This window comes from Somniosus microcephalus, unplaced genomic scaffold, assembly GCF_052327205.1.
Source record: "Somniosus microcephalus isolate GS21.2 unplaced genomic scaffold, FLI_Smic_1.0 unresolved_chr1, whole genome shotgun sequence".
NCBI classification, from domain to species: Eukaryota; Metazoa; Chordata; class Chondrichthyes; order Squaliformes; family Somniosidae; genus Somniosus; species Somniosus microcephalus.
This window is the reverse complement of record NW_028225179.1, coordinates 98076107-98148195: the sequence shown is the minus strand read 5'-3', so window position 1 is coordinate 98148195 and position 72089 is coordinate 98076107. Positions and strand designations below refer to the sequence as shown.

Sequence of the window (72089 nt, the reverse complement as noted above, 5' to 3'; positions counted from 1 at the left end):
CAGAAGGGAATCAATACAAGATCTGCCGATTCCCAACACAGTAACGGGTGTAAGGTCCTTTTTGGGATTGACCGGGTACTGCAGAGATTTCATCGAGGACTATGCTGCCACAGCAGCCCCGCTACTTCGACTCTTACACAAGGGAGTCGAGTGGTCTTGGGATGAGGGGTGCCAGGCAGCATTCGAGAAGTTGAAAAGGGATCTGCAGACCGCGCCAGCCCTAGGGGCCATAGATGGGGGAGAGGAGTTCTTCCTGGAGGTAGCCGCTAGTGGGGACAGCCTGAACGCAGTGTTACTCCAGGAGCGGCACGGCAAGCTGAGACCAGTGGTGTATTCCTCCAGGGTGCTCACGGATGTAGAGGGGAGTTTCTCCAATTGCGAACGGCACCTCCTGGCCACGCATTGGGCTGTGAACAGATCAGTGATCTTCACAGGAACCTCTCCCATCACGCTCCTCACCCATCACACCCCTACAAAGATGCTTCTGGATGGAAGGATTAAGGATGGGACCGTAAGCAGCGCTCGGATTGCACGCTGGACCCTCCTCCTTTCCCAGATGGATCTCAAGGTTAAAGGCCTCTGCACGCCAAGGCTCGCAGCCAATATGGCATATCCCGGGACAGCCCATCGATGTTCCGTAGAAGGGGTATGGGGAGTCGACATAGGTTTACGGGCCGGGATACATCCCACAGGCCGCGAAATCTACGTAGACAGTTCTAGCACTGTATCTGATGGCGAACAACTCACAGGGTGTGGAGTTTATGACCCTGCGGCAAACATTGCCCTGGCAATTAAGCTCCCCAGCACTATGAGCGCACAGCAGGCTGAACTGTCCGTGGTGGCGTACGTGGTTACCCACCCCGAGAATTTCCCAACCCCATACACAATTTGCTCAGACAGCATGTTCACCTGCAATTCGTGTACAGAGTACCTCGCCATCTGGTCCCGACGCGGATATACCTCCGCGGACGGGCGGCCTTTAACAGTTAAGCCTTTGCTGGAAAAGATCCTAGCAGCTGTGGGGGAGAAAGGGGAAGTGTTCATCCATAAGGTAAAGGCTCACTCCACCACAGAACCCCGCGGCCAGGGCAACCAGCAGGCGGGGGCGCTAGCCAGGGAGGGTGCCCGCAACGGCATTCTCTGGGACCCCTATGGACCCGGACCCGTGGCGGCGATCCAAGGCAGGCAGGGAATTCCAGGGAACACAGGGGTGACACCGCCCCCAGACCTAACGACCGTCCAAACCCTGGATCCCGCCCTAAAAACAGTCCTAAAAGCCATCACAGAAGGCAAGCAGGTAGAGGGTCCGTACAGTGCAGCAGCCCTCACAGTCAAAGAAGGTATGCTGTTCCGAGAGGAGCAGTGGGCTGTGCCGCAGCAGCACCGGAGGGAATTCCTGCAACTGGCCCACGAGGGTCCAGGAGCGGGACACCCCGGGCCTGAGGTCACCTGGCAACGGGTAGAGCAGGCGGGATGGTGGCCGGGACTTCGGGACGATGTCCGCGAGTTCTGCACAAGCTGTCTTGTGTGCGCTGCTAACAACCCAGACCCCCCACAAAAGGAAGGTGCCCATGGGGCACATCAGGAGGGTAGAGGGACCATGGCAGTCGATTCAGGTCGACTACATAGGGCCCCTGCCCGCCGCCCAGGGAGGCTATAAGTACTGCCTTGTCCTGGTAGATGTGTTCACCAAATGGGTAGAAGCTTTCCCGTGCAGAACAGCTATGGCACTGGGTACTGCTAAGATCTTGATTCGGGAAGTGTTCTCACGGTGGGGACTCCCCCGTTTTGTAGAGTCCGACCAAGGGAGTCAGTTCACTGGTCAAGTAATGCAGAACGCCCTCATGCTCATTGCAGGCCAAGCTGGCCAAGAATATGAAGAGCCGGAATGTCACCGGGGGAGGACGTGGCCAGTTCCAGGAGCTCAGTGACCTGGAGGAGCGCGTGGCTCGACTCATGCGTGGCCGGGTGGTTGGCCCCGTTGCTATTGGAGATGCCGACCCTGTGCTGGGCCCCAATGGTAAGGACATGACCGTTTGGACCTCTCTAGCTCCCCTTGCGCTTCAGATCTACATCCTTTGCCACTGTCCGACCAATGCGCATAATGCCACCGCTCATTCCTCCCTCGCTGATGCCCTGTCCTCACTCTAAAGCTACTCTTGTGCCTTCCTGCTTTCAGCTGGTGAGGAGGAGGTCCATGAAGCTGAGAGTGCCAGTCCCTCGGAAGAGGAGGACGACGAGGACCAAGAGGAAGGCGGCACATCGGGGGAACCCTCATCCGCGCCAGGGGATGGCAATGGAGGGGACACATCTTGCCTGGAGGAGAGCCAGGGGGAAGTGTTGCAGGGGGGTGCAGCTCCTGGGCCCAGTGGCGTCCAGGCAGGCGGGAAGGGTCGGGCAGCACGGCTGCCTTCTCCCCAGAGGGGGGAAGTGTTGCAGGGGGGTGCAACTCCTGGGCCCAGTGGCGTCCAGGCAGGCGGGAAGGGTCGGGCAGCACGGCTGCCTTCTCCCCAGAGGGGGGAAGTGCTGCAGGGGTGTAGCTCCTGGGCCCAGTGGAGTCCAGGCATGCGGGAAGGGTCGGGCAGCATGGCTGCCTTCTCCCCAGAGGGGGGAAGTGTTGCAGGGGAGGGCAGTTGCTGTGCCCAGTGGAGTCCAGGAACGCGGGAAGGGTCGGGCAGCTCGGCGGCCTTCTCCCCAGATGGAGAGTCCGCCCTCCAGTCCGGAGAATGTCCTCACCCAGGAGGTGCGCCTCCTTGATGAAATGTCCGCGGCCTCCGAGCGGCGCCACAACGAGTTCATGGGGGTTGTGGGACAGTTGCCTCAGGCCATTGAGTCCCTGGCTCATAGTGTGGCCGCTTTCGGGGACTCACAGGCCAGGGGTGTCGACCAACTCGTGGCAGCACAGGCCAGGGGTGTCGACCAACTCGCGGCAGCACAGGCCAGGGGTGTCAACCAACTCGCGGCAGCACAGGCCAGGGGTGTCGACCAACTCGCGGCAGCACAGGCCAGGGGTGTCGACCAACTCGCGGCAGCACAGGACGCGAGTCACGAGTTCATGAGTGGTGCCGTGCAGACACTGGCTGATCTGATGCGGGCACAGAACAGGGCAGTTCGGGCACTCACTTCTGCCACACTCGCTGTGTCACGGAAGCATCGACAGGGCACCCGCCGCCCTGCTGCAGCACAGCGGTCTGGCCTCCACCAGATTGCTGCGCTTGCTGCAGTGCCAGTGTCTCTGGCGACCAGTGAGTGCCTGGCATCAGCCAGCTTGCCCCCATTGCTGCAGCCGCCACTGCCACTCCCCCAGCCAAGGTGCGACGAGCTGCTGCAGAGACTGATGCTGCCCAGCCACAGCTGCAGCAGTCAGCAGCCGGACCCTCCAGGGCCGGACCTCGTCTATGCCGACCGCCAAGGGCATCTGCTGTTACGCATTGTGGCCCTCAGGAGCCTTCCCCCAGCCTTGCAACACCCACAGGGCCCAGGTTGAGGCGGAGCAACAGGTCGGGCAGGGGCCGGAGAAGCCTGCACAAGGACTCGCCCTCTCGGCACACCAAGTAGAGGGTGTCGGCAACTGTTTTTTTATATGGGGGTGTTTGTGTTCTGGAGGGGGGTGGCTTATTTTGGAAAGGCCGAAGATGAAGGCCAATTGGATTGACAAGTTTTGTTATTCCTCCCCAGGTTGTGGGAGTGAGATATGTTTTTCACTTTTTTGGGGGTCTTGTCTGTTTTTCTGTTTCATGTGGGAAGGGCCCTGAGTTTGTTAAATAAAGCTTTTTATTTATTCAGCTTCTCCAGCTGTCATGTTTCAAGTGGTTGTTGTGTTAACCGGCTGAGGGCTTGCGGAGTGGCTGCATTCAGGTGCGTTCATTGCCACAAGCCATTCCCTGACAGGGGGCCTAGAAGTGTCGTTCAATAAGCCGCTGGCGGACGGCCCTTGGACCTTGTGGCTCCCTTCTGGGCTGGTACTCCTCCTCCTCCTCCTCCTCCTCCTCATGGTCCTCCTGCTCATCCTCCTGAGGTGGTGGCCCAACGTGAGGTGGCAGTGCCTGAGTTCTGCGGATAGACAGGTTGTGCAGCATGCAGCAAACGACGACGAACTGGGAGACTCTATCCGGCGAATACTGTAGAGATCTGCCGGATCGATCCAGGCAGCGGAACCGTTGCTTCAGGATGCCAATCGTTTGCTCTATGATGTTCCTTGTGGCTTGATGGCTTTCGTTGTATGCCTCCTCCACAGGGGTCCTGGGCGTGCGGAGCGGGGTCATGAGCCATGTGCACAAAGGGTAGCCCTTGTCCCCAATAAGCCATCCCCTTGGTGGAGGCTGTGCCTCGAACATGTCAGCCACAGTAGTCTGGTGCAGGATAAATGCATCGTGGCTGCTTCCTGGAAAGCGGGCATTGACAGCTAGGATGCGCTGCCTGTGGTCACACACCAGCTGTACATTGAGGGAATGGTAGCCCTTCCGGTTGCGGTTATCCTCTGCATTGTCGATAGCTGCCCACATTGCCACATGCGTGCAGTCAATGGCGCCCTGCACCATGGGGAAGTCGGCGATCCTGGCAAATCCGACTGCACGCTGCTCCTGCCTCTCTAGGGTCATGGGGAAGGAGATGGATTGGTGTCTTCTTGCGAAAAGGGCATCGGTGACCTGTCGGATGCAGCGATGCACGGCGAACTGGGAGATGTTCGCTATGTCCCCAGCAGCGGCTTGGAAGGAGCCGCTTGCATAAAAGTTCAGAGCCACCATGACCTTCACTTCCACCGACAGAGACGTCCTGCACATCAGCTGTGGACGCAGATCTCTGTGAAGCAGCTGGCAGATCTCTGCAACCACCTCCCTTCTGAAGCGCAGCCTCTTAACACAATGCGCGGCAGTCATGGTGAGATAGGACACCTGCTGCCGGTATTCCCTGAGTGGGTAAGGCCTACGTTGCCGACGCCTGATGGCCCCTCTGCATCTAGGCATGGCTGGCCCTCTCACACAGCGTCTGCGAGCCCTTCGCACATAATGCTGGAAATGAGGGTTGGAACCCCATGCAGCCCCCATAATAAACTTGCAAACAGTGAAATCACAACGAGTCAAATTTCCAAGCTCTGGCCAGAAGCCAAAAATACCTCTCCTATGTTGTCCCAAATCAGTAAGGTCCGTTCCTTGGTCTCTGTCCAGAAATCCAAAGCACTAAAGTCATTGCAGCAAAATGGCTGGCCTTTATAGTTCAGTGTAAGTGCCCTTTAATTAGCGCTCCCCGAGGCCCGCAGGGCCTCTGCTGCGTTCCACTTCACAGTTCTTAACAGCGCCACGCCCACATTGGGCGGGCGCCACTAAATTTCCGGTTTGGGGCGCACAAACGGCGTTGCACGACGAAATGACGTCATAAGCTGCGCGCGCAGCTGAGCGGGCGCAAACACTTTGCGCCGGCGCTAAATGTCAACTGAAGTTGGGCGTTGGTGCAGACCGGCCTGCGCCCGGGTGCTAAGTGCCTAGCGCTGGAAATCTACCCCTCTTATGGCGTTAACGGCTGGCGAACGCAACTGAATTTCTAGGCCATTATTCTTACTCATAGGGTCATTCTCATTTCGTTATTCACCGCATATTGCACATTAGTTGAAACACACACACACTCCATGCAACTTCAATCACAACTTCAAGCAGCAGTCACAATCTCGAGAGAGAGAGAGAAAGCGCGCAGCCTGTGACCTTGAAGATGGAAGCACAGGCTTTTAAAGAGACAGTACACTGAAGTTGAATGAACAAACACTCTGCAGTTTTTTTATCCTCAGCCCTAGGGGTCCTGAGTGTTAGGGGAAATTCCTTCCCCGGGCGTCAACACAGGCTTAATTTGGCTCCAGTGTCACCACCTTACATCAAATTTTCCCTTCAAGCAAACTGAGGTACATGTGCTAAGGAGGATCGGGAAGGGTCCATCCCACCGTGGCTCAATAACACCTCAAACCGGTCGCTGAACCATTACCCTTTTTTTTCCCAAAAAAGGGGGTGTATTCTAACCCCCCCACCCAATAAACAAGCCTCCCATCTTACGTGTCTCTGGTTGAGGATAGTTTTAATGTTGCCCGTAAGGAGTTTAACTAGGCTGTGGCGGGTGTGGATAATTACCTTACCTTACTGGGGCCTACCAGGCGGCATAGTCAGTAGCTGCCAAACATGGAGGCTGTCCCGCCATGCAGGGTGGAACTGGGCAAGAATAATATCCTACTGGCCATATACGATCAGCCTGAATTGTCCAACCACCACACTATACGCCCGATTGCCCACCCAGTTCCACAAGTGGAAGGGTTTTGCGGTGTCTGGGAGACCCAGGGCAGGCGCACTGGCCAAAGTGATTTTGACCATTCCAAAGGCTTCGACTGCCTCAGGTGTGCAATACTGACTCGCCTCTCCCGGGGGTGCTCCCTGTAGGAGATTATTTAAGAGACTTGCCAATTCAGTGAAGTCAGCTACGTATGTGCGACAGTAGCTGAACAATCCCCATCACGCTCCACAGGCCAGAAACAGTGACAGGTCGTGACATTTGTAAAAGTGCTTGAACCCTCTCGGGAGAAGGACAACGCTTGATCTTTCTTGGGGCGTGAAAGGCTGTGAAGACTCTACCACCTATATCTCCATTTTTGGCATTAACTCCCGGATTCATCCGGACGGGGGCCAGTCATGGGTTTGGATTTCCCAGCCCCAGATTGAGGCAGTGCTGAAGGGCAGATATGATTATATCAACTAATGGACTTGTTTCTTTCCACGCATTCTTAACGATTTCACTTTGGTATTTCAAATTTGCCTCTTGAACCCGTTTTTACAACAGTGACACTGGTGGCCATAGGCCTTCCGTTTTCACTCATGTGTAATCACCACACACATCCTTATGCTCTATCTTACTTCATTGTAATCTTATACTTTAAACGGCACAAACGTAACACCTTATACTCTAAATTAGAAATACACATGCAGGTCTAGTCAATTCAGTCAATCCGTGGTCTCCGTGAGGAGTAATTTAACTAAGTGGATAATTTCAAATACACATGCAGGTGAGTTCGGCGGCGAGCGTGACTCGTCTCGAGGGCATTTACCAGCGGCCCTGAATACCCTTATTCAGGTCCGCCCCTGCAGCAGAGTTACAGAGCTAATCCCTGCCTCTAGTTTCTAAGTCAGGGTTCCCCTCGCAACCCCATGGGCCTTACGTCCTACGGACCTTACGTCCTACCAGCTTCCTGCGCACCCAGTATCCCACTGCTGACACCAACTGTTAGATTAGAATTCAGAGAAGCTCTAGACGGAGGCAGAATTGAGAATAAAGTGAAGGTTATATTAGTAAATAGCTAGAAAGCTTGTGCACAAGGGAGAGAGGCTGATTTCCCCAGAATCGAACCTTTCCTCTCAACGAAATACAATCTACAAGCCTTGATATACCTTTCGATAGGTAACACCCATTAAGTTGCAAAAGTAGGCGTACACATACAAACAGTGTCACTACCGTTACTCCCTTATTGGTTGGCGTGATTAGTCACTCAATGTCGGGAGCCACCCTGAAGTATTCTGACATACAGCATAATATCTAGTTTCTAGCTTCTGTGAGCAAGGTCGCTTAAATCTTGAGATGATAAACAATGTCCGCTTTTGGTTGTGAGCAGACATTACAAAGGAAGATAAGGTTTTTGAGGCAGAGATAGAAATGGCCGACAACCTATGAAGTTCAGTTCCCCTTATTTCTCAGAAGGCCAGCTGCATTAAACACTGCTTCTGTAACACTGATAACAACAAAGAGAGAGACTAAGAGTCTAGTAAATATGTTATTCCTACAGTACTTGGTTAAGAGGGTTAATATGATGGTCAAGTATCCCATCATGCTTCACAGCTACCAAATGCTACATGTTCATTTTATATATATTTCCTAATACGTGAAGCTAAACATCCTTTGAATGGTTTCTAGTACTACAGCACTCCCTACAGCTTGGGTTAATACATTTAAAGACTAAAGGATACAGGCTTTGATTCACAGGTCTATTTTTGCAATTCAACAATCCCGCCCCCCTCCAACCCACCGAAAGGTAATCTTGAGGCGGGTTGGAAAGTGTGCATACCTACGAGCAGCTGATATAACATGCTGGGAAACCAAGAGCGTGAATGATTGAGGTGTCTTCCAGTTATCGGACCTACTTTGTTATACACCTCCCCACCCTCCAATCTTTTGACATCCTTTGCCTCCTGTAAGTGCTGAACCCGGAAGTGATTTGCCTCATTGGTCTCACTGAGCATACGTAGCTATGTCAGGAGGGTAGTTTTGGAATTGAGAGGTGTCCACCGTACCTTGCAGGGGGGGCATCTTGGGGCAATACCATAGCTCGTCCAGTCATTAACTCAAATGGGGTTAATCCAGTTCCGTTGGCTGGTGTGGCTCGTATGCTCCATAGAATGGCGGGGAGTACAGTGTGCCATCCCCTCCCGGTCTGTAAGATAGCTTTAGTGATGGACTGTTTTAGAGTATGGTTCATTCGTTCCACCATTCCTGAAGATTGAGGGTAGTAGGGAATGTGGAATCATTGTCGAACCCCCAAAGGGACCAAAGCCTGTTTCATGACTTGCCAGTGAAGTGAGTCGTTTGATCGGAATCTATCTGGCAGGGCACTCCCCACCGGGGAAGTTCTTCCATTGCTAAGATTTGTGCGGCCGCTTCAGATGTATTCCTTCTGCTGGGGAAGGCCTCCACCAAACGGGTGAAAATGTCTATGATTACAAAGACATGGTTGTACACACCACTGGAAGGGAGAGGTCCCCTGGGCCATCGCGCGTGTCCCATACGTACCGTATGTGTCTCCCGATTCCCGCTTGGAGGCAAGGCAGACATAGGCGCCCATACTCGTGGATTTCTCTGGCCATGCTGGGCCACCACCAGGTGTCTGCTATGAGGTAGTATAGTTTATATCCTCCCAGATGTGCAGGGTCATGATACAATTGTATCAGGGCTCGTCTGAGCGATGTACGGACCACGTACTGTGCCTCATGATGCCAAAACCCACTAGGGACTTGGTGTGCTCCCTCTTGTACCCAAAAACGTATATTCTTGGGAGACTCAGAGAGATATGCGGTCAGCAGTGCATCCTTTGTTACATCATTGGTCTGGGATGCCTCATCTTGGTGTATTATTGCTACAGGACTAAGGGCCGTCACAGGGAGAGCTACAGCAGCATGTCTAGCAGCCAAATCAGCTGCCCGGTAACCTTGGATTTCCGGGGACTCTCCAGTTTGGTGGCCGCAAAATTGGATTACAGCCACCAAGGTGGGGCAATCCACAGCCTGAATGACTTCCGCAATCGTGGATGCATGTGTAATTGAGTGACCTAAAGTTGTCAAATATCCCCGTCATTGCCAAAGGAGGGCATCATCGTGGACAACAGTGTAGGCATAATGGCTGTCAGTATTTCGGTTCGCAGTTGTTCCTTCTGCTAATTTAAGAGCTTTAGTGAGGGCGGTGATTACTGCCAGTTGGGCTCCTCCCATTCCCAAGGTTCCTTGAGCGAGGTTCAGTCCTGACGGACCCACCACTGCCCACCCGGTGACCCACTGGCCCTCGTGGTAGAAACTGGACCTGTCCACATACATTTCTAAGCATGCTCCAGCTATAGGTTCCATTAGGTGGGGTCCCTGACTACCGTGATGTAAAATGGTGGTGCAATTGTGCGGGGTCCCTTCGTCTATTAGGAAGGATGCCGGATTCATGTGAGGGTCAGTTATCACCTCGATCCGGACCCCCCCCCTTGACGGTTAATATTACACTGCTATCTCAACATTCATACGCTTTAACTCTCCAGCAAACGGCCAAAGTCATCAGAAACGCATGTAGGAGGAGCAGTGCATGCACAAAAGCCTTAACCACTTGTTTCACAAAGTGTTTTGCTTTAGCCCGTTTACACATCTTACATGGCATACATAGCAAAATCAAAACCAGTATAAACTGCCCAATGACTAATCCATGGATGTTCCGATTCTGCCCGACCTGGGGCATCCTCTGTTTCTTTTATCTGTCCTGATGTTACCCCGCCTGGGGTTTCCTCTATTTTGCTTCGGATCTTCTCTTTTGGTGTGCTCAACTAACTTGTGGGTGCTGGTTAGTCACAGGCATGAGTATACAATTGGCCTTTGTTTCAAAGTCTTACGACATAGTTTATATAAATATCAAATACACTATCATTATAAGCTGAAGAACTACCAAAGCATGTGAAATAATACGAACGTAATGGTGTGCTGATGTATTAAGCCAAAAATCCCACCAGTGTGACTTGTCCCCTATGCTGTCAATTTCAATATCTATTCTCGAGTTGTCTTGCTCCAAAATATAAAAATGCTTTAGGCAGGAGTTCAGTCGCATCATGAGCTTACTGAAACCCTCAAACAACAGGGGAATGTCATATCCGAGTATCCGAATCTGTGCCACACAATTGTGCAGCTCTTACTTAAAATCGTGTTGGTTGATCATCTCATACTGGATTCGTATTGGTTTTTCCCATGCTCCGTTACCTCATACGTGAAGAATCGCATTTGCACACTCATACCGCCGGTATCTCCATATTATGCCACACGTGCCATCCGATACAAGCCTTTCTCGGGCTTTCAGGTATCTTATCAGAAGATTGTAGTCGTCTGGATATCTTTGCTTAGCATCCTCTGCATGTTCCCGATGTCTTGGGTAGTGGCCGGACAATCAAATTCAGTTTTCTCAGAAGGTCATTAAAGGCAGGGACACAAATGTCTCCAATAGAAAGCTATCAATTTACTATTTTTTAATGACTCTTTCCTGACTTTCACTAGGAAATTTTGAAAATTCCCATTCAGTAGTGTAATTCTCCTGTTTCAATTCAAACCCTCAATCACTTTCCTTTAATTACCATTCATATCTCATCCTTGAGTCCTGGAGAAACTTTACTGTCCAGTACAACATTTAAGATAGTAAACATAGATCAAACGTTCTCACTTGATCCAAGTTATTAACACTTTTATTTAACATTATTTTTTTAAGAGGATCTTTTATTTTCCCAAAAGTACCAAATATATAGTGCCTGAGTCCATTTTGTTAATACAAAAATTTTACCATTGAAACAGCTGTATTATTGAACCGGCAGGTCTTGTCAATGTTAAATTTCATTTCTATCAATTTATCTCTGTGGTGATTATTCTTGTTTTATAAGAAGCATTGTAATTGGTTGCCTGTTTTCCTGCCTTGAGATATATGCTGTAAACTTATTGGTTAGTTGATTCCATGTGACCTGTGGTGGCCATCTTAAATTCAGTTTCCTACAGTTTGGTTGAGACTGGGTGCTCAACATGTACTGCTGGTTTTTTAAGGTTAATAAAGCCTAGCTTTTGAAAGGCAAGCTACTCTTTATTTCAATTTATTAACCTTTTGCTATAATGGAACGATATCTTCGACCGGAATGATTTAATGCTGACCCTAATTCTGCAGGAGTGGATGATCAATGGAAACATTGGTATCGTACATTTAAAAACTTTTTGGGCGTGTTGGATCAGCAATCTCTGAATAAGTTGGATATACTAATCAACTACATTGCTCCGGATGTGTATAAGTATATTTAGGACTGTGAAACTTATGAATTGGCTATTGCTACGTTGTAAAAAAATTTTGTTAAACCCAAAAATGAGGTATTTGCACGTCACCTTTTATCTGCCCAAAGGCAGCAGGCGGGAGAATCCTTGGATGCTTATTTACAAGCACTCCGGTGCCTTGGTGCTAACTGTAATTATAAGGCCGTGTCTGCAGAAGAACATAAGGAAGAGTCGGTACGGGATGCATTTATTAATGGATTACTGTCTAGATCAATTCATCAGCGGATATTAGAAAATAAGACCTTGGATCTTAAGAGTGCTTTTGAGCAATCCTCTACATTGGATTTGGCTCAGAGAAGTTCGGATTCTTATGCTCTTTTTGATCGGCCTGCGACCGTGGTTTCGGCAGTTCCGGATGAAAGGGAGTCACGTGGATTTAATAGGAGTGGTTTACCAGATTCCGAAACAGTTTCTACTTCGGCAGCTGTTGCCTCTAGGATTCAGAAGTGTTATTTTTGCGGGAACGCCCGGCACCCCCGTCTAAAGTGCCCTGCCCGGGAGGCTCTGTGTAGTAAATGCGGCAAGGGAGGTCATTATGCACGTGTTTGCAAATCGGTTGCCTCCTCTGCGACCATTCAGCCTTTAGATAGGGCGTTTATTGCATCAGTTTCTGCCGCCTTTTCCCATGGCCTAAACAAAGCTATAGTTATGGCCCAAGTTAATGGGTTAGAAGTGAAGGCCCTTATAGATACAGGCAGTACTGAGACCTTTATAAGTCTTCAGTTTGTGAGGGAGAAGCGTTTGAAAATTTTGCCTGCTTCCTATCAGGTGTGTATGGCTCAGGCGACTCTCACCTCACAAGTAGCTGGTTGTTGCCTTGTGAAATTAATTCTCCTAGGTAATACGTATACTGATATACGCCTATCTGTTCTGCCTAATCTCTGTGCGGACATTTTGGTTGGTTATGATGTGCTTCAATTACATGAGTCCCTCAGTCTTTCTTTCGGAGGAACTATGCCACCTTTGTCTATTTGTGGATTAACTTCTTTATTCATTTCTCCATTATCACTTTTTTCCAATTTGATGCCGGGCTGTAAGCCAATTGCTACCAAGTCAAGAAGGTATAGCAGACAGGATAAAGAATTTATTAATTCTGAAGTTCAACGTCTTTTTCCCAAGTGGCAAGTGTGTGAAGTGTCAACTCATGACTGGCAACGAAGTAGTAACAGCCAATCACTGCCCTTGGGGCAGTTGTGCATTCTATTGATGAGCAGGTTCCCTTTGTGATTGAGATGGACGCTTCCGATTTTGCAATTGGTGCTACCCTGAACCAAAATGGAAGACCTGTGGCCTTTTTCTCACGTACTCTGAGCAATAGTGAGCAGAGACATTCATCAATAGAGGAAGAGGCGTACGCAATAGTAGAAGCACTGCGTAAATGGAGACATTATTTATCTGGGCGACATTTTACGTTAGTAACTGACCAAAAGTCTGTGTCCTTCATGTTTGATGTTAAACATTTCGGAAAGATTAAGAATAATAAAATAATGAGGTGGAGGATCGAGTTGGCATGCTATCATTTCGATATAGTCTATCGTCCGGGGAAGGATAATGTTGCCGCTGATGCGCTGTCGAGGGCTTATTGTTCTGTGCTTCACGGAGATATGCTTATTAATCTTCATAATGCTATGTGCCATCCTGGTGTTACGAGGATGATACACTTCGTATGCAGTAAGAATTTGCCCTTTTCAGTTGAAGACGTCAAGCGGATGGCTTCGTCATGCTCTGTCTGCGCCCGGTGTAAACCGAATTTCTTTAAGCCTCAACGAGCTCATCTTATAAAGGCTACCTCTCCCTTTGAACGCCTGAGCATTGATTTTAAGGTGCCTCTTCCTTCAACAACTCAGAATCGATATATATTTACGGTTGTGGATGAGTTTTCAAGGTTCCCTTTTGCTTTTCCTTGTGCAGATGTATCAGCTGCTACAGTTATTAAATGTCTGACTCAACTTTTTGTCATCTTTAGGATGCCTGTGTATATCCATTCGGATCAGGGAAGTTCTTTTATGTCTTCCCAGTTGAAGGAATACCTCCAGAGTTGGGGAATTTCTACTAGTAGAACTACCCCGTATAATCTCCAGGGTAATGGACAGTGCGAATGATACAATGGGGTAATCTGGAAGGCAGTTATGTTGGCTTTGACATCCTGGAACCTTAAGAATACACAGTCGGAAATGGTACTGCCTGATGCCCTGCATTCCATTAGATCATTGCTTTCAACGTCTACTAATGTGACCCCCCATGAAAGGCTCTTCAACTATCCGTGGAGATCCTCTATGGGATATTCGGTACCTTCATGGCTTACTATGCAGGGACCTGTGCTGCTCCGACACCATGTTAGACTGTCAAAGTATGATCCATTAGTGGAGGAGGTGGAGCTATTGGAGGCAAATTCCCAATATGCTCATATTCGATTCCAAGATGGGAAAGAAAGTACGGTTTCAGTTAAAGACTTAGCTCCTTGTGGTGGCCAGTCCTCTCCAGAGGACATTAACAATAGCCATAATTCAGATAATGTTGATGTCGTCACAGATACTACGAACATTTCCAATCCTATTGCAGACACTTACAATTCTCTTAGTCTGCCCCCGATGGATGTTCATGACCCTCCCAGTCTACCTTCTAATGGGACTTCCAATCCGGAAACCTTTGATAATCGGGATATTGATAGCCTCCCTGCAGAAGATATTTCTGTGTCTCCTGGTGTGGGAGGGCAAGGAACTCCACCAAGGCTAAGAAGGTCGACATGAACAAGATATCCGGTCGACCGATTAAAATGGACTTTTAAAATAATTAATAATTTAATAGTAAAATTTTAAAATTGTTGAAGGCATTATACATGTATTGCTCTATTCATAAATAACTAATTGTAAACTGTAAAGGCTACCTAGGTTGAAGTATATTTTAAAAGGAGGGGTGAATGTGGTGATTATTCTTGTTTTATAAGAAGCATTGTAATTGGTTGCCTGTTTTCCTGCCTTGAGATATATGCTGTAAACTTATTGGTTAGTTGATTCCATGTGAACTGTGGTGGCCATCTTAAATTCAGTTTCCTACAGTTTGGTTGAGACTGGGTGCTCAACATGTACAGCTGGTTTTTTAAGATGAATAAAGCCTAGCTTTTGAAAGGCAAGCTTCTCTTTATTTCAATCTCCCATTTTCAATTTCAGAAACAAGTAATTCTCAGGCTAGGTGGCTTACACAGTGTTTTAACATTAGAGACAGAAGTGCTGCAATTAGTTTACAAGGTAGCTTCCATATAACAAAAGAAAAAAAGAGGCAAATCCATTGTGACTCTGCTTAGGGGTTAATTTATCAAATCATAATTATCCTTCTGTCACTGTGGGGAAATATTAACTTTAAATTAAGAAACTTAAATTAATTAATGTCCAATACATTTAAACTTCATACTAAAGTTGTTGCTTGGTGAATTTAAACAGCTGTCAGTGGAAAGGTTTAACTCATTTGCAGGTTTAAAAGAAGATGGAGCGAAACATTATCAAATGCACGCAGTTGCGTCTATTCATGTAAATCAATAAAAACTTTCCCGATCGAAAGACAGTTCTGTTTTCACACTTTAACTAAACACGAACACAGAGGTAATATGGACAGTGAAGAATGACAGGATTGAGCAAAGTTCACAAGCTAAGTAGGTCTTTGTAAGGGACTCTGCAACTATCAGATGTTCTCGCAGAGCGGAGTTATCTTATTCAATGCGGTCTACACAAAGTTACACCAACCAGAATTTCACCATGGCCACAATGAAAGTCTGGTTTTAATAGGTTAATTAACCTCATAACTACAATCTAATCCAGATCTTGTAAACATTCAAATTAATTTTCTTCCAAGCACATTGGCAACTGTAACTTCAATGCAGAAGCTTATCTTTTGTAAAATTATGAACAAACAAAACAAAATAGCACATTCTTGCAGAAAACAGTAAATTACATCATATTTCTTATTGTCCTTGCTTCAGATGCCTTTCCAAAATACTGTAAAAATATTAAATATAACTGGAGAAAAATTAGTTATTCACATTTATACAAATCAAATCAAACTGCTTTGGAAGACTTTACCATAGCAAACACAAAGGGGAGATAATCAGAACTCAAATGTCAGGGGTACGTCCTGGGACAGGTCAGGGTCGTATAACAGTCAGAGTGAGCAGTATCACTGGTTAAATTGAAAAACTGAGCTGTTGAAAGGCCGATATGTAAGGAAGAGAGAGGTAAGTAACAACCTCAAGAATTGACTAAATCCTCCAAATTTGGTCCTAACCTAATATTAGGAAGGAAACAAAGTTAACTCGCATTATTCTTAATCATAGCATCATTCTGATTTCGTAATTCATTGCACATTGCATATTAGTTGACACACCCACACACTCCATGCAACTTCAATCACAACTTCAAGCAGCTGTCACAATCTCGAGAGAGAGAGAGAGAGAGAGAAAAAGCGCGCAGCCTGTGACCTTGAAGAGGGAAGCACAGGCTTTTAAAGGGAAAGTACACTGAAGATGAATGAACACAAACTCAGCAGTTTTTTTTAACCTCAGCCGTAGGGGTCCTGAGCATTAGGGGAAATTTCTTCCCCAGGCGTCACCTCGGGCTTAATCTGGCTCCAGTGTCTCCATCTTACATCAAATTTTCCCTTCAAGCAAGCAGAGGTACCTGTACTAAGGAGGATCTCGAAGGGTCCATCCCACCGTGGCTCAAAAAACAAACAAACCGGTCGCTGAACCATTACCCATTTTTTTTCCCACACAAGGGGGTGTTTTCTAACCCCCCAACCCAATATATAAGCCTCCCATCTTGCGCATCTCTGGTTGAGGATAGTTTTTAAGTTGCCCGTAAGGAGTTTAACTAGGCTGTGGCGGGTGTGGAGAATTACCTTACCTTACCGGGGCCTACAAGGCAGCACAGTCAGTGGCTACCAAACATGGAGGCTGTCCCGCCATGGAGGGCAGAACTGGGCAAGAATAATATCCTACTGGCCGTATATGATCAGCCCGGAATTGTCCAACCACCGCACTGTACGCCTGATTGCCCACCCAGTTCCACAAGTGGAAGGGTTTTGCGGGGTCTGGGAGACCCAGGACAGGCGCACTGGCCAAAGTGATTTTAACCATTTCAAAGGCTTCGACTCCCTCAGGTGTGCAATACAGACTCGCTTCTCCCGGGGGTCCTCCCTTTAGGAGGTTATTTAAGAGACTTGCCAATTCAGTGAAGTCGGCTACGTACGTGCGACATTAGCTGAACAATCCCCATCACTCTCCGCAGGCCAGAACCAGTGACAGGTCATGGCATTTGTAAAAGTGCTTGAACCCTCTCATGTGAAGGACAAAGCCATATCTTTCTTAGGGCGTGAAAGGCTGGGAAGACTCTCCCACCTAGTTCTCCATTTTTGGCATTAACTCCCGGATTCATCCAGATGGGGGCCAGCCATGGGTTTGGATTTCCCAGCCCCAGATTGAGGCAGGGCTGAAGGGCAGATATGGTTATATCAAACTAACGGACTTGTTCCTTTCCACCCATTTTTAACCATTTCACTTTGGCATTTCAAATTTGCCTCTTGGACCCGTTTTTACAACAGTGACACTGGTGGCCATAGCCGGAACGTCCGGTGAAAGAGGTCTTCCCTTGTCACTCATGTGTAATCGCCACACACATCCTTATGCTCTATCTTACATCATTTTAAACTTATACTTTAAACAGCACAAACGTAATACCTTATACCCTGAATTAGAAATACACATGCAGGTCTAGTCAATTCCGTCAATCCGTGGTCTCCATGAGGAGTAATTTAACTATGTGGATAATTTCAAATACACATGCAGGTGAGGTCTGCGGCGAGCGTGACTCGTCTCGAGGGGGTTTACCAGGGGCCCTGAATACCCGTATTCAGGTCCGGCCCTGCTGCAGAGTTACAGGGCTAATCCCTGCCTCTAGTTTCTACATCGGGTTTCCCCTCGCAACCCTGCGGACCTTACGTCCTATGGACCTTACATCCTACCTGCTTCCTGCGCACCCAATATCCCACTTCTGACACCAACTGTTAGATTCAAATTCGGAGAAACTCTAGACGGAGACGGAATTGAGAATAAAGTGAAGGTTTTATTAGTAAATTGCTGGAAAGTTTGTGCACAAGGGAGAGAGGCTGATTTCCCCAGAATCTAACCTTTCCTCTCAACGAAATACAATCTACAAGCCTTGATATACCTTTCGATAAGTAACGCCCGTTAAGTTGCAAAAGTAGGCGTACACATAAAAACAGCGTCACTACCGTTACCCCCTTATTGTTTGGCGTGATTAGTCACTCAATGTCAGGAGCCGCCGTGAAGTGTCCTGACATACAGCATAATATCTAGTTTCTAGCTTCTGTGAGCGAGGACACTTAATTCTTGAGATGATAAACAATGTCCGCTTTTGGTTGTGAGCAGACATTACAAAGGAAGATAAGGGGGCAGAAATTCGGGTCGGGGGCTTGCCGCGCGTGCAAGCCCCCGATATGCACTTACCCGACGCGCCGGCCGTTGAGCTTCAGGGACGCCTGGAATTGCTGTTTTAAAATGTTGACTCCTGGGCAGCGTCTGATGTCACGCCACCCAGGAGTGCAGCCATCGCGAAGCCTGGAGCGCACTGTGCAAGTGAGACACGCCCCTTGAGGTCTCATTTTAAAAGGACACGCCCCCAATGCTTCTCACAAGCTGCAAAGCATTTTTACATGTAGAGCAGCATTTTAAATAGGTTTTTTGTATTTTTAAGAAGCTTTTGATAACTTTTATAAACGTTTAAATTATTTTGAAGAATCTGAAGTAGTTTTAAACAGAATTAAAGCGATTTCAAGACTTTTAAAAGCCCTGAAAGCATTTTTTTCATTCCATTTATTTAATTAGCAACGTTGTCGTCGTACGTGTCTTCACACTGTTCCCTTTGGGGAAAGGTATGAAGTGGTGGAAGGATTTATGGCCGTGATTAAAGATCCTTCCGTGACCGTAACCATCTTTGTACCAGCCATTAGGGTGGTTAGTCCTATGGCGGGAGGGTTTTACGGGCTCCCACAACCTATACGAGGGGGGGGCCACCCACACCCACGGACGCAAATATCCCACTGGATGTCTACCCAAAATTTAGAGCCGGAGCTCCGACTCAACTTGCCGGGACTGCCTGGAGCGGGGTTCGAAACCCTACGCCGTGTGGCCCAGCGGCGGGGATGCTACCACTACGCCAAAGGCCCTCTCAGATTAGCAACGTGAAATGGCTGGAATGAGCGCAAGTCACGGCATTAAAAGAACTCACAATTGAACTGATGATGACCTCAGCAATCTCCTCAATGAGGTGGAGATGCAGCGCCTGCTCATCATTGGTAATGAGAAGTCCAAGGCGCTGCAAAAAGGACAGGTGATAGCTTGGTCTTTCAAGTGGCAGCATAGGGCTCCAGTCACGGGGAGGGAAAAGGTGCAGGAAACGTAAGGGTGTCATCTATTGCACGGAGTGGGCCTTTTGCGTAGCGGTAAGCATCCCCACCGCTGGGCCAGAAGGAGTAGGGTTTCGAACCCCGCTCCAGCCAGTCCCGGCAAGTGGAGTCGGAGCTCCAACTATAAATTCTGGGTGGACATCCAGCGCGATACTTGCGTCCGCGGGTGTGGGTGGCCCCCCCCCGCCCTCGGATGGGTTGTGGGAGCCCGTAAAACCCTCGCACCATAGGACTAACCAGCCTAATGGCTGGTATGAAGATGGTTATGGTCACGGAAGGAGCGTTAACGTGGCCAGAAATCCTTCCACCACTTCATACAGTTCCCGAAAGGGAACAGTGTGAGGATACGTACGACGATGACCTCTTGCGCAATGCACCTCCTTGGACCCTCAGTCACAGATGCGAGGGGGCAAATCATGCAATTTTAAAATTTTTCATTTTATTGACATGTAAAATGTTGGCCCAGTAATTCCCTTCCAAACGCACGAGTACGGTTGGGGTACTCACGCGTCTGACCGGAGGAAATGCCGGTTTTCAGCATGCACAGCACATGCGGGGAAAACCGGCATTTCCTGTCCTCTGAACGAAGGGGTTCAGAGGCAGAATGCGTGCGACTGCACAGGCAGTGTGTCCTCAGTAAAATTCGCCGGTTTCATTCATGCTTTCAGTGAGGTTAATCCTTAAAACTTACACATGAAAAAAGCATGAGTACAGTTGCTCCAGAGGCTGCAGAGGAAGATATTTTTTATCGTGGATCTTCTGAAAGGCAATATTTTTGTTTGGGAAAGGGAGGAAAGTTATTTTAAGAAATGCTGAGGTAAGTTTTAACGTTTATTTTTGTTTTTTAAAACGGGTTTTCAGTACTGTAGGTAGAAGGATCAATTGTGGCTATGTGAATTGAATTTGCTGTGTTTATTAACGTGAAAATGACTCCAACATTTTTAAGAAAGAAACTTTTCATCAGTAATATATTCTTTTAAGTAATTATGTATGCATGTCTGTATATATTCCTTTGCGTGTATGTATATATTCCTTTACTTATGTGTATGAATGTATTTGTTTAATTATGACTTTCAGAGAAAGTAACTTATTGGAAAATCTTAATTAAATACATACATTCATACACATAAGTAAAGGAATATATACATATACGTAAAGGAATATATATGGACATACATACATAATTACTTAAAAGAATATATTTTAGAACAGTCATTTTCACATTAAACACAGCAAATTCAATTCACACAGCCACAATTGCTCCTTCTACTTACAGTACTGAAAACACGTTTAAAAAAAAAAAATTAAACTTTAAAACTTACCTCATCATTTCTTAAAGTAACTTTCCTCCCTTTCCCAAACAAAAATATTGCCTTTCAGAAGCTCCACGATAAAATATATCTTCCTCCGCAGCCTCTGGAGCAAATTTACACATGCTTTTTTCATGTGTAAGTTGCAAGGACTTACCCTCACTGAATCCATGAATGAAACCGACGAAGTTCACTGCGCACGCGCTGCCTGTGCAGTCGCACGCGCTGTGCCTCTGGACCCCTTCGTTCAGAGGACAGGAAATGCCGGTTTTCTCCGCATGCGCTGTGCATGATGAAAACCGGCATTTCCTCCGGCCAGAGGCGTGAGTACCCCGACCATACTCACGCGTGTGGAACGGAATTACTGGGCCATGGTGTTTGAGGCAGAGATAGAAATGGCCGACTCGCTATGAAGTTCAGTTCCCCTTATCTCTCAGAAGGCCAGCTTCATTAAACACTGCTTCTGTAACACTGATAACAAAAAAGACAGAGGCTAAGGCCTAGATATTCAGTATAGCCACTTTTGTGGTGGTAAAGTCGGGCGGCCGCTAAAGTTTGTGGCCGGCGCAAAGTGGAGGCCACTTCGCCGATATTCAGTAGCTTTGGCCAAGGAGTTTGCTCGAGCGCTAAAACTGGCGATGCACGGCTATCTTTAGGCGCTAAGCCGGCGGTGCAGACTGATACCGCCGAGGCCGGGCGCAGCGCAGGTGCGGTCATGTCTTGATTGACAGCAGACACCCTGGTGCTGGCCAGCTCTTAAAGGGGGAAGGGTCGACTTGGTCTGCTGCCACGCCCTGGATACTGCAGCCCTCCAGCTAGGCCTAAACACTGCTGCTGGAGAGAAATAGCGCCAGGAAGGATGCAGAGGGCCCGTGAGCGAGCGCAGCGCTTCTCTGCCCATGATTTAAAGGTGCTGGTTAGGGCTTTGGAGAGGCGACGCCATATCTTGTTCCCGGACAGTGGCAAGAAGCCTGCCACCAGGGTGTACAGGAGAGCCTGGAGGGATATCGCCCAGAGGGTCACAGCCACCTGCGATGTCCCCAGGACTGGTGTCCAATGTCGGAAAAAGTTTAACGACCTCACTCAGATTGTCAGGGTGAGTACCCTTTCCAGTGTCCTCCTCATCCTTGCATGTGCACCTCACATTATGGGCAAAGGGACCTCAAAGCCCTAATGGCCAGCCCTCATCCAGCAGCTATGGCACTGGCATGAACATCAATTGCACTTTCTGCACTTTACACACTGGCCAAGCTATTCGACCATGGGAGGCAGTGCATACAACAACAGGGCACCACACTGTATTTAGAGGCCGTCCTTTCTCTTGCAGGCCAAGCTGGCCCAGAATCTGAGGAGCCGGACTGTCACCGGGGGAGGCCGTCCCCAGTTCCAGCAGCTCAGTGACCTGGAGGAGCGGGTGGATCGACTCATGGGTGGCCGGCTGCTTGGCCCCGTTGCATGTGGAGATGCCGACCCTGTGCTGGGCCCCAATGGTAAGGACATGACCTTTTGGACCTCTCTCGTTCCCCTTGCGCTTCAGATCTACATCCTTTGCCACTGTCCGACCAATGCGCTGAATGCCACCACTCATGCCTCCCTTGCTGATGCCCTGTCCTCACTCTAAAGCTACTCTTGTGCCTTCCTGCTTTCAGCTGGTGAGGAGGAGGTCCCTGAAGCTGCCAGTGAGAGTCCCTCGGAAGAGGAGGACGAGGAGGAGCAAGAGGAAGGCGGCCCATCGGGGGAACCCTCATCCGCGCCAGGGGATGGCAATGGAGGGGACACGTCTTCCCTGGAGGAGAGCCAGGGGGAAGTGTTGCAGGGGGGTGTAGCTCCTGTGCCCAGTGGCGTCCAGCCACGTGGGAAGGGTCGGGCAGCTCGGCTGCCTTCTCCCCAGAGGGGGGAAGTGTTGCAGGGGAGTGTAGCTCCTGGGCCCAGTGGCGTCCAGCCACGCGGGAAGGGTCGGGCAGCTCGGCTGCCTTCTCCTCAGAGGGGGGAAGTGTTGCAGGGGAGTGTAGTTGCTGGGCCCAGTGGCGTCCAGCCACGCGGGAAGGGTCGGGCAGCTCGGCGGCCTTCTCCCCAGAGGGAGAGTCCGGCCTCCAGTCCGGAGACGGTCCTCGCCCAGGAGGTGTGCCTCCTCGATCAAATGTCCGTGGACTCGGATCGCCGGCACACCGAGTTCATGGGGGTGGTGGCACGGTTGCCTAAGGCCATCGAGTCCCTGGCTCATAGTCTGTCCGATTTCGGGGCCTCACAGGCCAGGGTTATCGAACAACTCGGGGCAGCACAGGCCAGGGGTCTCGAACAATTCGGGGCAGCACAGGACGCGAGTCGGGCCGAATTCAGGGCAGCACAGGACGCAAGTCGGGACGACTTCAGGGCAGCACAGGCAGCGAGTGGCCAGTTGATCAGTGGTGCCATGCAGTCACTGGCTGGTCTGATGCGGGCAAAGACCAGGGCAGTACGGGCACTCACTGCTGCCACACTCGCTGTGTCACGCAGGCATCGCCAGGGCATCCGCCGCGCTGCAGCAGCACACCGGTCTGGCCTTCAGCAGATTGCTGCGCTTGCTGCAGTGCCAGCCCGGCCGAGTGCCAGTGTCTCAGGCGAGCAGCGAGCGCCTGGCATCAGCCAGCTTGCCCCCATTGCTGCAGCCGCCACTGCCACTCCCCCAGCCAAGCTGCCACGAGCTGCTGGAGAGACTGATGCTGCCCAGCCACAGCTGCAGCATTCAGCAGCCGGCCCCTCGAGGGCCAGAGCTCGTCTAGGCCAACCCCCAAGGGCATCTGCCGTCACGCAATGTGCCCTTCAGGAGCCTTCCCCCAGCCTTGCAGCACCCACAGGGCCCAGGTTGAGGCGGAGCAGCAGGTCGGCCAGGGGCCGGAAAAGGCTGGACAAGGACTCGCCCTCTCGGCACACAAAGTAGAGTGTTTTGCCAAATGTTTTTTTATATGGGGGTGGTTGTGTTGTCTATGGGGGGGGGGGTTCTTTTGGTAAGGCCGAGGATGAAGGCCATTTGGATGGAAAAGTTTTGTTATTCCTCCCCAGGTTGTGGGAGTGAGTCATGTGTTTGACTGTTTTTTGGGGGTGTTGTCTGTTTTTGGGTTTCATGTGGGAAGGGCCCTGAGTTTGTTCAATAAAGCTTTTTCTTTATTCAGCTTGTCCATGTGTGATGTTTGAAGTGGTTGTTGCATTAACCGGCTGAGGGCTTGCGGAGTGGCTGCATTCATGTCCCTTCATTGCCACAAGCCATTCCCTGACAGGGGGCCTAGAAGTGTCGTTCAATAAGCCGCCGGCGGACGGCCCTTGGACCTTGTGGCTCCCTCCTGGGCTGGTACTCCTCCTCCTCCTCCTCCTCATGGTCCTCCTGCTCGTCCTCCTGAGGTGGTGGTCCAACGTGAGGGGGCAGTGCCTGAGTCCTGCAGATAGCCAGGTTGTGCAGCATGCAGCAAACGACGACGAGCTGGGAGACTCTATCCGGCGAATACTGCAGAGATCCGCCGGAGCGATCCAGGCAGCGGAACCATTGCTTGAGGATGCCAATCGTTTGCTCTATGATGTTCCTTGTGGCTTGATGGCTTTCGTTGTATGCCTCCTCAGCAGGGGTCCTGGGCGCACGGAGCGGGGTCATGAGCCATGTACACAAAGGATAGCCTTTGTCCCCGATAAGCCATCCTCTTGGGGGAGGCTGTGCCTGGAACATGTCAGCCACAGTAGTCTGGCGCAGGATAAATGCATCGTGGCTGCTGCCTGGAAAGCGGGCATTGACAGCTAGGATGCGCTGCCTGTTGTCACACACCAGCTGTACATTGAGGGAATGGTAGCCCTTCCGGTTGCGGTAATCCTCGGCATTGTCGATAGGTGCCCGCAAAGCCACATGCATGCAGTCAATGGCGCCCTGCACCATGGGGAAGTCCGCGATCCTCGCAAATCCGACTGCACGCTGCTCCTGCCTCTCCAGGGTCATGGGGAAGGCGATGAATTGGTGTCTCCTTGTGAAAAGGGCATCGGTGACCTGCCGGATGCAGCGATGCATGGTGAACTGGGATATGTTAGCTATGTCCCCAGCAGCGGCTTGGAATGAGCCGCTTGCATAAAAGTTCAGAGCCACCGTGACCTTCACTTCCACTGACAGAGACGTCCTGCACATCAGCTGTGGACGCAGATCTCTGTGAAGCAGCTGGCAGATCTCTGCAACCACCTCCCTTCTGAAGCGCAGCCTCTTAACACACTGCGCAGCAGTCATGGTGAGATAGGACACCTGCTGGCAGTATTCCCTGAGTGGGTACGGCCTACGTTGCTGACGCCTGATGCCCCCTCTGCGTCTAGGCATGGCTGCCCCTCTCACACAGCGTATGTGAGCCCTTCGCACATAATGCTGGAACTGAGGGTTGGAACCCCATGCAGCCCCCATAATATACTTGCAAACAATGAAATCACAATGAGGCAAATTTCCAAGCTCTGGCCAGAAGCCAAAAATACCTCTCCTATGTTGGGCCAAATCAGTAAGGTCTCTTCCTTGGTCTCTGTCCAGAAATCCGTTGCACAAAAGTCATTGCAGCAAAATGGCTGGCCTTTATAGTTCAGTGTAAGTGCCCTTTAATTAGTGCTCCCCGAGGCCCGCAGGGCCTCTGCTGCGTTCCACTTCACAGTTCTTAACACCGCCACGCCCACATTGGGCGGGCGCGACTGAAGTTCCGGTTTGGGGCGCACAAAGGGCGTTGCACGACGAAATGACGTCATAAGCTGCGCGTGCAGATTAGCGCGCGCAAACACTTTGCGCCAGCGCTAAATGTCTACTGAAGTTGGGCGTAGGCGCAGATCACCCTGCGCCTGGCCACTAAGTGCCTAGCGCTCAAGATCTACTCCTCCTAAGGCGCTAATGGCTGGCAAACGCAACTGAATTTCTAGGCCTCTGAGTCTAGTAAATATGTTATTCCTACAGTACTTGGTTAAGAGGGTTAATATGATGGTCAATTATCCGATCATGCTTCGCAGCTACCTAAATGCTACATGTTCATTTTATATATATTTCCTAATACTTGAAGCTAAACAGCCTTTGAATGGTTTCTAGTACTACAGCCCTCCCTACAGCTTTGGTTAATATATTTAAAGACTAGAGGATTCAGGCTTTGATTCACAGGCCTATTTTTGCAATCCAACACAGTGATTAGGTCATTTGTAGAGAGATGAGCAGCCCCGCGGAAATACTGATATGTTGGTTTTCAGCATCGACAGGTGTTGGGAGGAGGACAAGGAGACAGGGTCTGGTCTGATATATACCGGGCGTGAGAAAGATTAATTTGCATAGCCATCTCAGTACCCGTTTGGAAGTGCTATTGGAAGTTCATGGCTGTTAAATTATAAGCATTTGGAGGGCAGAATGGAGAATGCACGCTGAATGTGTACCTGAATTTGGAGCGGGACCCGGTTATACCCCTCGGGTCAATGGCAAGTTGCCCTGACTGAAGCCGAGTTATTTTAGATATATGGCACATTCCCTTAATGCCCGTCATCTTTTTGAATATTTTACCATTTGGTCAACGATGAATTTTGTTGTGATGTATATTAAAACGATGATGTAGTTCCCCAAACTGATGACCATTCTCACTGCAGCAGATGTTCGGATTGGGGGCAAGGTTTGGATGGCGGAAAGACGTTCCACTTTTGTATATGAAAGTTAGATTGTCCACTTTATGCTACTTGAATGCTATTTTCATAAACTTTCCTAAAGTCCTATCCAAACCAATTCCTGAAAGTTGCAAACTGAGGTCGCTGATCCAATTCACAGCAGCGATGTCAGGCATTACAATCCGTCTCAGCTGCCTTCGATTATTTTGGGAAAAGGTCTCCGCTTCCCTCTCCGAATTGATATTAGCGTCCCCTCATAAAGTGTATATGTTGGGAAAGTTTGATGGGATTTTTTTGCTGTGATTCTGTAACAAAATTAGATTTTTGTGTGTTTTTATTTGCATGTTTTGAAATAGGAAGGGTAATATGACTTATACATAGATTGAGCAAACTGCATCATTATGAGAATTCCATTGTTGCTATGCCAGTGATGACGTTAACTGTGCAGATCTGTCAATCTGAGCAAAAAGAAATATAGAATCTGATGGGGTTTGTTTGCTTTCCTTGTGCCTTTGTTTGGAAATAAATGAAGGCAAAAATTATGTTAAGTGAACAGAACGGCATAGTTGTAAATCGAATTCATATGGACTGAGAATCAATGTAGTTTGCGGTTTTAAGCTCTCTAATTGTGGATCAATTAAGGCCACTTTTAGTTGAAGGAGCCAGTAGATTTAACATTGTCTGACAGACTAGGGGTCAGTTCACCTCCCGTTTTGATGATTTCAAGGTAATTTCTCTAGCTGGATTAACTTCCACTGGAACAGCAAATCTAAGTTTTGCCTTGTCTTTAATGCTGACTGGAGATCTAAACTTTGAGTTTATATAGAATTATTTACAATACACAGCAGAGAAATATGCTATTCGGTCCGACCAATACATGCTGGCCTTAATGCTCCACTCGCGCCTCCTCTCATCCGTCTTCCTCTAAGGCTATCATCATAACCCTCTATACCATTCTCCCTCATATGCTTATCTCGCCTTCCCTGAAATGCAACTATACTATTGGCCTCAACTATCCACTGTGACAGCGAGTTCCACATTCTCACCACTCTCTGGATAAAGAAGTTTCTTCTGAATTTTCTATTTGATTTCTTAGTGAGTATCTTACGATGACGGCCTTTAGTTTTGCTCTTCCCCATAAGTGGAAACATTCTCTCTCTCGCTCTCTTTTTGTCTACTCTATCAAAACGTTTCATAATTTCAAAGACGTCTATTATGTAACCACTCAGGCTTCTCTTCTCAAGAGCCTGTTCATCCTTTCCAGATATGTATAACCTCGCAGTTCTGGTATTATTCTTGCAATGTTTTTGCAGCTTCTCCAGTGCCTCTATATCCTTTTTCATAATATGTTGACCAAAACTGTACTCAGAACCTAAAGGGCAGTCTAATCAAGGTTCATTACAAAGTTTAGCATACTTTCTCTACTTTTTCAATTGTGTCCCCCTAGAAATAATCCCTAATGCTTGGTTAGCTTTTCTAATGTTCTTATTGCTCTGTGTTGCAACTCTTAGTGATATTGTTTTTGTAACTGCTGATCCATTTGCTCCAATACACCAATTAGATTCTTATTTTCCAGGTAATATGTGGCTAATTCTTCTTACAAAAATGTGATACATAGATACATAGATACATAGAAGATAGGAGCAGGAGTAGGCCATTCGGCCCTTCGTGCCTGCTCCGCCATTCGATGAGATCATGGCTGATCCTTTAATTCAGTATCCCGTCCCCGCCTTCTCTCCGTAACCCTTAACCCCTTTTGCCCGTAGAAATATATCTAATTCCCTCTTAAATATATTTAATGAGCTGGCGTACACTGCCCTCTGTGGCAATGAGTTCCACAGGTTCACCACTCTCTGAGTGAAGAAATTCCCCCTCATCTCTGTCCTAAATGGTTTAGCCCTTATCCTTAAATTATGTCCTCTAGTTCTGTTCTCACCCGCCAAGGGAAACATTCCTTCTGCATCCAGTCTGTCTAGACCTGTCAGAATTTTATACACTTCTATGAGGTCCCCTCTCAATCTTCTAAACTCCAGTGTGTACATCCCTAAACTACATAGTCTCTCCTCATAGGTCATTCCCGCCATTCCTGGTATCAGCCTGGTGAATCGCCGCTGCACCCCCTCCATGGCAAGAACATCCTTCCTCAGATGAGGCGACCAAAACTGTACACAGTACTCGAGGTGTGGTCTCACCAGTGCCCTGTACAGCTGCAGCAAGGTATCCCTGTTCCTGTATTCTAACCCTTTTGCTATGAAGGCCAGCATACCGTTTGCCTTCTTGACCGCCTGTTGCACCTGCATGCTCGCCTTCAGTGACTGGTGTACAAGAACACCCAGGTCTCTCTGTACTTCCCCCTCTCCCAATCTATTGCCATTTAAATAATAATTTGCCCTCCCGTTCCTGCACCCAAGGTGGATAACTTCGCACTTGTCCACATTATAGTGCATCTGCCATTTATCCGCCCAATCGCCCAGTCTGTCCAAATCGCTCTGGAGCTTCCTGGTCTCTTCCTCTGAGCCCACCCCCCCTCCTAGTTTAGTGTCGTCTGCAAATTTGGAAATGCTGCATCCGACTCCCTGATACCTCACAGTTGCCTATGTTAAAATGAATTTGCCAATTGTATGCCAATTCTGCAAATTGATAAATGACGTTTTGCAATTTGTTGCAGTTTGCCTTAGTATTGACTAACCTGTCCCTCCAATTTGGTGTCCACCATAAATTTAGCAATTGTGTTTTTGATTCCAAAGACTAAATCGTTAATATAAAACGTGAATAAAGGTTGTTAATTCTAAGTTGGGAACAAAATGACAAGTCAGGCAGGACATTTTCACTGAAAGAATGATACGCCCGGTGGCTCATTGACAAAATTAATCATTTGATGGGAATAGATGGCTGTTTCAGCAGATGCATGTGTTACTGACGGGAGTAGAGTTTGAAGGATATGTTAAAGAAACCGGTGTTGGGTTTAGATCAGGAAAGGCAACAGATATGTTTGTCTAGTTGATTTTATTTCCGTTCTGAATAATTCGTATGTGTTTGTTCCGATCCAACATCGCCTGTCTTAAACTATCAGCAAAATTTAATAATACCCCAAGCATCTTTGTTCTCCTACAATATGATATGTAATATATTGAACAGATTGCAGCTTCCATTTCCTTTAGAGATTCCTGTTTCATGTCAATTGAACAGCTTATGCTCGCTTCCGATGGTTGTAATTGAATTTTAGTTCTGTGAAGCAATTTAATTATTTGATTTAATTAGTAATGAGAGCCAGGGGACGCGTAATCACACTCTTTAATTCCTCTCTGAATTTGCTTTGGGACACTGCATAAATAAACGTGTTTGTGCAAGCACACAAACACCTCAGCATGTACCCGGATTGTTCTGCAATGGTGAAAGAGTCGTTGTAAATTGCTTCTAAAAATTGAGTGTCTGTCAACTGAACACATATGACAACTATGAAATTTACCATCCATAACAGTATAAAATTGCCAGATATAGCGAGCAGTAAAATGATTGACTTCCTTCGGTTCTCCATCTCTGTATCAGTGTTACCCTGAACCTCGTTGCTTGCTCGGAGACCACTCCTCACTCTATTGGCCAGCACAGTATGCCTGATGGTCAGGGTATTGAGTGCCACGATGAACACAAATGGAGCAAATGGGGTTAAAATGTTTTCCAACCACAAAAATGCTACCCACATGGGTGAGGTGTAGAAGCTTGACTTTACATAGCAGGACCATGGTATATTGTCAATTATTTCCCGAGATTCAAACACAAAGTAGATTGGAACATTTTCTAAAAAGCTTAAGAGACACACCACTGCTATCACTACAGCTGCAGTTTTTTCAGTGCAATATTTTGCTCGCAAAGTTTGGCAACAAATAGCGACAAATCGATCAAAGGTGAAAGCCACTGTTAGCCAGGCCGAGCAATCAATGGAAACATAAAGCAGGGCGAGATTGAGACTACAAATAGGAGTATAGTTCAGGAATGAATATGGAAAATAAGCATCATTAATCTCATACAGAATTACTTCAAATATTAGGACCATTAGATCAGCCACTGCCATGGCCACCAGGTAACGGGTGATGCATTTGGAGAGACCGCATTTTCCACGGGAGAGAATGATGATTGTCACCAAATTAGCTGCAAAAAAGGTCGAAATTAAATGACTAACTCTCCTTACACTGAGAGGATGATCAGTCGACAATTCTACGTATGAAATTCATGGAATGTTTTCTTATCAATCAAATCTCTCTATTTCTCTCCCAATCTAGCGGATAAGCATAGTAATTCTGTTAAGATACATTTCTTTATGGATACACATTGCTAACTTATTCTGAGTTACTTCAGAAGAAAACAATGCTGCAGTGTTTGAATGGTTGGATTTTCAAATTTCCACGGTCTAAAAATGGGCTTTTCTGACTGGCGGCCACAAAATGAATCTGCTCGATTTTTATTTCCATTCAATTCAGCACAATGGAATGTCCGGCTCAGTGCAAACAAATCCAAGAAGTGCGGTGGATTTTCTTATCCCTGACCCCCCTTAACGATCGTGGTGTATGTTCCTAATGGTATTTCCATTAAACGGCGTTGCATATCTACTACCAGATAATAGCGGGCGGGTGAAGCTCAAGGTCAGTTCTAAGTCAAACGTCAGATTGAAAATGTAGCCCAGTATCTCCTCGTTGAAAATATCCTCAATAATCGTGCAATGTAGGTTTCAGAGGGATGCCACGATTCTGAATGCAATATTCTATCGTTTTGTCTTCTGAAAGCAGATGAAAATTCCGAACAGGTTTCCTTCCCATGCCTTTCATCAGCAAATGACCAGCAAAGGAAGATTTTGCAGTGATACGTGACAAACATTTCATTATGGATTGGGACAACTTTGTACCACCCGAATGGCTTACAGCAGAGGAACCGGTTAAATGAGGAGCGATACGTGGGGCCTGAGCATGGGTGGAGGGAACTTTATGATATATCAATTATTATTAGAAATCTGGACACTGGTATTGCTCAGAGCTAAACACTTAAAGCACATTTGAAATTTCGTTTATTAACAACGTGCAATAGCTGTTAATATCAAGCGGTGCTCTGGAAAGTATGACTTTGCTTTGCAAACAGGACCAGGATTGCCTTGGATGGTAATGCACCGGCCGCCCGTTATCTACCCGCTCCTTCCTTAGAGCAATGGAGCTGAATATCGGGAGGGACGGATAATAGGCAGCCCGTGCCATTCCGCCCAAGAATTTCTACCCCCAGATAGCTGAAGCTTTCCTTAAATAATTTCTCATCAAACATCCTAAATAGTTTCTCAAAATTTCTCCAAGATGTATTTCAAGCTGTGTAATTGAATCCAAGTATCAATATTGTCCCACATTTGACGACTTAAAACGATCCTTTGGCTTCCAGGCTGAGCCGAATATAATAATAACCAACAGCTGTTGTCTCAGATCCAAAACTCTGCCAGGAGTGGAATCTTAAGTTTGGAAACTGTAGCTTGTACAAACATAGAATGGGAAATCCCTGTGTCTATGAGGACAACCTATATAATTACTATATCACAATTTTTCGATTCCCTATTTTGCACTTGATGTGTGACACTGTATTTCTCTTTCGTCCAGTGTTCATGAATAACAAACTTTAAAAAGAATCTACCATAAGAAATGTCCAAATCTAATATTGATTTGAACTAATTTTCTGTTGGATTATCAAGCGGAAAGAAAGGACCAATTGCAAAGAGGCTCACTTACACCACGAGCATGATAATGTTGCAGTCACTCTACTTCTACCATGCATAGGGCAATTGGGATGATTTATCATTAAACTTCGGGGCTAAACAGGAGGTAGCGCATCAGCCGCCTGTTATACACCTCGCTTGATCTTGAGTTCTGTTGAAGTCAATGGAATGGAATATTGAACAGTAGACCATTGAAAAGTATGAATGGGGATCACTGAAAAAAGACGCTAAAACATTAAATACATTTTTAAAAATTATGTTTTTAAAATGAGTTAAGATAACATTACATTAAGTATTTTAAACAAAAATGTAATTAAAAAAGTAAATTTAAAGCTTTTACGGGGCTAAAAATAAACTTACCTTTTTAAAAAGTCTTTTTACATTATAAATGAGTGAAAATTATATTTTTTTACTTTTTTAAACTCTTATGCTCGTAAAAGTAGGCTTCACTTGTGATGTCCCTACGGTGTGTATACACCTCGTGCAAACCCGTGGGGTCGGAAAATGCGGGCCAATATATTACACAGTTTCAGAATCAAGCGCTTCAGGTTGCTCTATAAGCTTTATTACCGAGTAGTTGCCTGAGATCAATGACCTCGCCTGCCAACAAAATGTACGTTCACAACTCATTGATCCTGTCCCAACTCGGAATATATCGGGTAGTAAATATTTTCTATCTGTATGATCACCGGCTTTCCCATATTCGGAGAGAAGCGACGTTGCCTGTAACTGTTAAGCATAGGCAGATCTTTGCTTTCAAACTAAGGTCTTTTTTTATACCTGAGAGAAACCTCAAGTGACACATGAGCATTACACAATAATTCTCATTAGTTACAATCATTTGAACAAACAGAGTCATATTCACTGCTACTGATCAGGAATATTTTGCAATGATTTTGCATGTTAAAAGAGTAAGGACTCTAGAATATTATTGTCATCATACGTTTCAAACAAAATATTTCGACATCTTCATTACTGCTGTCATGGTACAAGACTCCCGAAGCTGAGGATATTTATGATAGATTCATGCAAGGCTTTTGATGGAATAAATGCGCATATTTTGATGGATTAACATTCTCTAGATCTTTGTTGCATCAATAATGTTGTCTATAATCTTTAATTTATGCTATATATATAAAAGTTATATTACGTGAGCTCAAAGCTACATGTGAGATCGAAGCACATTCAGATACACACAGAAAGTGATATAATCAGTTGTATACAGCTGAGCAGCCCCACAGATATGAAGACATGTTAGGTTTCTGGAAGTATTATCAGACCTTACACAGAGGTAAAAGAGGGATTAATGGTTTGTTGGACAGTTTGACCATTCGAATGTCATTTGAGTGAGCACTCTAAAACACTCAGCCATACAAGATCGTGAAATGTCATTAGGAGAATTCAATTGTTCTCATGGCAGTGATGACGTTAACTGTGCAGACCTCTCAGTCTGTGTAAAAAATAAACATCAGATAATATTTATGGGGTTTTATTGGTCTTTGTCCAAGATCTTATTTGGAAATTCACGAAGCAGAAACGTAACTAGTTGTGTTTTGAAGAACACTGTCTATTTAGAATGTTAATAGACATGGAATAGCAATCGGTGGATTTAATGTCTCTGATTTCAGAACGATTAAACTATCTTTTATAGCAAGGAGCCAATATATATAGGCATTAAAGCAATGCCTCACAAACTGTGAAGTCTGTCGACCTCTCGCTTTGTTGAATTGAAGGGATTCCTTGAACACATCACGCCTCAGGATTTCATGTCTTTAGTTCTGACTGTAGATCTGAAATGCTGGACACAAACGATAGAGCGATTAATGTTTGGGCCAGAGCAGAAGCGGAAATTCTATCTCTTCTGGACTTTATTTTAACTCTAGGGCGGGAGAGTGAGTGGCCCACATGTTTGAGAGAAGCAGTACGCAGGCTCCGCCGATTTTAACGGCCGGGAATAATTAGTACGCCGCCTGCTTTGTTTCCTCCCTAAAATTGCCGGGAAGTCAGTGGCCAGCTGCTCCCAGGCCGGTAAAAACACGTGTCAGAAAGGTACAGCTTGGGACCTTCAACGAACCGCTTCTTAGCACAAGGTAAGTGGATGGACGGAGAACGTGGTCAGGGAAGGGAGGAGCCCAAGTTAGGCGAAATCCAAGGAATCCTTGTGCGACTCAGAGGAGAATTCCTGCTCCTGCTGATCCACAGGTAACAGCAATTTCAGGTGCCTGGATAGCCTGCGGTACCAGTCATCACAACCTCCTACAGCAAAGAGACCTGTTGTACGTTATGGTGTGGAGATGCCGGAGTTGGACTGGGGTGGACAAATGTAAGAAGTCACACAACACCAGGTTATAGTCCAACTATAACCTGGTGTTGTGTGACTTCTTACATTTGTTGTATGTTAGACAATGCTGCAAATACCCCAGTGATTCCGAATAGGCCTTAGATGATGCCCAGAGAAATCAAAGTGTGCAGACTGATGTCACAGAGCCAGAGTAGAAGTAGGAGTTTGTGAACAAGCCTGGGAGCCTGGTCATGCACAGAGGCGACAATAGAGGAACAACTTCACCTGAATAATTTACAAACCCTAAGCATTGGAGATTAAGGTGGATAGATTTTTGTCGGCCGGCAGGGTGAAGATGCTCCGAATGGCCGCCTCTTGAGCTGTAAATTTCTATTATTCTATGTTTCTATGATGATTAACAGTCCGAAAATTATAGTGACACCCGTGACAACAGATTGATCTAAATCACATTCTCACTGGTGACACTTTGGCACCAGCACCATACCGGAAGCCCATGTTATTTCTCCCTGACATGGGACCAATCTCACGAATCAGTCACAACAAATCATTTCAGTGGTAAAAGATAGCATTCAACTTCCGTCCTTCCATGGGTCACACCAACTCGTTTTGCTTATCCAAGAGTCAGTTAATGGTGGAATATACGGAACAGACTTTATTGACATACGGCACAGTGATCAGCCTAACAGTATACAAAGAGAGCAGCTTTTCGGTTTCTGTATCTTTCCAGCTCTCCGAAGAACTAATGAAAATCGTGCTCCATTATACACCATATTTTTCCTCCGTCACATGTGTATGTCATAGGTAAGACCTCATGATGTTTCTGTTCCCAAAATGCTTTAAAAACAGTCCATTCATTTAAACAGTTATGTTGCTTATTCACAAGCCACTTCCCTCAAACAGGACTTCCTGAAATAACTGTTCTTAATCTTGCTAAAGAACGGGCTTTATTAACTGTTATGTTTCTATACTAGAGCTAATGGATTCCTCTGCCTATGTTTATTAACCTAGTTCCTAAAGTTACGTTTTAATCACTCATGGCTGACGTCGTTACTCTCAGTTATTTCCGAGCACAAGCACTTCACGCAGCAGAAGAGAAACACTGCATTCCTCACACGATACCTCAAAGCCATCCAGTTAGTCTTGGAAGAACTGCTGCTCCAAGATACGAAGAAGTTCGACTTATAACCGTAAAATCCCCAAGATATCCAACATGTAACTCTCCTAGATGTCCAATGTTTCCACCACTTATTATTTCTGACAATGCATGCTCATATCGATATCGGGCCAGAAATTAGGATCGGGGGCTTGCCGCGCGTGCAAGTCCCCGATGTGCACTTACCCGGCGCGCCTGTCTTTCAGCTCCCGGGAAGCATGGATTTCCTCTTCTCAGATGATGGCTCCCAGGCAGCGTCTGACGTCACGCCGCCCAGGAGTGCAGCCAGCGCGAAGCCTCGAGCGCGGAGTGCAACTGAGACCCGCCCCTTAAGGTCTAATTTCCATAGGACACGCCCCCAATCTTTCCAAGCAGCTGGAGAGGACTCGTACTTAAAGAGCAGCAGGGAAAGTAGGTTATCTGTATTTTTATGAATGTTTTGTTAACTTTTGTAACATTTTTAAAACGTTTAAATGATTTTGATGACTCTTACATAGTTTTAAAAAGAATTGAAGCTATTTAAGCATTTTTTAAAGCCTTGAAAACATTATTTTAATTCTTTTCAGTTAATTAGCAAAGTGAAATGGCTGGAATGAGCACATTTCACGTGATTAAAAGAACTCAGCAGTACACCCACTAATCAATGTTAAAACAATTTGAACATTTATTGTATTTCAAAAATTTTGACAACAACTGTTACAAAAGTAGAAAATAGCTAGTTTCCACCTTGAATGTCTGTATTGCAGTAAGAAAGTAAAAATAATTACTGTAAAATATTTACACTTTTTTTCTTACATTTTCCATTTTGCACATGTTTGAAAACTTTAAAATAGGTAGTTACCATCTTCAATTTTGTAATTTCACTAACAAACCAGAACAAACTGCTTAAACCTGTTTACAGAACAAATGACTTAAACCTGTTTAAAAAGTGATTTCAAAACTGTTAACGTACTTGCACGAAAAAAGAAAGACATGTAAATACAAACTGTTTCCAATATTTTTTCTGCACTGTTCCTGTTCACAAATGTTTTAAAAGTAGTCAAGCGCTACTTAAAATTTACAAGTCATTCACTTTATACATCAAAACTGAAGCTGAAAAGTGTTCGAAGATGCAATAAAAGGTCACATTTTCACTTTAATATGTATCTGCTTCTGTCTTTGCCTTGCGGGGGGAGGGGTTGGTACAGGGCATAACTACCGTGTGAAGGTGTTGGCTACCAGCAGTTCCCGAGCAGCCTTATTTTCTGCGGCAATTGGCTCCTCCCCATGAGGCCTGGCAACATGCATATTGCCATCGCCTTCATCCTCCATTTCAACAGGCAGCTGTTCTTCAGTGGTAAGGGTCACTCCTTCCTGCAGGGCAAGGTTGTGCAAAGCACAACAGGCCAGCACAATCCTTGCCACTTTCTGGTGAGAGTACTGCAAGGTCCCCCCTGACCTATCCAGGCACCGGAAGTGCGATTTCAGAAGTGCTATTGTCCTCTCCACCACTTGACGTGTGGACACGTGTGCATGGTTGTATCTCTCCTAAGACTGATTATTGGTATTGCGGTAGGGGTCATCAGCCATGGCCTTAGCGGGTAGCCCTTGTCGCCCAATATCCATGTGGATCCTGTAGGCAATTTGCTGAGAGAATCATACAATTTAGAGTTACGGAGGACGAAGGAATCATGATTACTTCCCCGGTGCCCTGCATTCACGTTTAGGATCCTGAGGTGCGCATCACATAATATCATTACATTCAAAGAATGATACCCCTTCCTGTTAATGTATCACATGTGCATCCATTGGTGCCTTCAATACAATATTGTGGTGTATGTGCCTTTAAGAGCCCCCTGTGTACTGTAATGCCGGTAATGGCCACTCGGGCTATATAAGCCTGTATATTGTCTTGTATCTGTTAGTTCACCTCCAGAATTTGTTCAGTAAACACCTGTGAAACCAACTCCTGCTTTCTGTGTCTCTATTAACACACGGATACAACAGTGGCAACGAATTGGAAATGGACTTACCTGCAATTCGGCAGCACCTCAAGTAGATCGATTCCTCAGACGAAAGTCGAAGAAAAGCAAGAAAGAAAAAAAAAAACTGTGGTTTCACCAGCTAGCCGAGCTGGTGGCAGGTACAGCAATAATCCTTCCTGGGCAGCGGGCTGGGGCTCCATCGGCTGGCTCTGCAGCAGGGCCGAGCAGCGAAGGCAGAGGCAAACAGAGACAGAGTGGGGGAGCACTCGGGAGACGGCCGGCGCTGCAAAGCAGGTCGGCGTTCAGACCAAGCAGAGGGAGGGAAAAGTCCCAGAGAGTCCGGTGGGAACGAGTCCCCACCTGTAAATAAAAACCGCGGAAAACAGCGTTGTCAGCAGCAGCAGCGGCGGGAAAGCGCGGGAAGCGCCATTTTTTTCCTGCAGGGAAGAAAGGAAAGCACAGGAGGTACCATTTTTTTTCAGGATACCTAAGGCTGGCAATATTGATGCTTTCGATAACGATATAGAGGATTGGACCACATATGTGGGAAGAGTGGAGGTATACTGCACAGCAAATGGAATAGAAAATAATAAAAAGGCATCAGTACTTCTAAATCTAACGGGCGCAAGGACATACGGGCTGTTATGAAACTTAATCACTCCAGCCAAACCAAAGGACAAGAATTTTAAGGAGATTGTTGATACCCTACAGGAGCACTTAAACCCAACACCGCTGCTGATAGCGGAACGATTCAAATTCTTCAAGAGGAATCAGCACAAGAATGAAAGTAACGCTGATTACCTCACCAAATTAAGGAAGCTATCAAAGCACTGCCAATTCGGGGCAGGACTGGCAGATTCTCTTTGAGACAAATTCGTCTGCGGTCTCCTAAGTGAAGGAACACAGAAAAGGCTACTTTCTGAGAAAAATTTGACACTGGACAAGGCTTTCAGTATGGCTGTATCATACGAAGCAGCCGCAAGAGGAGCTGCAGAGATACAACAAAAGACACAGGACTTCGGCACCCATGAAATGACACAGGGTTTCGGGAGATGTTATCGCTGCGGCAGATCCACTCATGACCAGAGGGACTGCTGGTTCAAGGACAAAGCATGCAGGCAATGCGGAAAGATTGGACACATTGCACGTGTATGCTGATCTGGACACAAAAAATCCAAGGACAGGAAAAAAATCAATAAGGAAGAGTACAGAAAGGTACAAATGATGACGGAGAGTAGCTCTGAAGACCAGAAGAGTGATAGCGACTCCGGAAACAAGAGACTAAGCTGTCTCAAATTATATAATGTAATTGCCAAAGAAGATTACCAGACCATTTGGGTTACCCTTACGATAGCGGGGTCCACAGCTAAAATGGAGCTAGATACAGGATCAGCTCTGACCGTCATAAGTTGACGGGATTACGAGCGGCTATTTCCGCATATACCTTTGAAAGACACATCCATTATCTTGAAAACATATACGGGGCAGAAAGTATACCCCAAAGGGAAAATAAGGGTGCCTGTTCTATACAACGGCAAGGAAATACAGAAGCTGTATTTATACGTTCTGCAAGATGGTGGTCCACCGCTGTTGGGACGTGAATGGATCAGGAAGATACATTTAGACTGGCACTCCATTCAGGCACTGACGGTGACCAGTAAGAAAAAAAATGATGATGACGTCATACCTGAACGATTAAAAGACATCTTGGCCAACGCCAAGGAAGTGTTTCAACAGAAACTAGGAACATTGAAAGGCATCACCACCTCAATAAAAGTGGAAGAAGCGGCAATTCCCAAGTTTTTTAAGGCAAGGCCAGTGCCATACGCAATTCGTCCAGCAGTCGAGGCAGAGCTGGAGAATTTGGAAAAGGCAGGCGTATTATCCAAGATAGATTGGAGCGAGTGGGCAACACCCATCGTCCCGGTCATGAAGAAAACGTTGAATAATGATAAATCTGAAGAACAGAGAAAAATTCACATCTGTGGGGACTTCAAGGTGACTGTAAACCCGATCCTTCACACGGTACAGTATCCTCTTCCAAGGATAGAAGATATTTTTGCCTCACTATCCGGAGGGAAACGTTTCACCAAAATTGACTTGGCACAGGCATATCTACAGATGGAGGTTGAAGAGGCCTCTAAAAAGTATCTCACGATAAATACACACAAAGGCCTGTACCAGTACAATCGACTGGTTTTCGGAGTAGCATCAGCTCCAGCTATCTGGCAAAGAGCTATGGAGCAAGTCCTCCAAGGGATTCCGAGGAACTCAATGCTACCTAGACGACATCCTTGTAACAGGAGAAAACGACAACGAGCACCTTGCCAATTTGGAGCAGGTGCACACTTGGCTGAGAGAACGGGGCCTACGAGCAAATCGCCCCAAGTGCGAATTTTTCCAGAAACAAATATCATATTGTGGCCACATAATTAATGAGGAAGGATTGCATAAGTCACCTGAAAAAATTGAAGCAGTCATAAAAGCCCCAGCATCTGAAAATGTCTCACAATTAAGGTCGTTCCTGGGATTGATAAATTACTATCATAAATTATTACCGAACTTGTCAACTCTTCTGCAGCCTCTTAACGAACTGCTACAAACGGGAGTAATTTGGAAATGGAGTGAAGACTGTAAACGGGCCTTCCATAAATGCAAAAGCTTGATCACGTCCAAGGAAGTTTTGGCTCATTACAACCCATCACTGCCAATCAGACTGGTGTGCGATGCATCCCCTTATGGCGTAGGAGTCGTATTATCGCATAGATTCCCTGATGGCTCGGAGCAGCCAATAGCTTTTGCGTCACGCTCATTGAACTCAGCTGAGCGTAACTATGCCCAGATCGACAGGGAAGCACTCAGCCTGGTATGGGGAGTGAAGAAATTCAACCATTACCTACACGGACAAAAATTTACTTTGTTAACTGACCATCAACCCCTCGTCTCCATATTCAACCCTAAAAAGGGTGTTCCCATTATGACAGCGCAAAGGCTACAGAGGTGGTCCCTTTTCCTAGGGGCACACCAATATGACATAGAATACAAAGGATCAAAACAGCATGGGAATGCTGATGGTTTATCACGCCTACCGTTGCCAACGGTAGAAGAGGCACCTACAGTAGACCCAGTGGAGGTGTTCCACTCAACCATAGTGGACTGTCTACCAGTAACAAATTCTGCCATTGAAAAGGAAACGAGAAATGACCCGACTCTCTCACGAGTCTACGATTTAACGGTGAAGGGATGACCAGCGCATGGCGAACCATTGTTGCCAGCATCCTCGCAAAGAAGAGAACAGCTGTCAGTGTGCCGAGGAACCTTGATGTGTGGATCCAGAGTGGTGATTCCACCCAAACTCCAGGATAAAGTGCTAAAGGAGCTTCACGAGGGGCATCTGGGTGGAGTGAAAATGAAGAACCTAGCCAGAGCGTTTGTGTGGTGGCCAAGTATCGATGGAGACATCGAAGAAATGACCAAGAGCTGCCTAGGATGCCAGAAGGTCCAAAACGCCCCACCACAAGCCCCTCTACATCCATGGCAGTGGCCCTCATCTCCATGGCAAAGGGTACACATCGACTTTGCTGGTCCATTTATGGACTCAATGTTCTTAATCGCGGTTGATGCACACTCCAAGTGGCTGGAGGTAATAAAGATGTCCTCCAACACCACGGAAAAAACCATCACAGTATTAAGGACCATATTTGCCAGGAATGGGCTGCCTGAACAGATCTGTTCTGATAATGGACCGCAATTTGTGTCCGAAGAATTCAGGAAGTTCTTAAAAAACAATGGGCTTAAGCACTACACGTCCACCCCATACCATCCCGCCACCAATGGATTGGCTGAAAGGTTTGTCCAGACCTTCAAGAAGGCCATAAAGGCCATGGGTAATGAAGACATAAAACTTCAGTATAAGGTAGATAACTTCTTGTTTGCATATAGGAATGCAACACATGTGGTTACAAACCAAATTCCCGCCATGATGTTCTTCAATAGAAGCCTAAGATGCCGGCTGGATTTGATCAAGCCAAACATCAGAAGGGACGTGGAGAACCGGCAATTTCAAGGCATGAATGAAAGGCCAACTAGAACCTTCCAGATAGGTCAACAAGTTTTGGCCCGGGACTACCGTACCGAGAAATGGCAGCCTGGAACTATTTGCACACGACTAGGACCGCTGATGTATACCATGGACATTGGAGAAAGCATAATAAGGCGCCATGCTGACCAGATCATAGAGTCATCCGAAAAGGGACAACCTACACCACAACTCTATATGCCTAATGATGAAGTACAGATACCCATAGTATCTACCTCCGATCCGGTGATACTGGAACCAGATGAACCCGACACTGGCATTCAAGCTGAATCAGCCTTGCCAAAAGAACCTACTACACCACCAGAAACTACTACACCACTGAGGCATTATCCGGACCGAGTTAGGATCCTCCAGAGAGACTGACTTATAATTGATTAACTGCAGCAAATGTGTAGATTATTGTTCTTGTAACATGTTAATTAATGATTACTTAAAATATTATGTACTGGTTGTCTAAAAGGGGAGGAATTGTGGTGTATGTGCCTTTAAGAGCCCCCTGTGTACTGTAATGCTGGTAATGGCCACTCGGGCTATATAAGCCTGTATATTGTCTTGTATCTGTTAGTTCACCTCCAGACTTTGTTCAGTAAACACCTGTGAAACCAACTCCTGCCTTCCGTGTCTCTATTAACACACGGATACAACAAATATGGGTTCCATCGACGGCCCCAATCACTTTGGGGAATCCAGCAATGCGATGAAATGCTAAGGCCATCTCCTTTTGATGTCGAGTGGACAAGTCATACTTAATGAAATCTGAAATCCTACGGCAAATGGCTTCTGTGACCTGGTGAATGCAGACCCTCGCAGCATTCTTGGAGATGTTGCTTATGTCACCGGTACCTGCTTGAAATGATCCAGTTGCAAAGAAGTTCAATGCTGTGGTTACCTTCATGTTCACTGACAAGGCAGTGCAGGTCTTCGAGCGTGGTTCCAGGTCTGGCTTCAGCATGTCACATAGTCGGCCAATTGCCTATTTACTGAAGCGCAGCCTCCTGACACACAACTCCTCAGACAGCATTTCAAATGATCGGCTCTCCCTGTAAGCTCTGTGGGGTGGGTAGTTGTTCCTTCTGATCAGGAGACGGCTATGGTTCCTCAATCTTCTACGTTGCTGCCTGGCATTCCGATTTATTTGAAGCAAATCCACACAGAGCATCACGGCAACATTTCTAGAAGAGGGCATGTTTCTCGCTCACAGGACTCCTCTTGACACAGACGTACCTGTAAGGAGGAAATGGAAATACTTGTTAGTTATTTTACTAAAATGAGTTGTTATAAAATCAACTCGGCCTATGCCAGGAAACATGCGATAACGGCTTGCGAACACGTCTTACCCGCCTGATGAATATCACAGGCCGAGATCCTTTTCCAATAACTTACATTTGCAGAAAGTCATCATTACATACATACATTCATTCACATAATGAAAGGAATACATACATAAATGCACATTCTTCAAGGAATATATACAGACATACATACAATCATACATACATACTTACTGAAAATAAGATAGATTACTGATGACTATTTCATTTTTTAAGCATTTGAATCATTTTTAAACAGTCATTTTCACATTTAATAAACACATCAAATTCAATTAGGCCACAATTGCTCCTTATACCTACATTACTCAAAACCCGTTTAAAAAAAAAATTAAAAGTTTAAAATTTACCTCCGACTTTCTAAAAATATGTTTCCTCCCTTTCCCAATCAAAAATGTGCCGTTCAGAATCACAACTGATTAAATAGTTCTTCACCCGCAGCTTCTTGGTGGCTTTACTCCTGCTTTATTCATGTGTAAAATTTGGGGACTTACACACACTCAATCCATTGATGAAAATGCCAAAGTTTAATGTGCACGCGCTGCCTGAAAGGACGCACGCGTCCCGCCTCTTAACCCCTTGGATACGAGCACAGGAAATGCCGGTTTTCAGCGCATGTGCTGTGCATCCTGAAAACCGGCAATTCCTTTGGGCCCACGCGTGAGTACCCCGTCCGTACTCACGTGTTCAGACCCGAATTTCTGGCCCATTGTGAGGTTGACTGCGTGTACTATATAATGCTAGTTCACGGAGCTGAACTATGTTATATACTGTCACCCAAGTTTCATGATTTCCAAAGGTAGATGTCCCAGTTTCAACCCCAGAATTGCATAATTTCATATACACCATCAGTCATTTAAAGTTGGGGTTTTTAAACTACAGAATTAATCTAAGATAATTGTTACCTGTACTAATTCTCAAACTTAATCTCCAACAGCCCCAGGTGATCCCTCGTGGGCTTATTTGACGTTTTAATATTATTCTCATCACATATCTATCTCAAGCCCTTTGCTCGTCTAGAGGAAATTTCATTTGGTTAATATTTCACATCATGATACAGAAAAAAAATCATAATGGGCCAGAAATTCGTGAACGGGGCTTGCCGCGCGTGCAAGGTCCTGATTTGCACTTACCCGACGCGCCTGCCGATCACCTCCAGGGACGCCTGGAATTCCATTTTGAATCTGAAGAATCCCGGGCAGCGTTTGATGTCACGCCGCCCAGGAGTGCAGCCAGCGCGAAGCCTGTAGCGCGCTGTGCAACTGAGACACGCCCCTTGAGGTCTCAGTTTAACAGGACACGCCCCCAATGTTTCTGCCAAGCTGCTAAGCATTTTTACATGCAAAGCAGCAGTTTAAATAGGTTTTTGGAAGTTTTTTGAAGCTTTTGGAAACTTTTATAAACTTTTAAAAACGTTTACATTATTTTGAAGAATCTGAAGTAGTTTTAAACAGAATTAAAGCAATTTAAAGACTTTTAAAAGCCCTAAAAGAATTTTTATAATTCCATTTATTTATTTAGCAATATCGTCATCATACGTGTCTTCACACTGTTCCCTTTGGGGAACTGTATGAAGCGGTGGAAGGATTTATGGCCATGATTAACGCTCATTCCGTGACCGTAACCATCTTTGAACCAGCCATTAGGGCGGTTAGTCCTATGGCGGGAGGGTTTTACGGGCTCCCACAAGCTATACAAGGAGGGGGGGCCACCCACACCCACGGACGCAAATATCCCACTGGATGTCAACCCAGAATTTAGAGCCGGAGCTCCGACTCCACTTGCCGGGACTGTCTGGAGCGGGGTTCAAAACCCTACCCTGATCTGGCCCAGCGGTGGGGATCCTACCGCTATGCCAAAGGCCCAATCCGATTAGCAACGTGAAATGGCTGGAATGAGCACAATTCACGGCATTAAAAGAACTCACAATTGAACTGATGATGACCTCAGCAATCTCCTCAAGGAGGTGGAGGCGCAGCGCCTGCTCATCATTGGTCATGAGAAGTCAAAGGCGCCACAAAAAGGGCAGATGATAGCTTGGTCTTTCAAGTGGCAGCATAGGGCTCCAGTCACGGGGAGGGAAAAGGCGCAGGAAATGTATGGGTGTCACCTTTTGTGCAGAGTGGGCCTTTTGCGTAGCAGTAAGCATCCCCGCCGCTGGGCCAGAAGGAGTAGGGTTTCGAACCCCACTCCAGACAGTCCCGGCAAGTGGAGTCGGAGCTCCAACTATAAATTCTGGGTGGACATCCAGCGGGATACTTGCGTCCGTGGGTGTGGGTGGCCCCCCCCCCCTCAGATGGGTTGTGGGAGCCCGTAAAACCCTCACACCATAGGACTAACCACCCTAATGGCTGGTTCAAAGATGGTTACGGTCACGGAATGAGCGTTAATCACGGCCATAAATCTTTCCACCACTTCATACAGTTCCCAAAAGGGAACAGTGTGAGGATACGTACGACGATGACCTCTTGCACAATGCACCTCCTTGGACCCTCAGTCGCAGATGCGAGGGGGCAAATCGTGCAATTGTTAAATTTTTCATTTTATTGACATGTAAAATGTTGGCCCAGTAATTCCCTTCCAAATGCGCGAGTACGGTCGGGGTACTTACGCGTCTGGCCGGAGGAAATGCCGGTTTTCAGCATGCACAGTGCATGCGGGGAAACCGGCATTTCCTGTCCTCTGAACAAAGGGGTTCAGAGGCAGAATGCGTGCGCAGTAAAATTCACCGCTTTCATTCATGCTTTCAGTGAGGTCAAGTCCTTACAACTTACACATGAAAAAAGCATGGGTACAGTTGCTCCAGAGGCTGCGGAGGAAGATATTTCTTATTGTGGAGCTTCTGAAAGTATGTATGTCTGTATATATTCCTTTGCATGTTATGTATATATTCCTTTACTTATGTGTATGAATGTATTATTTAATTATGACTTTCAGAGAAAGTAACTTATTGAAAAATCATAATTAAAAACATACATTCATACACATAAGTAAAGGAATATAAAACATACATACATATACGTAAAGGAATATATGCGGACATACATACATAATTACTTATTACTGATGAAAAGTTTCTTTCTTAAAAGTGCTGGAAATGTTACATTACTCATTTTAGAACACTCATTTTCACATTCAATTCACACAGCCACAATTGCTCCTTCTACCTACCATTCTGAAAATCCGTTTAAAAAAAAAATTTAAACTTTAAAACTTACTTAAAATTTCTTAAAATAACTTCCCTCCCTTTCCCAAACAAAAATATTGCCTTTCAGAAGCTCCACGATAAAATATATCTTCCTCCGCAGCCTTGGAACAACTTTACACATGCTTTTTTCAAGTGTAACTTGTAAGGACTTACCCTCACTGAATCCATGAATGAAATCGACGAAGTTCACTGCACAAGCGCTGCCTGTGCAGTCGCACGTGCTGTGCCTCTGAACCCCTTCGTTCCGAGGACTGGAAATGCCGGCGTTCCCCGCATGCGCTGTGCATGCTGAACGCTGGCATTTCCAACGGCCAGATGTGTGAGTACCCCGACCGTACTCAGGCATTTGGTCACGAATTTCTGGCCCATTGCATTGCGCAGTAAATTACAGTGCACCGTAATATCAAGAAATCAGGGAGGTAAATATTATCCAGCTCCATATTTAATAGTATCCATCTTGTAGATATTCCTGCTAAGTATTATTTCCCACTATCTTGCAGTGACCCCAACTTAATTGTCAACTCAAAGGAATTCCACCCTGAATTTTAGAAATTCAAATTCAATGTCCCTCTTTAATTTAATTTCCATCCCTCTGATAGGTACCATTGCGTTTAACGCTAAATTGCTTCATTAAAATGTTAGTTGCGCTATGGAGCTTAAGTCAATGCATTTTTAAAAAGAAGTCTCACATTCCTGCGACACGTTAACCATTTCACGTCTCAGTTTTGTCAAGTAACTGAGCATGTCTGAGACACGTTCATCAGTGCGTCTTTACCATGCATTACCCCATGCATGTTGCCTCATGCACAACATATCAAATTTGCACACACACCGGTATTCCCCTATCATACCACACTTGACATCGGATACAATCCCTGCATGGTCCCAATATTGGTTAATGGCCAGGCTACCAAATATATTATTCTCACTGTTCAGTATAGGCAAATAAACAAGCAACTCCAAGAGAAGCCTAACAATCAATGTTTCCACCTATACTTTCCTGACTTTCAATAGAATGTTCATCGATACCAAATTGAAAACCTTTCAGGAATCATGCCCAGGTGATTCACGTTACTCAGGGATACACTCACGCATGATTTCACCAGGCATTCCTCACATGATACTTCAAAACCATCCAATTTATCTTAAAATAACTGGTTCCAAGATGCAAAGAAGTTCGACTTTAACCCTTAAATCCCCAAGGTGTCTATCATAAATCTCTCCAGGATGACCAATGTTCATAATGGTTTTGTAAAACAAATGTATGTATTTACGTCCACCGTGCCCAGCTTTGGTGATTACACTCTTCCTTATTTAATGTCCATCATTTTACGTGCCTGGTAATATGTTTAGAGGGGGATGGCTGATGACTTGCAACAGGAGCCCCCTGGAAATGAAATGACCTTTGCCTCATGGCAGCTGAGAACCATGAGAGAGGTGGTTGCATCTCCAATATCAAAAGAAGGTCTGGAAAGTGGGGATGTGAATGGAGTATGGTTGGAAAAAGCAGATATAAAGGTGAGGAAGCCGGTGCCAATGGTTAAGGTATTAGAATAATAGCCTCTGAAATTGATATTACATTAGCTAACAGGTTGCAAGCAATGTCCAATAATGCAGATGTGTATAAGAATGAAAGACCTTGCATTAATATATAAACTTTTGCGACCCTGGGAAAGAAACTAGGATGGCACCAGAGACCACTCCCAATTCCAGGCCCTCCCGGACTGGTAATCCGCTTGAAATACACACCAGCCCAGGAATTTTGGCCAGCCAATATCTGCTTCAAAGCCAAGAGTGCCATCGACTGGGTAAAGATGGCCCTCTAGACTGAGATTCCTGCCAATTTGGGCTACTTGTTTGCTGAGGTCCAAACCAGGAACAGCCTCTCTCTCAGCTGAACCAAAGGAAGCAGGGGGAAATACGAATGAATGTTGGAGCTGGGAACTGAGTTAGATCTGTAAGTGAATCAATCGCACCTCGAAATTTTAAAACACTGTAAATGATTTTAAAAAGCTATACTGACCCATCAAGTGGTTTTTTTGGTGTACACTGTTCGGTTTCTTAGCAAATTCGTTTCCTTTTATACCGTGCCGCCTGGTGCCTGTGTGCAGTAGTATAGCTCAATTCAAAGACCCTCCAGGAACGGACTCAATGTGCGGAAACTCGCCAGGCTCATTACTTCCATTTGGGGGAATGTCCAGCTTTGTGAACGGGGTTGTCTTGAGGCAAAATGATATTTAAACCAGCGTTAAAGATCGTGGAATTTCTGTTTACACTTGACGTAACTCCCACTTGAGTTTGCACGAGCTTTTGCACTGGTTCAGCTCATTTCGCCCGGATTGCACTGATAAAACCAGTAGAAACTCTACTTTACTGAGCGGCTCTTTTAGCTAATAAGAAATTTCAGGCATAACCCTTGGCTTTCTAAACAAAAGAATGATTTATTATATGGCAGATAAATACCGCATTAGAATTAAACAATATCCACAATTGATGCAAGATTTAGAATTGTTTTACCAACTGAAATAAAGAGTAGATTGCCTTTCAAAAGCTAGGCTTTATTAACCTTAAAAAACCAGCAAGTACATGTTGAGCACCCAGTCTCAACCACTGTAGAAAACTGAATTTAAGATGGCCACCACAGGTCACATGGAATCAACTAACCAATAAGTTTACAGCATATATCACAAGGCAGGAAAACAGGCAACCAATTACAATGCTTCTTATAAAACAAGAATAATCACCACATTCACCCCTCCTTTTAAAATATACTTCAACCTAGGTAGCCTTTACAGTTTACAATTAGTTATTTATGACTAGAGCAATACATGTATAATGCCTTCTACAATTTTAAGATTTTACTATTCATTTATTAATTATTTTAAAAGTCCACTTTTAATCGTTCGACCGGATATCTTGTTCGTGTCGACCTTCTTAGCCTTGATGGAGTTCCTTGCCCTCCCACACCAGGAGACACAGAAATATCTTCTGCAGGGAGGCTATCAATATCCCGATTATCAACAGTTTCCAGATTGGAAGTCCCATTAGAAGGTAGACTGGGAGGGTCATGAACATCCATCGGGGGCAGACTAAGAGAATTGTAAGTGTCTGCAATAGGATTGGAAATGTTCGTAGTATCTGTGACGACATCAACATTATCTGAATTATGGCTATTGTTAATGTCCTCAGGAGAGGGCTGGCCACCACAAGGAGCTAAGTCTTTAACTGAAACCGTACTTTCTTTCCCATCTTGGAATCGAATGTGAGCATATTGGGAATTTGCCTCCAATAGCTCCACCTCCTCCACTAAAGGATCATATTTTGACAGTCTAACATGGCGTCGGAGCAGCACAGGTCCCTGCATAGTAAGCCATGAAGGTACCGAATATCCCGTAGTGGATCTCTTCGGATAGTTGAAGAGCCTTTCATGGGGGGTCACATTAGTAGCTGTTGAAAGCAATGATCTAATGGAATGCAGGGCATCAGGCAGTACCATTTCCCACTGTGTATTCTTAAGGTTCCGGGATGTCAAAGCCAACATAACTGCCTTCCAGATTACCCTATTGTATCGTTTGCACTGTCCATTACCCTGGGGATTATATGGGGTAGTTCTGCTAGTAGAAATTCCCCGACTCTGGAGGTATTCCTTCAACTGGGAAGACATAAAAGAACTTCCCTGATCCGAATGGATATACGCAGGCATCCCAAAGATGACAAAAAGTTGAGTCAGACATTTAATAACTGTAGCAGCTGATACATCTGCACAAGGAAAAGCAAAAGGGAACCTTGAAAACTCATCCACAACAGTAAATATATATCGATTCTGAGTCGTTGAAGGAAGAGGCCCCTTAAAATCAACGCTCAGGCGTTCAAAGGGAGAAGTAGCCTTTATAAGATGAGCTCGTTGAGGCTTAAAGAAATTCGGTTTACACCGGGTGCAGACAGAGCATGACGAAGTCATCCGCTTGACTTCTTCAACTGAAAAGGGCAAATTCTTACTGCATACGAAGTGTATCATCCTCGTAACACCAGGATGGCACAAAGCATTATGAAGATTAATAAGCGTATCTCCATGAAGCACAGAACAATAAGCCCTCGACAACGCATCAGCGGCAACATTATCCTTCCCCGGACGATAGACTATATCGAAATGATAGCATGCCAACTCGATCCTCAACCTCATTATTTTATCACTCTTAATCTTTCCGAAATGTTTGAGATCAAACATGATGGACACAGATTTTTTGGTCAGTTACTAACGTAAAATGTCGCCCAGATAAATAATGTCTCCATTTACACAGTGCTTCTACTATTGCGTACGCCTCTTTCTCTATTGATGAATGTCTCTGCTCACTATTGCTCAGAGTACGTGAGATAAAGGCCACAGGTCTTCCATTTTGGTCCAGGGTAGCCCCAATTGCAAAATCGGAAGCGTCCATCTCAATCACAAAGGGAACCTGCTCATCAATAGAATGCACAACTGCCCCAAGGATATCCTTTTTAAGATTATCAAAACACATCCTGGCCTCCCATGATAGAGGATATGTCGTAACCCGAATAAGGGGCCGGATCTTCTGTGAGAAGTTTGCAATCCAATTAGAATAAAAAGAAAACAGTCCAACAACTCGTTGCAAGGCCTTAGAATTAGTAGGGCAAAGTAACTCAATCAGTGGTCGCAGCCGTTCTGGATTTGGTTTAATCTTGTTTCCCGAGATAATATACCCCAGTAAATTTACCTCGGTGGTCGAAAAGATACACTTCTCTTTATTGAAAGTTAAGCCAACTTTTTCCGCAACTTGAAGGAATCTTTCTAGATTAAAATCGTGCTCCACCCTTGATTTGCCACACACCGTGATGTCATCTAAATATGAGAAGGTGTCAGAGAGAGAGTTATCACTTATAAAAGCATCCATTTCCCATTGAAAACAGGCGACACCGTTAGTAACACCGCATGGTACTCGGCAATACTGGTACAGCTTTCCGCCAGCTTCAAAGGCCGTATATGGTTTGTCCCTCTTAGCGATAGGAATCTGATGATAAGCACTCTTTAGGTCAATAGTGCTAAAAACCTTATATTGAGATACTTTATTGATAAGCTCATCAATCTTAGGCAGGGGGTATGCATCTAATTGAGTATACCTGTTAATAGTTTGAGAGTAGTCTATCACCATTCGCTTCTTATGTCTCTCATTAGTGGTGACAACTACCTGTGCCCGCCAGGGCGAAAAACTAGGTTCAATGATTCCTTCCGATAAAAGACGTTGAACTTCAGAATTAATACATTCTTTATCCTGACTGCTATACCTTCTTGACTTGGTAGCAATTGGCTTACAGTCCGGCATCAAATTGGAAAAAAGTGATAATGGAGAAATGAATAAAGAAGTTAATCCACAAATAGACAAAGGTGGCTTGGTTCCTCCGAAAGAAAGACTGAGGGACTCATGTAATTGAAGCACATCATGACCAATCAAAATGTCCGCACAGAGATTAGGCAGAATGGATAGGCGGATATCAGTGTACATATTACCTAGGAGAATTAATTTCACAAGGCAACAACCAGCTACTTGTGAGGTGAGAGTCGTCTGAGCCATACACACCTGATAGGAAACAGGCGAAATTTTCAAACGCTTCTCCCTCACAAACTGAAGACTTATAAAGCTCTCAGTACTGCCCGTATCTATAAGGGCCTTCACTTCTAACCCATTAACTTGGGCCATAACTATAGCTTTGTTTAGGCCATGGGAAAAGGTGGCAGAAACTGATGCAATAAACGCCCTATCTAAAGGCTGAATGGTCACAGAGGAGGCAACCGATTTGCAAACACGTGCATAATGACCTCCCTTGCCGCATTTACTACACACAGCCTCCTGGGCAGGGCACTTCAGACGGGGGTGCCGGGCGTTCCCGCAAAAATAACACTTCTGAATGCTAGAGGCAACAGCTGCCGACGTAGAAACTGTTTCGGAATCTGGTAAACCACTCCTATTAAATCCACGTAACGCCCTTTCGTCCGGAACTGCCGAAACCACGGTCGCAGGCCGATCAAAAAGAGCATAAGAATCCGAACTTCTCTGCGTCAAATCCAATGTAGAGGCTTGCTCAAAAGCACTCTTAAGATCCAAAGTCTTATTTTCTAATAACCGCTGACGAATTGATCTAGACAGTAATCCATTAATAAATGCATCCCGTACCGACTCTTCCTTATGTTCTTCTGCAGACACGGCCTTATAATTACAGTTAGCACCAAGGCACCGGAGTGCTTGTAAATAAGCATCCAAGGATTCTCCCACCTGCTGCCTACGGGCAGATAAAAGGTGATGTGCAAATACCTCATTTTTGGGTTTAACAAAAAAAAATTCCAACGTAGCAATAGCCAATTCATAAGTTTCACAGTCCAAAATATACTTATACACATCCGGAGCAATGTAGTTGATTAGTATATCCAACTTATTCAGAGATTGCTGATCCAACACACCCGAAAAAATTTTAAATGTACGATACCAATGTTTCCATTGATCATCCACTCCTGCAGAATTAGGGTCAGCATTAAATCATTCGGGTCGAAGATATCATTCCATTATAGCAAAAGGTTAATAAATTGAAATAAAGAGTAGATTGCCTTTCAAAAGCTAGGCTTTATTAACCTTAGAAAACCAGCAAGTACATGTTGAGCACCCAGTCTACACCCACTGTAGAAAACTGAATTTAAGATGGCCACCACAGGTCACATGGAATCAACTAACCAATAAGTTTACAGCATATATCACAAGGCAGGAAAACAGGCAACCAATTACAATGCTTCTTATAAAACAAGAATAATCACCACATTAACAGAATGAACGCCCAAAATGGGTTCCCATATCTTAAAATAAAGGCGTATCCCAGATTAACATCTTAATGAAAGTTTTACCGCTACTCATGGTTGACTCAGACTTCTGGAGGCCCTCAAAATATCTCGGTGCCTCTTAGTTGTGTTGTAGCACAACGTCTGGAACCAGGTTATGGAGATCTTCAGCTGGTCTGGAGCCAGTTTATGGGGTTCTTCAGCTGCTGTGGAGCCAGGTTATGGAGATCTTCAGCTGGTCTGGAGCCAGTTTATGGGGATCTTCAGCTGGTCTGGAGCCAGGTTATGGAGATCTTCAGCTGGTCTGGACTCTGGTTATGGAGATCTTCAGCTGGTTTGGAGCCTGGTTATGGAGATCTTCAGCTCGTCTGGAGCCTGGTTATAGAGATCTTCAGATGGTCTGAAGCCTGGTTAGGGAGATCTTCAGCTGGTTTGGAGCCTGGTTATAGAGCGCTTCAGCTGGTCTGGGAACATGTTATGGAGATCTTCAGCTGGGCGGAAACCTGGTTATGGAGATCTTCAGATGGTCTGGAGTCTGCTTATGGAGATTTTCAGCTAGCCTGGAGCCAGGTTATGCAGATGTTCAGCTGGTCTGTGGGAAGGTTATGTAGATTCTCAGCTCTTTTGGAGCCAGGTTATGAAAGTTTCTATCTTGTGCTTTCCGTCTTTCATAACAACCATGAGGTGTAACTCAGCAACCCCTTGCTGCTTGAGCCCATCCAGAACCAATTTTGCCCATTTATATACAACTGTTGTTAATATTGGCCCAGTAATTCTGGTCCCAGCGCGTGAGTACGGACGGGGTACTCACACGTGGGCCCATTGGAAGTGCCGGATTTCAGCATGCACAGCGCATGCGCGGAAAACCGGCATTTCCTCTCCTCTGAACCAAGGGGTTAAGAGGCGGTTCCCTTGCGAAGTTTGAGTCTGTGTGCGCGCGTTGAACTTCCTTTTTTTTTCCAGGTTTTAACGTGCGGGTAAGTCTGTACATTTTAGAAATGAAAAAAGCAGCCATAAGGACTTCATTTTCAAAGGTAAGTGGTCAATTATTTAAAATTGAAACATTTTTTCCACAGGTTTTTTTACTTTTAAATACTTTAAAGCAAGGTAAGTTTATTTTTAGCCCGGTTTTTTATAAAATTATTTTTTTCAAAATTTAAATTTTTGTTTAAAATAGTTATTTAATGTCATTTATAGTTTATTTACAAAGTGTGATTTTCTTTTTAATTTATTTGAAGGTAAAGTACAGTTTTACAGCTGCAGCATTTATACGTTTTGACAGGTCTATCTGTCAAGACTTATGAATGGAGCATTCCCTGTTCCGATTGGCTGCCTGTTGCTCACGTGATCCCAGGGGACGCTTCGCACTAACTACGCCCCTGGGACATGCCAGCACAGCGCGCCGGCCTCTGGGACAGGCCTTGGAGAGGAATTCCACGCAGGCCAAGAGGTCAACTGCCGGCGCGCTAGGTAAGTGTAGGTCGGGGGCTTGCGCCGCGGGAAGCCCCCGACCCGAATTTCTGGGCCAGTATGTATTTTTACTCTACTAGCCCCTGGGTTTGTGTAAACAGTGCAATCTGCCTCCAGGATACCGTTTCTCCGGTTTCCTGATGTTAAGCGGCACTGCTGCAATTTGTAACACGGACCCCGGATTCACAAATAGCAGCAGGGCCACTCACGGTGGAATGACCAGGAGCGAAGTGTTCCAGATTGGACAGCTGGTGCGATCGGCCAGGAGCTCACGTTAGAACCTTATCACAGTACACAGTAACACAGGTCCCAGCCCAACAGCTCAGCGCAAGGAACACTTACAATTCACCAGCCCAACACTTTGAACCGCACCATTTATTGCCAAACCCCTTTCCCAGTGTTGTTTCCTGCTGTGTCTGGAAGTTATTGTGTGAGTTGTGCAATATTCGGCCAGCAGTGGACACATTCTCTGCGTACTCTGACACATCAGTTTAGGAGCCTTCGTTTCGAATTACGCAGTTTAAGTGGAGCAGCATTTTACCCTCTTTGCACAATCCATGATAAAACATAGGAAAGAGTTTCGCCGGGAAAGTGTCTGTGAAAGTGTAGAGATTGGACATATCATCAGCATTATAAAGGAAAACCTGTCCTCCCTCATAGTCCAGGCAAACACCGATAGTCCTGCTAATGTAACACCCTTATTTAAAAAGGGTAGTAGGCAGAAGGCTGGAAACTATAGACCTGTTAGCCCAACATCTGTGGCATTTAAAATTTGAGAGTCCATTATTAAAGAGACAATAACGGGACATTTGGATAAACATAATTTAATAGGACAAACTCAGCATGGTTTCATGAAGGGGAAGTCATGTTTGACAAATTTGCTTGAGTTCTTTGAGGAAGTAACATACAGGGTAGATAAAGGGGAACCAGTGGACGTAGTGTATTTAGACTTCCAAAAGGCATTTGACAAGGTGCCACCCAAAAGATTATTGCTCAAGATAAAAAATCACAGTATTGGGGGTAATATTCTGGCGTGGGTGGAGGATTGGCTATCTAACAGAAAGCAGAGAGTTGGGATAAATGGTTCATTCTCAGACTGGCAATCAGTAACTAGTGTTCCGCAGGGTTCAGTGCTGGGTCCCCAACTCTTTACAATCTATATTAATGATTTGGAGGAGGGGACCGAGTGTAACATATCAAAGTTTGCAGATGATACAAAGATGGGAGGGAAAGTAGTGAGTGAGGAGGACATAAAAAACCTGCAAAGGGACATAGACAGGCTAAGTAAGTGGGCAGAGATTTGCCAGATGGAATACAATACTGGAAAGTGTGAGGTTATGCACTTTGGCCGGAAAAATCATAGAGCAAGTTATTGTCTTAATGGCAAGAAACTGTAAAGTACTGTAGTACAAAGGGATCTGGGGGTCCTGGTGCACGAAACTCAAAAAGTTAGTATGCAGGTGCAGCAAGTGATCAAGAAGCCCAATGGAATTTTGGCTTTTATTGCTAGGGGGATAGAATATAAAAACAGGGAAGTATTGCTGCAGTTGTACAAGGTATTGGTGAGATCGCACCTGGAATACTGCATACAGTTTTGGTGTCCATACTTAAGAAAAGACATACTTGCTCTCGAGTCAGTACAAAGAAGGTTCACTCGGTTAATCCCGGGGATGAGGGGGTGGTCATATGAGGAGAGGTTGAGTAGATTGGGACTCTACTCATTGGAGTTCCGAAGAATGAGAGGCGATCTTATTGAAATATAAGATTGTGAAGGGGCTTGATCGGGTGGATGCGGTGAGGATTTTCCCAATGATTGGTGAAACTAGAACTAGGGGGCATAATCTTAGAATAAGGGGCTTCTCTTTCAAAACTGAGATGAGGAGAAACTTCTTCACTCAGAGGGTGGTAGGTTTGTGGAATTTGCTGCCCCAGAAAGCTGTGGAAGCTACATCATTAAATAAATTTAAAACAGAAATAGATAGTTTCCTAGAAGTAAAGGGAATTAAGGATTACGGGAAGCGGGCAGGAAATTGGACATGAGTCTAGGTTCGGAATGGTCGTGGCCCTGTGGGTAGTGGAGCAGGCCCAGGGGCCGTGTAGCCTGGTTCTGCTCCTACTTCTTGTGTTCTAATTTTGTGTTAGATTTCAGGAGATGGGTTTATTCCTGTTCCTGGCTGGGGTGGAGATCGCCTTTACAGAAGGTAAGTATTGTAGAAAATATAGGGACAGAGTGATCTCCTGGACGAGTTTCGATCGCCTAGATGGGTCGGAGAGGAATTTCCCAGATTTTTTCTCCCAAATTGGCCATTGGGTTTTTTTATCTGATTTTTTGCCTCTCCCGGGAGATCACATGGGTTCAGGTGGGATGGAGAGTGATAGTGGATTTGAGGTTAGTATCAGATCAGCCATGAACTTATTGAATGGTGGAGCAGGCTCGAGGGGCCGATTGCCCTGCTCCTGCTCTTATTTCTTATGTTCTTACGTTCTTATGATTTACACTTGGTGTCAGTGGGACTAATGGACTTTCAACAGCTCTATCTTCATTCCCATTTCACGGATGTACCGTCCAGTATCCATGCTCAGGCCCCAGGTTTAACTCTCCTTTCCTATTGGATGACTCTCTGCGACACCCAATGATCACTCAGTCTTCTCCCTGATGTCCACCGCCCAATAGTGTTTCCCTGATGTCAATCCCTGTGACCCCAGGACACAGGCAGCAGCATTGAATCTCTCCGGGTTTATCAGGAATGGGTAATTCTCTGTTACCGATTCTCACACTGGTCCATTCATTAGATAGAACAAGCTTACGATTCGCTGTATTTGCGTTCATGGTCAGTGAGGCTGGGACTGGGAGAATTAAAAATGACGTCATGATAAACATTTTGGGCAGAGGAAGGTAGACGGAGACAGGTTAATATCTGATGTCTGTAGAACTGGATTCGGCAACCAGTCCATAATTTCCGTATTAGTAAATAGTGAAAACTGGGTACAGTGTATAGTTAGATATATTCCTAGACTCCAGTATATGGTGAACAGATATTACAGACTGGGCACAGTGTACAGTTAAATATATTCCTAGACACAAGTATATGGTGAACAGATATTACAGGGTCCCAGTCTGATCACTGTCCAGTGAGTCCTGGGTCACAGGGAACTCAATAAGCCAGGGGTCGCAGTCTCGTCGTGATCCAATAAGTCCTACTGCAAAGTGCGAAAATCTGGATGTCAAATAAGAAGATGTTCTGATGCCCTCATGCTTGAATCGCTCAATCTAAGGTCCCACATAAAGAATGGCCACTTGAATGAGGCCCCAGAGCTGCTGCCCCAGTGGTCTGTACACAGCAAAAGGCAGCACCATCAGGAGATGGGGCATAGAGCAGAACACTACAGAAAATGGACACCAAGCTGTGGAGTTTCTTACCTGGAGAGGTGATCAGTTTCATTTCCTTCCACAATGCTTAGAGTAACGGGCCTGGAAATACTGTGTATTTCAGACTTGAAGACACCAGGATCTCTTCATCTTCACCTCTCTCTGCACCATCACCTTCCTCACCCTTTTTTTAATCTTTTCAGTTCTTGCAGGACAGATAATCAGAAACAACTTAATAAACATACAGAAACGTTTAGATTGTAGTTGTTAATGATGTATTATCAGGGGTTTTATGAAAATGTGAAGGGATCTTGGTGGAGTTTTCACTGACGAGTTCCAGTGATGTGAAACCACGTCAGTTTTCCCCGGAAGACACTCGACAGGGTTTCCTCTGCTGCTGAAGACTTTGAAGGTTCACTGATCATTTCCTTTTATTTCTGGTGTCTATTGTCCCAGTAACACTGATGTTGTTTCTAGTCTGTGCGGCCCTGAGCTGGGGACAGTTGTGTTACACCCAACCTCAGCATCCCCTCGATAAGGAGACAACAGCCTATGTATCAGCTCCAGCACATTTTCAGGCAGCTCTGGGGAAACACGTAGATGTGTAAACATCAGACGACAAGAGGATTATGCTTATTGTGATGCCCATACAGTCAAATAGCTTCCTGTTGCTCGGTTTTTCATTAGAGCATTTGTTGCACGCGTGGGACTGCACCCCAACAAGTTACTGCTCTCAGGGTAGCACACACGGGACTGTACACCAGCCTGACACTAATTTAAGGACAGGTGAGAAGGGGAGAAAACTGAGAGACGACAAACTTTAACCTGAACAAAGAAACTTTTGTAACCTATAGGAGCAATTCGTATGGTGAATCGATTGATGCTGCATAACTAGATGCTGGTATGCGCTGTTTGGCTTTTAACAACAGTTTAATGGTTAGAGTGACAGGACAAGATCAATATCTCTCCCTTACTCAGGCTGTCAGAACCAAGTGCCGGGAAACACCGAGGGATTTCCAGCAGGAATGGTATTCAACCCTGGTAACATCTGTAAACCCAGCTCTGAGTTATACTGCTGACTGCACACCACAGTCAAACATGGGGAAGTCAAGGACAGCGCACCTCTTTTTAAAGATATTGGTTGAGTTCTCAGTGACAGTGAAGTGCTTAGTTTCAGCAAAGAGTGGACTGTCCTCTCAGTTCTTTACTAACATGGAAAACATAAAGGGGACCAGCAAATGCTTTAATAAGCTGCCTTCACTCTGGGTCCAGTTATACTGCAGCCACTGTGACGTCTTCAGAGTGTGGAACAGTCTTCTCGGCACTCAGAGCTCAATGCTGACTGATACCTGTTTGTCATCAGTTAAGTTGCACATTTTGCATTGTTGTGATGGGGTTGAGCCCTATATAACGTGTTGTTTACATGTACACCAATAGCTTGGAGATTGGGTTATAGAAGGCCACCTTGCCAAAAGAGATACTGTCTTGCAGCACGAAGTTTACACTAAGAATCAATATGTTCTCCTCAAGTGACGTCAGTTCCTCTTCATAGAAACATAGAATTTAGGAGCAATTGTAGGCCATTCGGCCCCTCGAGCCTGCTCTGCCATTTAATGAGATCATGGCTGATCATCCAATTTCAGTACACTGTCCCTGCTTTCTCCCATATCCCATCACCCCTGTAGGCTTAAGAAATATATCTAACTCAATTCTTTCCAATTTCTTCTCCATTGGTCGCAGATCTTCATCCTTTGTCTCCTCAGCTCTTCATTTAAATGTTTCTCTTTTCTTCAATGTTTCGATGGATTTCGGCAAATTGTGCGGAAATATCTTGCTCCTGGAGTCCTGTGAGTTGCTAAGATGGTGCAACAGATCATTTAAGCAGCAGGTTGTTAAAGGGTGGCGGTGTTTAAAGGTAAAAGCAGTAATATTCGCATCCAGTGCTGAAATGTTCCCCTCCTGCTACCGTTTTAATTCACTTTTATTTTGCTTTTTCTCCTCCATGGAATCCAAGGCCGATTTCAGCTGGTCCTAAAAATGGAATGAGATCTCACCATAACATATTGCAATGTCTGCTGTTTATTCCCAAACTGTGGGGACAGTTGTTCAGGCTTTTAGCCAGACACTAGTGTTTATATTGTGCATTATATGCTTATTTGGGTCACACAGTGAATTGAAAACTGCTAGAGAAACAGTTTCTGTGGTAACTCCAATGTTTAAAATGCCCAAACATACTGCCGAGACTCTGAACCTGCCACATAGTGACACTTTTGTAGGACTTCCAGTGTTAATCTAAACAGTAGCCTGGCATGGCTACATGTTAAAGCCCCACATGGTGCTGGTTATCTTATTCCCCGCAATTCACTCAAAATGATCTCTCAAAAATGTTTAGCTGCAATATTCCCCTCAGTAACTGAAATTTCCAATTTCCCAAATTAGACTTTAAACAAACTAAAAATAAAATATAATTAAGAGAACCATAAATATATGTATCCAAAGTCTTTAAATGCCTTCATTACAGTTATTTTGAAGGCCTCAGCCTCTCCCAACAGACTGGGCTTGGAGTTGATATGTTTGCCTGGAGTTTTGATTCTGTTCGCTGAATGCAGGTTGTGTGGTTTGCACAAGCGCAGTGAACCCTATTTCACAGCGAGCATCAATACAGCTCAGGTAAATGGAGGGATTATTTTTCTGCAGCTCGAGCAGTTTCTGCTGAGCTTTGTCTGTTTCTTCAAATGATATGAAGAATAGCGAGAGGACAAATTTCAAATGCCTTAAGCTGAAGGTTATATTGAGTAAATTTCAAACCACGAGTGTGTGTGTAAAAGAGAGAGATTGAGCTACAGAGAGAATCCCTGAGATTTCTGAGCATGGGAGGGAAATTGTTAGCTTCCATAGGGTGAGGGAGCACTGGGAATATCGGGAAACGGTGTGAGCATCCGCCACTCAGATAGTTATTCTACAGAATTATTAAAATGTAGTTAACTAAAGTAAATAATTTACATTAAATAAATATAGGGAATAAAGTTCATTAGAGTATTTAAATTAAATACATTTAAGAAATCAGTTTCATTGCACTATTTAATTTAAATAACTATATGAAAATCAGATTCATTACAATATCTACATTAAATAATTACAAGGAATCACATTCATTGCACAATTTACATTTAATAACTATATGCATATCAGAACCATTACAATACTTACATTAAATATGTATAAGGTATAAGTTTCGTTACAGTTGCCGGGAATTTGTGGTCCTGAGGGTGGCGAACTGGCAACATTCAGCATCATTCTGCCTTTGAAACTGACCGCATATTCGATAGTGAAATTCTGAAGTTCTGGTTTGTCTTTCACTCTTCCGCCATATACTGCGCTGTGCCCAACACCAGCCCCACCCCAGCCCCCCAACCCACAGAGCTGGCAATCAGTGTAATCTCTCAAATCAGGGAAAGTGACAGTACCTTTGGCTCTTGTGCAGTAATTACACTGTCAAATTTCCCAATAAAAGGCAAAACCAAAGGGATTAGGTATAGCTGGGGTTTTAACAGTGTGTTGAATGCTAAGCAAAGGTTATGAGCCTGGAAAAAGCAATTTTAATCTTCTGCAGTGTCAACTTATCAATTTTAATAAAAATTAAACTTTTTAAAGAAACTTCATAAAAAAAACATATATTTTAAAATTTGTTCATCTTTGTATCAAGTTTGCCTTTTCCACATGTGAGAGCCCCAATCTTTGTTTTGCTCTCTAACATTTTTAGCAAGTAGAATTTTAAGAGCTTACCCACTTCCTTGCTTGCTGTCTTTGAGAATTGTGCATTTTGATTGGGTGCTCAGACAGCTTGTTGACATCACAGCAGCTCGCACTTGACGATACCCCACTATACTCCGTTGATTTGAATTATGTGTTCGAAAACACAAAATTCTCAACACAGAGATGGCGAAATCTTTGTTCGAAACTTCATACTGGGCCTTAGGCAGAGACCTTTGCTTCGCTGTTGACCACAAATTCCTAACCATATGTGTTCTTATTCAGGCTAAGCTGGCTGCCGTCTGAAATGGATGATCATGTCATTTTAAGAGGTAAGCATTACATTAATTTAATTGTAAACCAACAAGAAACGGGCATTTGGGTGAATGCTATTTTTAGCCTGAAACCGGATGTGCCAGCTCTTTTACACCCACCAATTTCCTTTTCATTGCCGTCAAAGGGCAGACAATGGAGCGGTGTGAAATGCGCAGGCAATTGGTTACTGCCTGTTTTTCGCTGCTGCCCAAGATAATTTCACCTAATCAAGTCCTGGAGGAATTATCACTTTGAGCGATTGTGCAAAATGGAGGATATTGAATAAATGGCCAATTATACAAAATGTCCGATTTTCCCTTTCATTGAAGTCAATGATAGAGAAATCAGCTGGGACACGTAATTGGAATTCAATTCTAGACCATCCAATTTACACTAACATCCAATGTTAACTTAGCTCTTACTCCATGAAAAACCTATGTTACTTGTTACTCCCACATTCTTGCATCATATATGAAATGACAAAATCATTAATAAGGTCCAATGGAGTGATTGTACCAGCGGCACATCGATTCCCATTCCAAATTGGTAAAAACAATCATCATTAATTTTAATCTATCCTCTCCAGAGGTGAACTGAGGTGACAAGATCTGCCGACCATTCACATCCCATGGGAAGTAAAATTGTGTCTTGTGTAAAGTAGGTGATCCATCGATCCATCAGTTACCACCTGGCATGTTATGCATATCACATAAAATATACAGCAGGGAAACATGCCATCCTGCCCAACTTGTCTGTGCTGAGGTTTGTACTCCACACGAGTTGTTCCCATTCATTCTATCTCATCTCAGCATTTCAACATATTCGATTTTCTCTCATGTAATCTTCTAATTTCCTTTTGAAAGCGATTTAGGTAGTTGCCTTACCATTTCCTGTTGTAGCGAGTTCCACATTATAACAACATCACTTCCTCCAAATAAAAGGTTGTGCTATGGGAACCCGCATGACTCCTAGCTACAATTAAAACAGAAAATTCTGGAAATACTCAGCAGGTCAGGCTGCCTCTGTAGAGAGAAAAACCGCGTTAACATTTCAAGTCAATGACTGGAAAAAGTTAGAGAAGTAGCAGATTTTTAAGGAAGTGGTGGGGCAGGGAAAGTGGGGACTGGAGTAAAGAACAAAAGGGAAGGTCTGAGATATGATGGAAGGCAGGAGGGTTTAAAAGACAAATGGGCCCTAGCTATGGCTGCCTTTTCATGCAATATGTGGAATATTCTTTATTCCAGTCCTACTCACGTCCCCTCTCTCAACTCTTTATCCGGTATATTGATGACTGTATCGGTGTCATTTCATGCTCACGCCCTGAACTGGAACATTTCATTCCTTTGCTTCCAATTTCCAGACTTCCCTCACCTTCACATGGCCCATCTCCAACTCCGCGACTTCTCTGTCTTCATTTCTGGGGATGGGCTACCAACAGATATCTTCTATGAGTCCACTGACTCCCACCGCTACCTGCATGACACTTCCTCTCACCCCACTTCTTGTAAGGACTCACTCCCATTCACCCTGTGTTTCCATTCCCGTCGCATCTGTTCTGGTGATGCCAGTTTCCATACTAGTGCTTCCGATGTGTCTCCATTTTTATTCAACAGAGGATTCCCCTCTACCATGGTTGACATGGCCCTTGACGGTGTCCATGCAATTTCTCGCACTTCTGCTCTCACCCCTTCACCTGCCTCCCAGAACGACGAGAGGGATCCCCTTGTCATTAATTTTCACCCCACCACCCTCCAGATTCAAGGGATCATCCAATGCCATTTCCGCCATATCCTGCTTGATCCCACAACCAAACAGACCTTCCCCTCCTTCGCCTTTCAGCATTCTGAAGGGACCACTTCCTTGTGACGCCCTGATCCACTTCTCAATAACCCCCAACAACCCCTCCCCTTCCCACGACACCTTTTCTTGCAAGCACAGGAATGCAACACCAGCCCTTTTACCTCCTCCCTTCCCAACGTCCAATGCCCCAAATCACCTTCCAGGTGAAACAGTGAGTTACTTGTATTCTTGCAGTATACTGTCTTTGCTGCTCATGATGCAGTCTCCTCTACATTGGGGAGACCAAATGCAGATTGGGTAACACCTCCGTTCAGTCTGCAAGCATGACCCCGAGCTGCCGGTCACCTGTAACTTTAATTATCCACTCCACTCCCACTCTGACCTCTCTGTTCTCAGCCTCTTACACTGTTCCAGCGAAGCTCAACGTAAGCTCGAGGAACAGCACCTCATCTTTCGATTAGGCACATTACAGCTTTCTGAACTCAACATCGAGTTCAACAATTTCAGACCATATCCCCTGCCCCTGTTTTTTCAGATGGCAGCTGTTGATGATTTTGCTATTCTCATTTATACCTCTTCTAGACCCATCTTTTGTTTCTTAACTTTTCCCATTACCACCTACTTTTGCTTTGTACAATCATACCTTTTGTCAATTAATCACTCCCGCAAGTGGAAGCAATCCCTCCACATCTACCCTGTCCAAACCATTCATTATTTTAAATACATCTATCTGGTCACGTATAAGTCTTCTCTTTAAAAATTAAAAGAGCCACAAACTGTTCATTTTTATGCTCGCTGTAATCCCGTCATGCTGTTACCAGCCTCGAAAATCATTATTGCACTTTCTCCAATGCTTTGATGCCCTTTGTATATTATGGAGCCCAAAACTGAGCAAAGTGCGGGCTGACCATGGTCCTATACAAATTCAACATAACTTCATTACTGTTGAAATATCTACCCCTGTATATACATCCCAGTGCTTTGTTGGTATTTTTAATTGCTTTGGTGACCTGCGATGCTACTTTAAAGTATCCATTTTCTCTTCTACCCCATTCCGTTTCTTATTTTCTTAGCTTTCGACGTTGTTTGTACTTTTCCTATCAAAGTGCATCACCTCACAATTATTTACGTTAAAGTGAATTTGCCAGTAACTACCCAGTCTGCAAGTTAGTTTAATATTTATTGAATAGTATAGTCCCTTGTGTATATTGAATCCATTTTTTCAAATTGTGTTGAAACAAAATCAAAGCAAAAACATATTTGAAGTTAGTTCACCAGAAAGATAATTTCGTCTTCCTTCATTATGTTATAATTAAAATCTGGCTCAGAGGTAATTCCCTGTTCAAAGCATTTACTCACTGAGTTGTTTCTATTTGTTCAGTTTAGTATGTTTACCTGACGATTGTATGTACAGTTATATTTTTAAAACTATCATTTGTTAACTTAACCTGATGGTTTGCCAATTCTGCATTCCAATATTCATAAGCCATCAGTACAAAACAATGGCCCAGAAATTCGGGGCGGAGACTTCCCGTGGGTGCAACCTCCCATCTGCACTTACCTAGTGCACCGGCCGTTGAGCTGTGGGCCCGCTTGGGATTCCGATCCTGGGCTTCCTCCAACTGCTGGCGCACAGTGCTTGTGTATCCCAGGGGCGCAGTTAGTTTGATGCATCCCCTGGGATCACGTGGGCCATGGAGAGCCAATGGTAGCAGGGAAATGCCAATCATACAATTGACAGGAAGAGCTGTCAAAACTATAAATACTATAAGCCGCAAAACATCACTAAAACTTCAAATAATTTTTTTTTTAAATCACATTTTTAAAATAACTATAAATTACATAAAATAAATATTTTAAACAATAATTTAAATTTTTGAATAAAATTAATTACATTTTCTAACGGGGCTAAAATTAAACTTACCTTTCTTTCAAGTATTTAAAAATAATAAACCTTTGGAAATAATGTTTTCATTTTAATTAATTCACCACTTAACTTGTTAAAAGCAGGCCTTGCGTCTGCTTTTTACATGTGTAACTCCTGGAGACTTACCCTCCCAGAGAAACCTGCAAAACTAATGGCCCAGAAATTAGGTTCGGGGGCTTGCCGCACGTGCAAGCCACCGATGTGCACTTACCCGGCGTGCTGACATTTCAATCCTGGCAACATTGCATTTCATGTCACTGGCCCACTTCAGGTCCTGCCGCGCTGTGCGTGCATGACCCAGCGACGTACTTAGTGCGTTGAGCTGGCTGGGATCACGTGAGCACTGGGCAATCAATCGGAGGTTGCAAAAGTTCATTCATGAGTTTGACAGAAAGAACTGTCAAACTCATGAAAACTCGGGCACCCAAAACAATACTTAAACTTGAAATAAAATTTAAAAAAACACCACACTTGTTAAATGAACTATAAATAACGTTAAAAAATATTTTAAACAATAATTTACATTTTTGAAAAAAATAATTTTTTTAAAAACCGGGCTAAAAATACACTTACCTTACTGTAAATTCTTTAAAAATAATAAACCTGTGGAAAACATTTTCTAACTTTAATTATTAGACCACTTACCTTTTAAAACTAAGTACTTACATCTGCTTTTTTCCTCCGTAAAGAGTGGAGGCATTCACGCACGGACAAACCTGGAAGAAAACGCGAAGTTCAACGGGTTCGCGCTGCCTCCAATGTCGGACGCAAACCGCCTCTTAACCCCTTGGTTTTCTGGAGAGGAAATGCCATTTTTCCATGCATGCGCTGTGCATGTAGAAAACCGGCAATTCCATCGGTCCCACGCGTGAGTACACGGTGCTTACTCGCGTGTTGGGACACTAATTTCTGGGCCAATGTAAGTTCCATGCTCATGCTCCATGCTCACGCACTGCCTCTCCGGTCTACGCGTTCGACCTCTGAACCCTTTCCTTTAAGGGAACGGAAGTTCCGGTTTCCCATGCACGCGCAGTGCATGCATGAAACCGGCACTTCCATTGGGCCTACGAGTGAGTACCCCGTGCGTACTCACCCATGGAGACGTGAATTTCTGGGGCATTTTTTAAGGTTTTTATTAGAACTTTGAAATAAAATCGTACGTTGAGCGGTTATGTATTTATTCAACTCTGTCTGTTAGTGCAGTCAGTTGTTGTTTAAAACTATAATAAGGGTTTAAGACTTTAAGATCCGATAAGAAATCACTGACTTCAGTTCCTACAGAGAGATTTCTGACAAAGTTAATTTCACATTCATGGCCATCCACCGAAATGTTTCAGATCCGGGGATCCTCCCTCTCCCACCAATAGTGTCAAACACTTCGTGCTGCTCCCTCGCCAGAAAACAAACGCCACTCATCACTTCTGCAAGACTCTGGTTCTACCTCTGCGGTACTGCCAAAGGAAAGGACTCTCCAGGCAACAATTCTCCCCATTTCCAGTTCGGTTTAAATCCAAGCACCCCTCCCCCCACCCCTGTGTCAATTAATCTCAGAACCGCTCCCGGAGCGCTGTAGAACCCAGGGCCATCACTTTGTTGTTTCACATCCTCAGCTCACCAAATGCAAAACTGCTGCATTCAATCCTCGATCCATAATCTGGTTTTTCTAAATCTACAAATTGTTTCCCATCATTACTAAATGTTAGACCTCTGCCTCCACTGGGCACAATCAAAGCTGACCAACTGCCCTGCAGGTGAGCCACAGGACTCCTACACCAGCTCTCTGATATTCTAGAACACCACCATTGTTACCAAAACCTAACCCACCCTCCTAATCCTGCCAAAGTTCACAACAAACCCCTAATCCCAACATTATCCTTAAGTGGTGAAGACAGTGCTTTATCGTGTTATCTCTTCTCAATCACTATATTGTGTGCTAGAGGTTGTCAACAGGTAAGATATGCATTCAGATTGTAGCTCAAGATTTTCTAAGCAAGAAACAAAACCACGGATTCTGTGTTCAACCAGAAATGAAAAGTATCAGTGTATTATTTGCCTGAATACAATTAAAAAACATGGACATCATGTAATAAAATGTTCTTACTCAGTCACCTTAAAACAGTAGCAGTGAGGGTATGTAATGATTCTTATCGAGCTTATCCACTATGTAAATCTAAATTACCATGGCCGGGGCTTGCACTTTCCGGGCTCCTGAAGTGGCAAGGCCTGTCCCCCAGTCCCCTGTTTTTTTCATTTTAATTGAAAATAAATCAGGTTGGCGAGCGCATAAACAGACTTTCACTGAGATTGAGCAATATGACGGAAGTTACTCTCTGCACATTTCTACTGAACAATGTTGGTCCATTTGCAGGGCTGTAATTGGAGTCATTTAATTTGGGATGATAGTGTCAAATGGATTCTATCACATTAGCTGCCCATGATGCATCACTTCCTGTCTCCTTTGCCTTTAAGACAATGCTGCCTGGCGTGCGGTCAATTCGATATCGCACAGTTAAAATTATTCCTGTTGTGGTTTAATTCGGTGAAGCCATTTAACTTAATGAAATCAATACGAGTGCGAGGTCAGCAGAGAGTGCTGTGAGTTTGGGTAAGTGTGAGAGTTCTTTAATTGTTATTTCTCTTTAAATCATTCTTGATAAGATTACTTAAGCAGTTTAAGTAAAGGGGAAAAGTTAAGTATTTGGGATTCTGTTGGTTTAAGAAGAGTAAAACAAGGTTACACTGCAGTAGGAGTAAATTGGCATAGCAGCTGGTGAAAACCAGTTTTCTAACCAATCAGCAAGGGTGACTCATTTGGCTGTAAACAAACAAACAGTATAAAAAGACCATTGCTAGTGCGAGCAAGCACAGGGTGCGAGGTCAGCAGAGAGTGCTGTGAGTTTGGGTAAGTGTGAGTGAGGGTAAGTGGGGTGTTAGGTGCTCTTTTCATACTTTAACTCTGTGGGTTGCAGTTAATAAGACCTTTCTGGTGCAGAGTGACTGTTGGTAAACCATTTAACTGGTGTAATTAGAGGGATTGATTTAATTTAAATCCAATAAATTAAAGGGGATACTAGCATCTATAATCGGGCAGAAGGTGTCCATAACTAACAATAAAAAATTTAATTAATTACATAGAATGGAGCAGGTGTTACTGTTGTGAGATGTGGGAGCCGGTGGACCCCATTGAGGCTCACGGTGGTTATGTCTGCGACAAGTGTCTGCTGCTACAGGAACTCCAGCTCCGTGTTGATGAGCTGGAGTCTGAGCTTCAGACACTGCGACACATCAGGGAGGGGGAGAAGTTCCTGGACTCTGTGTTTCAGGAGGTGGTCACACCTATGAAGTTAATTAATTCAGATGTAGCCCATGGTCAGGGACAGGACGGTGTGACTACGTGTGAGGCAGGTACGGGGATCCAGGAGGTAGCGTCGGAGGAGCCGCAACCCTTGCTCTTGTCCAACAGGTTCAACGTTCTTACTCCCTGTGGGGACAGGAGCAGGGACTGCAGGGAGGATGAGCAACCTGGCCACAGCACCATGGAACGGGGGGGCATTCAAGAGGGGGGAGTAAATAGAAATGTTGTAGTGGTAGGGGATAGTATTATTAGGGGGATAGATAGAGTTCTCTGCAGCCGAGAGCGAGAGTCCCGTAGGCTGTGTTGCCTACCTGGTGCCAGGGTTAAGGACATCTCCTCTGGGCTGGAAAGAAACTTGCAGTGGGAGGGGGTGGATCCAGTTGTCGTGGTCCATTTTCGTACAAACGACGTAGATAGGACTAGGAAGCCGGTTCTGTTAAAGGAGTATGAGCAGCTAGGGGTCAAATTAAAAAACAGAACCTCAAGGGTAATAATCTCTGGATTATTACCTGAGCCATGAGCGAATTTGGCTAGGACAAATAAAATTAGAGAGTTAAAAGCGTGGCTCAAAGAATGGTGTGGGAGAAATGGGTTTTGCTTCCTGGGACACTGGCAACAGTACTGGGGCAGGAGGGAGCTGTTCCGTTGGGACGGGCTTCACTTGGCCAGTGCTGGGACTAGAGTCCTGGCGGATCATATAACTAGGGCTGTAGAGAGGGCTTTAAACTAACTAGTGGGGGGGAGGTTCCTAGAGAGCAAATAATAAAAATGACAACAGAGAAGGTCATAGGCTTAGGTAGCAGTGGGGAAATTAAAAACCAGAGCGTGTCAGGAAGGGGCAGAAGGTATGGAGTAAAAGATAAAGTAATAAAAAGGGCAAAAGCAGGAACTAAGTGTCACAAAACATATTTGAAAGTTCTCTATCTGAATGCACATAGCATTCGTAACAAAATAGACGAGTTAATGGCACAAATAACTACATATGGGCCATTACAGAAACATGGCTGCAGGTTGACAATGCCTGGGAATTAAACATACCAGGTTATTTAACGATCAGGAAGGACAGGCAGGAACGAAGGGGAGGTGGGGTGGCTATGTTAATAAGGAAGGAATCACTGTAATAAAGAGAAATTATATTGGGTCAAAAGATCAGGAAAATGAAACAGTTTGGGTGGAGATAAGGAATAATAAGGGGAAAAAAACACTAGTGGGCGTAGTCTATATGCCTCCGAACAGTTGCAACTCTGTTGGACGGAGTATCAATCAGGAAATAGTTGAGGCTTGTAATAAGGGAACATCTATAATTATGGGGGATTTTAACTATCATATTAATTGGACAAATCAAATTGGGCAGGGCTGCTTTGAGGATGAGTTCATTGAGTGTATTAGGGATGGGTTTCTTGAGCAGTATGTAACTGAACCGACCAGGGGGCAAGCAACCTTAGATCTGGTCCAGTGTAACGAGACAGGATTAATAAAAAATGTCCGAGTAAAGGATCCCCTTGGAATGAGTGACCATAACATGGTTGAATTCCATAGTCAATTAGAGGGTGAGAAGGTTGGAACTCAAACAAGCATGCTAAGCTTGAATAAAGGAGACTATGAAGGTATGAGAGCGGAATTGAGTAGAGTGGATTGGGAAAATAGATTAAAGGGTAAGATGATACATGATCAGTGGTGTACATTTAAGGAGTTATTTTACAACTTCCAAAAAATATATATTCCACTGAGAAGAAAAGGGTGTAAAAGAAAAGACAGCCATCCGTGGCTAAGTAAAGAAATTAAAGATAGTATTCGACTAAAAACAAGGGCATATAAGGTAGCCAAATCTAGTGGGAGGATAGAGGATTGGGAAAACTTTAAAAGACAGCAAAAAATAACAAAAAGATTGATTAAGAAAGGGAAGATAGATTATGAAAGTAAATTAGCAAAAAATATAAAAAAGATAGTAAGAGTTTTTATAGTTATATAAAAAGAAAAAGTGTGGCTAAAGTAAATGTTGGTCCCTTAGAGGATGAGACCGGGAAATTAATGGTGGGAAATATGGAGATGGCAAAAACACTGAATGAATATTTTGTATCAGTCTTTACAATAGAGGACACTAAGAATATCCCAACACTGGACAAACAGGGGGCTATAGGGGGTGAGGAGCTAAACACGATCAAAATCACTAAGGAAGTGATACTCGGTAAAATAATGGGACTCAAGGCGGATAAATCACCTGGACCGGATGGCTTACATCCTAGGGTCTTGAGGGAAGTGACGGTAGGGATTGTGGATGCATTGGTAATAATTTTCCAAAACTCCCTGGACTCAGCAAAGATCCCGGCAGACTGGAAAACTGCTAATGTAACACCCTTATTTAAAAAGGGCAGTAGACAGAAGGCTGCAAACTATGTTATAAAAGATGTTAGCCTAACATCTGTGGTAGGTAAAATTTTGGAGTCCATTATTAAGGAGACAGTAACAGGACATTTGGATAATCATAATTTAATAGGACAAAGTCAGCATGGTTTTATGAAGGGGAAGTCATGTTTGACAAATTTGCTGGAGTTCTTTGAGGAAGTATCCTATAGGGTGGATAAAGGGGAACCAGTGGGCATAGTGTATTTAGACTTCCAAAAGGCATTTGACAAGGTGCCACAAAAAAGATTATTGCTTAAGATAAAAAATCACGGGATTGGGGGTAATATTCTGGCATGGATAGAGGATTGGCTATCTAACAGAAGGCAGAGAGTTGGGATAAATGGTTCATTCTCTGACTGGCAATCAGTAACTAGTGGTGTTCCGCAGGGGTCAGTGCTGGGTCCCCAACTCTTTACAATCTATATTAACGATTTGGAGGAGGGGACCGAGTGTAACATATCAAAGTTTGCAGATGATACTAAGATGGGGGGGAAAGTAGTGAGTGAGGAGGACATAAAGAACCTGCAAGGGGACATAGACAGGCTAAGTAAGTGGGCAGAAATTTGGCAGATGGAATACAATACTGGAAAGTGTGAGGTTATGCACTTTGGCAGGAAAAATCGTAGAGCAAGTTATTATCTTAATGGCAAGAAACTGGAAAGTGCTGTAGTACAAAGGGATCTGGTGGTCCTGGTGCACGAAACTCAAAAGGTTAGTATGCAGGTGCAGCAAGTGATTAAGAAGGCCAATGGAATGTTGGCTTTCATTCCTAGGGTGATAGAATATAAAAATAGGGTGGTATTGCTTCAGTTGTACAAGGTATTGGTGAGACCGCACCTGGAATATTGCGTACAGTTTTGATGTCCATACTTAAGAAAAGACATACTTGCTCTCGAGTCAGCACAAAGAAGGTTCACTCGGTTAATCCCGGGGATGAGGGGATGGACATATGAGGAGAGGTTGAGTAGATTGGGACTCTACTCATTGGAGTTCAGAAGAATGAGAGGC

General features: G+C 45.0%; 1 protein-coding gene and 1 pseudogene across 1 annotated transcript; both read right to left on the bottom strand.

Moving 5' to 3' along the window:
- Positions 1–29294: 29294 nt before the first annotated feature.
- Positions 29295–32488, bottom strand: LOC147095643 (uncharacterized). The gene is made up of 2 exons (XM_085973679.1): positions 32425–32488; positions 29295–30196 (listed from the first exon to the last, which is right to left on the bottom strand). The coding sequence occupies exons 1-2, from the start codon at positions 32486–32488 to the stop codon at positions 29295–29297; spliced, it is 966 nt and encodes a 321-aa protein (XP_085829805.1).
- Positions 32489–54646: 22158 nt separating this feature from the next.
- LOC147095639 (zinc-binding protein A33-like) overlaps positions 54647–72089 on the bottom strand; it is a 359972-nt pseudogene continuing 342529 nt past the window's right edge.

Bases quoted from the DNA above. Each gene is read 5' to 3' on its own strand.
- LOC147095643 (XM_085973679.1), bottom strand. From the start codon at position 32,488: ATGGGAAAGCCGGTGATCATACAGATAGAAAATATTTACTACCCGATA. The intron at 30,197-32,424 runs AGGATCAATGAG...TTTCGACCTTTT, and splicing joins GATATATTCCGAGTTGGGAC to TTGCAGCTAATTTGGTGACA.